We start from the raw sequence: 72,089 nt of genomic DNA on the forward strand, positions 1-72,089 counted from the left end.
AAGGTCTGAATCCCCCGTTTCTTCGTCACTCTCATCGGCAATCAATTTCCTTTTCCGATTTGACATACCGAAACCCCAAAAGAAAACCAAAACAAATCCAAGTATACGAATACAAAAAGGGGCAACACAAAACCCAATCAACAAAGAAGAAGTTAAAGGCTATACCTGGAATAGACTGGCACTGATAATGTCGCTGCGATGGAGGAAAAACCCCACAAACAGAAGTCTCAGACGCGGAAAGTATGAACAAAGTTCGTAGGAGTTGTCTCACAACAGAGAAGCGAAGAGAACAAAACGACGATGATTTAAGTCTAGGGATTTGAAACGAAAAGGGAAATGAAAGCATTTAAGTGATAGGGATGTCAGCTCACTCACCGAATTTCGAGGACAGATAGCCCGTCGTTTCAAATTTCAAATACGAAGAGTCTGGAGATGCCACGTCATTAACCGTTACAAGAGGCCAGGCTAGATGCAAGCCTAGATATGCAATGGACATGATTATCTAGGCCCATGCCCAGGTCGGATTCTCCCCAGAAGAAAAAAATGGTACCTCAGGTCTGTCCCGGTAAACAGAAGACCAGATGAGAAGCCCCCGGGTTGGCAAGAGTTGACTATCAGTTTTTATTCTTAACTCATTTCACTCGCAAGACCAGAAACTGGGGGACTGGTGTTACGTAAATAAAAGCACCAGGTCGGCCATGCTACTATTTCCACCCCGACATGGATCACTTCAGCTGAATGGTACGAGCAGAACACGGGGACAAGATGAACCGACCAGAGGCGAATATACCAACCAGAGGTATATACCGAGCCGATACCCGTCCCCCAAAAAAGCGGGAACACGATCCCACAAAATCGCGATAGTTACGCTTTTCCCAGAACCATTGCGGGAGATGCGAGATCCCACGTTTGCCCATAATGTAGCAGTTAGAGTCCCATGAGGGGCTGCCACCACCCGAAAAAGGTGGGATGCAGGGCAAACGGGAACGTGGGGACAGCGGCTATAAAAGAAGAAGAAATCGATGAAGAATGGGAGAGAAAAATTGAGAGAGGGAAAACGCTGCCAAAGTGCAATCAGGCCTTTTTCTTAAAAAACTTCGAATAGATTAGAAACGATTCTTGAATCCAAATTGCATTGTTTTCCCGTAAACACCTTGTGCTAACTTGGGCATCGGAGGGCTTACGCCGGCAAAACCACCGGCGTCTTTGATCCGTTTTTTGTGAACGCAGGTCTAGTAGGAGAAAGGAGGGCGATTCCAACCCCAGTGATTCGAGCAACAGTTGATAACACAAACATTGGTGAAAGAATCTGGTCGGTCAAAAGACGAGCAGATTTAAGCATCAACAATTACTTTTATGGATTGAGTAACTTGTTGAGAGGTGTGCTTATATTTGGAGTTACAAATTTATTACTTTTGCTAGTTGAATAAGAGAAGGACAAACTTATATTATCTTTTGAACTTGTAATTAGGGAGTTTTGTTATATTTATGTCTTTGGAGAAAATATTTAGTATTAGACTTATGAATTTGTGGATTTGATTAATAAAAATTGAGGTATTTTAAGTTGAGTTTTCTTATGTAAGGATTACAATTAATCAGTAACCTCCTTTACCACGTGCTTTGCGAATGTTAGATTTGGATCGTTGCATATTAGGTTGAGGTGATTAAATTTTAACTCGACTCAGCCTACCTATATATTTGGGGGAAAAAAAACTCATGAAACCTGCAAGTATGTGTATTTTGTTAGACTATTGCTGATTGTGTTTGTAAGTTAATACCTTGATTTATGGATCATGTTAATATGGTTTTAGATGTGAGAATAAGTTAATAAATTAATTGTTGAGTAATGCTTGAGACAAATTATTATTTTTTCAATAAATTGAAATGTAATAAAGTATGAAACTCAGTGTAATAAAAGTAACCATATACCCATGTGATACTTGCCAAACTCACACATAATAAACGTTCAATTAAGTCGAAATATCTCCGCATACAGCAAGTGTTAAGCCATGGGATCCAAACCAATGGTTATTTTTACGGTTATAATTAAAAACATGAAATGGGTAAAGAAATAGTAACATCTTAGCAATTAGAAAATGTTTGCAGCTGCGCAAAATAATTTGTACAGAAAATTTGTATATATTTAACAATACTCTTGTTCCAAATTTTGTGAATCAAAATGACTTATGTTGTGAAGTAACATAAAGAAGATTGTTACCTAATTAGTCTTTTGTATTTTATTATAATTTATCTTATTTTAGTAAATTTATCCAAGTCGTAGTTGTAATTCTAATTTATTTAAGATTTTAAATCATTTATCTTATTTAGGATTTTATGTATAATTATAAACTTATTATTTATAGCTATTATGTTATCTTTTAAACCTTTTATTAATAATATTTTAAATTATTTTAAGTACAACTGATTAAATTAACACTAGTTAGTTTCTTTGGATTGGATTGACTTAACTATTCATCAAATCCGAAATTCCTCGACTCGGCTTCTACTCGTCCCCACAACAAATCAATAAGACAATGCCGCTTGACAATAGTATTTGTCATTACATGTCAACGTTGCTTATTAAATAATTGTTCTCGCCATTATTAGGCGATGAGCAATGCTTTATTATTAGCCTCTAATTTTTTTATTAATATCTAGACCTGTTATGATTCTACCACATATACAATAAGCCAATGTTATTTTGAATCCGACGATATAAAGTGATTCAACATTCCTTTTTTCGAGAATATCACACAAATGATGAGAGGGTTTGATCATCATGTGATAATGCATATAATGCTCATAGTGGGATGCTACAGAATTTAGATCTTTTTTTCGTACGCCATCTAAGATTTAGAATATAGTCTTTATATGAAAACTACTTTAGTATGTAACTAACATTTATTTAAAATTATTACACAAAATGATAAGATGTGTGTGCAAATCATCATGTGATTAATTAATATCATATTCTACTGAGATGTCATTATATTTTCCAGCTAAGCTTTTGAATACTTTTTGGAAGCATCTAAGATTTGGATTACATATATAACGTTCTTGGTATGTTGACAACCCAAGTGTCCAAATTACGTTGTTGTTGGGGCACAACCTTCTCAAGTCACGTGTCCTTCTCTCTTTGTCTCTTATCATATTTTATTTTGTTTTATTTATTGTTTGGTTTAGCTAGTAGGTAGTCGGTATTATATATTATATTTTTTAGGGGAGTAATTTCATACATTTTTTTTCTCAAAATTATATTATAATCTATTGATATTGACCGTAAAAAATCAATTGAAACATCTTAAATCAGATTTAATTCTAAATGTATAGGAAAAATTTGACATCTATAATTTAAATAAGAAGATTCGAACTCTTTATCTTAAAAAATAAAGTGAAAAGATACCCACTCACTTTGCGGAACAATTGATCGATATGGTGCATAAAAAATGATAATTTCACTTTTAATATCTCAGAATAACTTAAATCTGCTTCTAAATACGTAGCAACTCTTGTCTGAAAAATGAAGTGAAGAGGCAACCATTGCTATGCTATCAAATATGAAAACATTGTTAACTTCATCTTTTATGTGTGAACTGAAACAGACTGTCTGAGCGGAAAATGTCAAAATCTATGGCGTGATTCATAATGGTCCCATCCCGGCCCAGCAAGTAATTGATTGATTTTGGGTTCATTACGAATTTTCCGTAAACATTTAAATTGAAATGATATCTTTGGACCACATAATATTCCTCTTCATCAACAATCCAAGTATTTTAAGGGGTATTGATGAAACCGAAGAGTAATTTTTTAATAAGTTATTATTTATTTTATTAAATTTAAAGAATAAATAAAAAATAAAAAATACTTTAATACACTGTATTTTATTTTATAATATATTTAAAGTTTTTATTTTTTTTTTTAATTTTATAAAGTAAGAAATCTTTTACTAGATAGTAACTCTTGAAACCAAAATGATTGTGTGTAACCTTTAAACATAAAACTTTATTAAAATAGGGGTTGTGTAAATTGGCTTTGTCAGTATGACAAGGAGAATCGAAGTGGGCGCGTGCATGGCTCACATTTTAGGCAAGAAAATCCTATCAGCCAATTGTATACCAACACAAATATATAAACAATTAATTTATTTTAAATTTAAAAAAAAACTGACAATAGCCTTAGAAATAATGTATGACAATTAAATTCTTTAGAATGAGCTGAGTCAGCACATCATAACATGATTCCAACAGTATTAAATTTGACTTTAATGAATTTCAGTGGTAGGTGGCAGTGGATACTCAGCATTTTAATTTCTTAAAAATAATTAAATTCATTCATTTAATAACAAGATGATGATGATGATGATGATGATTTTGGGATGCGGATATTGGTACAATAGCGAATCTGCATGAAATCCGCATGTGAGAAGCTCTTTTGGCTGTGTATGTGTGTACATACAATTTCAAACATGATTATGTACTAACTTTTATTGAATACAGTACAATACAATGTACATGACTAATAATGTAAACATGTTTGAGATCCATAAAATAAAGACAGAAAAATACAAATGAGTAGACGATCGATGTACTGCATGTTTGGTATAGCTTATTTAACAACCAAATGTACTTATTTAATTTGATAAGCTCATTTAAAATATTTTAATGTTGATTGGTTGTATATTGAATAGGGCTTTTTGAGGATTAAATGAACCATCTTGCTCTACTAATAAAAGTTTAAATTTTAGGCTTTGAATAGATGTTCTAAAACCTTTTTAAAGAATTAAATCTCTGAAATGCACTTTATTTCACAATTATATTTCATTCTTTTCATGACATAACTTAAAAAAATTATCTATTCAGTGTTATGAAATTATTATAATTTATTTAGATGTTTATCAAAGCAACTTTGGATCTCCCTACTAAACAATTCTTCAACTCATCTAACTCCCATTATCTCATAAGAACTTATGACTAATGATATATCTATTTACTAATCATTTATTTTATTTGCATGGTTATGCGACTATAAGAAGAGAGCTCATTTCCTTATTTGTAATATACTGGACAATGAATAAAAGTGAACCCTAAACTATTGTTGAGAATGAATAAAAGTGAACCCTAAACTATTGTTATGTCTCTTATTTTGTGCTTTCTATTTCTCTTTCTATATATATATATATGTTTCAAATTGATAACTAATTTTACACATATCAGCAAGAGTCTCTAATCAGAAGAGATTGTATGGTAAATCTCTTTTTGATCCTTTTGTAGGGTAAATTTATACAAAAGTATGAGATTGTTTCTTAATATATTTGACAAACCTAGACATTGTCTAATCATATATGCTTATGCCATCTTGATGTTCTAGCATAATGAATTTATATATTTAATTTATTCATCGTATTTATATTTATACGCCATTGAATGTTAATGTTATTTTATTATAATTGATATTCTGAAAAAGTTATGTTGATTTTTAATTTTCAATATTGAATTTCACCTTAAAATGTGAATAAAAATTTTTGGAAGTTTGAAGATTTAAAATACATTGTAAAATAAAATCAAACATCTTTGAAGGATAACAAATACTTAGAAGTTTCCTTCACAATATGTCCCTGAAGGACTCTATAAAAAGTTAGAGTTTATTTGTATGTCGTCGACGAAAATTTAGAATCTTACAAGGATTAAAGAATCGTTAAAATATTCTTTCATATATCTCTAAAGAATTACGCAAAAAATTATATAATTATTTACGGTGTCCTTGTGGAACTATAGAAAAGATTATGAATTTTCTTCACATAATCTCCTTGACGGAGAAAATTTTGAATTTTTTTCTTTGAAATAATTTGGAGGAAAAATATGATAATCAAAATTTTTTGAGTATATATGGTAATTAAAAATAGTTCTTTTTTAGATTGAATGGTTTCTTGATTTTGTTGGCTTGTTGCTTTAGTTTAAACTTTTAGTGTCATATTTTTCATGCTTAATCTATCTTAGATAATTCTTTACGGTGTCCTTTTAATTGATCTTATGTTTTTATTGATGAATTCTTGATAAATAATTTTTGTGATTATCTTGAATTACCAAAGTCTAAATGATATTCACATGTTTGAGATGGTGAATACTAAAATATTTTTATTGGGAAAAGAAATCAATCCCTAAGAATTGCACATGATTATGATTTTCTTTTATGCTGGCCTCACTGAAGGAACTAAAAGTTAATATATGCCTGACAACTATAATTTAAAAATTTAAAAAGAGTCTCTTATCTGAAATTATGTGCGTAAAGAAAGGGGAAAAATATTAGAGGACACATGATTTTATTGCACAACTAAAATATGTACTTGCAGTAGCAAATCAAGGGTGCCAATATAAATTTATGTGTTTTCTTTTATTTAAGATAATATGAATGTTTGTTTAATTTGTTTAAAAAGAAAATCATGACTAATTCAATTCATTGTTTTTCTTGTGCGAATAGTAATGGATGTAACTATTATCAAATAATTTTTTAAATTATAATGGTTATAGGTCTTATTATCTGGGATAAGAAATTAACATATAAATATTATACCACAAAAAATGGAATGAAACTGAATTGATGATAGACAAGACATGCAAATCCAAAATCTTCACATAATTAGCTTAGTAACTTTGCTATATATACAAGCTGAATGTATGAATTTCCAATTTTCGTGAAAATGATTCTACAATTAGTGGAAGCAAAATGATCCATATTTTATGGATAATATAAATGGTATGAATCACCTTTATCCCATTTTGATATTTATATAAGCTAATTTATTTAAAGTTGAAGTTCAAAAGAATGTTTAACAATGCATCGTATATATTACTAGGTAAATTTATTGATATGTGAAAATGAGAAAATCACAAATATGATTGGGGGTTGATATATTTGATATACTTGAAGGATAAGATGATGATACAAATAAATATATGAACCTTGTGATATATCAATTGGTGCAAATAATTTAGTTCTTAGGAAGATGATGTGAAAATAATGTACAATGATTTGGTGCTCCTAAAGAGACAATGCTCGTAATTACAACAAACATATTTGATCTATACAAATTATTGATTATATATAACCTTCGAAGAGAGCAAATGTACCAACAAGCAAATGAATCTTAAGTACCCTTGAATAGAAGATAAAGAGATTCAAATTTTCTTATAAACAACATGCGTGCAAATTAATAAAGACAAATCTTTAGCCATTGTAAAGGCATATATATAGATTTGAAAGCTCCCATTGGGCAAATATATTGAAAAAATGAAAATATTTGATTAACAATATGTTGGTACTTTGTGCAAGAGAACAATTGAAACTGACATAAGATTATTGTCAATAAAAAATTAGTTGCTATGATAAAATTTTCAAGATCCTAAACCACAAAATGTGAAGATCATCAAATTATATGACTGGCCAAAATGACAATATTTTGACTTGTATTCCATACTCTAGAATGTAAAATTAATTCACTTTTGACCAATAGTCCTTATGTTTGAAGTCATAAAATTTATTAACAAAATGTGAACTAGAATAATAGTATGTCATAATTAAAGTAGAAGAATCTATGTACTTATTTTTTAAGGATAAAATGCTTGAAAAAGTTCATAAAGTACTAAATTGAAAAGCTTGCACCTTATATTCATGATAAAGTAATAATCATGCTTTTGTATATTATAGCAATCTAGAGTTATGAAGCATAACGACTTAGCCAAAAACTTACAATAAACAAAATATGTATGTCATTATCTAATTTGCATATGATTTTGACTAAAATGATTGAATTATTTACCATCTCAACAATTAAATTGAGATAAGATGATTTGATTCTTAAGATTATTTTTGAGAAGTGATCAATTACTATTTAAGGAAGAATTTCAAGATATCAAAATTCTCGAATGAGATTTTTTTTTATTAATCTAGGGATTAAATACTTGCATGACATATAAAAAAAAATCTTGAAGTATTTTCATATTAGACATTTGATATGTACTATATTGTAAAGCATGTTATGCCAAATTACATATATGAATACTTGGAATTGCTCTGTGAATTAAAGATACGAAAAATAATAGGAAACATAAAGCTTATAAATTTTTTTATGAATACAATCTTCAAACGGATGGTGTTGATTGTACATATTGTTTCACCAAAATATTATTAGCTGCAACAATATATAATTGATCATACAAAGCACACATGTAATTTTGAGGGGGATCGTATTTATGAAGGGGAGTTATTGATATGAAGGACTACATGCATTGTACTCTTTTTATTTTACTAGGTTTTTGTCTAATCGAACTTTCCTAATAAAGTTTTAACGAGACCGTTTATACTTACTTAAAATACAAATGAATAGTGTACTTTTTTCTTTTTCATTCACTAGTCTTTTTCTTATAGGGTTTACTAGCAAAGGTTTTAATCAAACATATTCTTTATCGGATGGACATTCAAGGGGGATTGTTATGAAAAAATTATAATTTATGTGGATGTTCATCAAAGCAACCTAATATCTCCGCACCAAATGATTCTTCATCTTATATAATTCCCACTATCTCATAAGGATTTATAAGTAATGATATATCCAGTTACTAATTATTTATTTTACTCATATGATTATATGGCTATAAACAGAGGGCTCATCTTCTTATTTGTAATATACCTAAGAATGAATCGAAGTGAGCTCTAGACCTTTGTTGTGTCTTTTATTTGCTCTCTCTGTCTCTTACTATATCATTACGTGTCAAATTGATAAATAATTTAAAATTAAGATAATTTTATAATTTTTAAATAAAAACTCTTAATGACAACCAAATAGCTAAAATACTTTTAGTAAAAATTCTATTAATAAAATCTCAATTTACATAAACTTTATTTGAAAAACTATACCAAACAGAGTACCCTTTATTTTAGTTATTTAATTTAAAACCGTGCCCTTGTCTTTCTAATCTTCTCTAAAGATGGCAAAATTTCTAGTCCAGCGTGGTTCGGATTTTCTTTGAGCCACACCAAAAGTCTGAATTTTACGTTTTGCATTTTTTTGAAATTCCTTTTATTATGTTTTACAAATTTATAGCTTATAAAATTTAATTTTTTGTTAGATTAGGCTTTAAAAGTTGGGATTAAATGATTTAAAACATTAAATACATGTAATGAGTGGGTTAAATATTAGTCAAAAATTGTATTTTAATTAAAATAATACATATTTTTTAAAATTTTTAAATACTTTCCAAGCTTTCAGGCTGGCCTTGGGTTTTTTAGGTAAAGCCCAAGCACGGTCCAAATACTTGAAAACATGCTCCACTCAGACCTTCACCTCGTCAAGTCCTAAAATTTGCTTACGTCGCTTATTATTATTGGGAACTGACATGACAAGTAATTTACTAAGTAGGCCATATAGGCTCCCTTTCTATGGTAATCTTATGGACTAAGCTATCTTGTTGGGCTCACTGTGTATTCAACGGCATTCTCAAAGTGGATGCAAGGACAAAATGAATCAAAACCTTAAGAAAATATAATAAATTAAAATTATATTTCAATTTATTATTATGCGGATTCAGATATTTAGAATATTCGCCCGCAATCCGTGTGGATATTATCCGCATCCAGATCCGCATATTTTTTTGTAAATCTACATGGGATGCCAAAAGTTTTATCTGGATCCTGATCTGAATTTTACCATCCCTAATTAAAAGTCACCTAAAATATATTTTGGAAATGATTGCCTTTTGACTTTATCATTAATTGTCTGTTTTCTTTATAAATTTAACTCAAATCCCTTTTTTTTTCATTAGACAACCTTTCGGATTGGCAATTTCTTATTTTATTAAATTATTGAGTAAATGAAAGATTCATTGTGTATTTAACTATATCGCATACTTGTCTCTTGGGCTTGTCTGTGTTGTTGTCAAAGTAATTTTCTGTGTCTAGCCATGCAATTTTGAATCCCGAAAAATGTGGAGATTAAAACTTGATTTGAACTTTACCCACACCTATATTTTTTTAAAAAAAAAAATGTATTACGTCACATACGGTCATATTTTCTTGTGATATATATTATTTTCAAGATAAAATAACCGTTTATTTATTTTATTTACTTAGCTTAGTGCCCAATTTCCAAAAGGTTACTTCATCCGAGAAAATGCTAGCAAGTCTTTAGGGTTTTGGTTTTACACATAAAATTAGCTGTCTTTTGCATAAAGTAATTAATGCTACTTTTCTTCTCAATACTTAACTTGAATTTTTCGTAGATTTGATGTAACTTGCAAATTTATTCGTCACAATGATTTTTTTTTTCATAATTTTGATTATTCACATGATAATGGGGTAGCGTTGGCAATGGGCATGTTCAAACAATTTCGCATCGTGTTGATATCATGTTATGATTTTATTTATCTGAATGAATACAATTTATTAGTTTATTGGGTTCAAAAAGCAAAATTAAATTCATTCGTTAATTTTATCGTGTTACAAAAACATGTCAACTTGAGTCGCTATTGTTATTATATAAAAATAGACTACAAAATTATTGTTATAATTTTAATTATTTAAATAAAATATTTTTTTTGAAGAGAAATTCATTAAACAGAAAAGCGATTACAAATGATTTAAAAGCCAGCGAGGTGGAACAACCCTCCACTCGCTAGGATCTGACTTCGAACCTCCCGCCTTAGCAATACTATGGGCAGCAGCATTCGCAGATCTACGGACAAATGAGAATTGCACTTCTCTCAAATTTTGGGCTAAAAAACGACACTCCTCTATGATGAGGCTGAAACCATTAGTATTAGAGTGGTTCTCAGATAAAGCCTTAAAAACTTGCAGACAATCCACCTCAATGATCACACGAGGAAGGTGCAGATTCTTCAACCAGCTGAGAGCCTCACGAACACCAAGAGCCTCTGCTTCTCTAGCCCCAAAATTACCCAGAAATCTGTCACGGCTAGCAGCAAAAAAAAAAAGCCCTCAGAATTTCGAACCACACAGCCATAACTGACCAAAGATTGAGAGTGAAACACAGCAGCATCCACATTGCACTTAGCTCAACCAACATGAGGCCTTTCCCAGCACACAGCCCCGTGCACCACATTGCTCGCATCTGCGTCAGTAAGCATGGCCTGTTTTCTCAACAATTGCCATTGGTATAACATGTGTCCAGCTAAATTGAGAATTTGGTGAACTCTCCCACATCTATTATTCCAGACTTTGTCATTGCGATGAGTCCAAAGCTTCCAACAAATCATGGCAGTAAGGTCACACTCCTCTTTATTGCACCGGGAAAAAATATGGCCAAGCCATTCTAGGAAAGAAGGGAGATGGCCTGTATAGCCAATAGGAGAGGCAATCCAGCAAGATTTTGCAAAGCCACAATCCACCAAGGTATGCAAAACAGATTCATTAGAGGCATTGCAAACAGAGCAGAGGGACGGCACTTGGACTTTGCGACTCTGAAGATTATCAGCTGTAGGCAGGACATTATTAGCAACACGCCACATCAAGTTTTTAACTTTGCCCGGCACATCTAGTCTCTATAAATGCCTCCACACACTTGAGGCATAGTTATTACCATCGTACATCATCAACTTATAACAACTACGAACGGAGAACTTACCACGAGGTTCAGCCAGCCAATGCCATAAATCAATGTCCCGGCGAGAGCTAAGGGGGATTTTCAGGATAAGGTCTCTATCCCTCGCATTGAAAGGATCAGTTACAGCATCATAATCCCACCGCCGCTGATCAGGAACCATCAAGTTGCAAACTGGCGCCATTTTGATCTCCTCATGCAGCTCCGTGGTTATATAACCACATTCAGCATCCGACAGCCAAGGATCACTCCCAATAAAGACCTGCTACCCGCTCCCAATCAGAAGTCTACTCCCTTTGATAACAATGTCTTTCGCAGCCATTATGAAGCGCCAAATAAAACTTGGATTAGACCCCAAACTTGCATCAAGAACCGAGGATCGCGGGAAGTAGCGAACCTTAAGGATCTTGGCAACAAAAGAGTTTGGGTGAGTCAATAAGTTTCACATTTGCTTTCCCAACATTGCTATATTGAAGAGGTGCAGCTGCTTGAAACCTATCCCTCCAAAGTCCTTCGGCTTACACAAACGCTCCCATTTCATCCAATTGATTCCACTACCACCACCATGGCGTTTACTTCCCCACCAAAACGAGTTTGTCATAATCTCCAACTCTTTACAGAGATCAAGAGGGATGAGATAGACGTTTATCGCATAATTAGGCATTGCTTGTGCCACCGTTTTCAGCAAGATTTCTTTGCCAGCTCTAGATAACATCTTCATGTTCTAGCCTGAAGTTTCTGCCAGACTTTATCTCGAATACTTTGAAACACGCTTTTTTCCTTCTTCCAATACAAGAAGGAAGGCCCAAATATGCCCCATGGTTCGACGTAACAAGAACTTCCAGCTCAGCACAAACCTGGCTTACAACACCATCAACCACGTTAGGGCTAAAAGAAATAGAAGATTTGTTGAAGTTAACACGCTGCCCTGAAGCACGCCCATAGGAGGCTAGGATGCTCTTTACTACAAGCGCTTCCTGGTGGTTTGCTCGAAAGAATAAGAAAGCGTCATCGGCAAAAAATAAATGGGACACCATTGGGGCACCCCTCGCTACCTTTACACCATGAATCAAACCAGCCTTCTCTTGCCTACGAATTAGAGAACTTAAGCCTTCAGCACATAAAATGAACAAATGAGGGGATAAGGGGTCACCTTGGTGTAGCCCTCTACTAGGAATAATCGGCCCCACCTCCTTTCCATTCCGAATCACATTGTACCAAACTGTAGAGACACAAAGCATAATCATATCCACCCATTTTTCCGCAAACCTCATTTTCAACATCACATCTTGGAGGAACTTCCATTCGATACGGTCATAAGCCTTAGACATGTCAATTTTAAGGGCCGCACTTCCATTCTTCCCTTGTCTCTTTCTCTTCAAAAATTGCATAACCTCGGCCGAGATAATGATATTATCTGTTATTGCTCTCCCCGGAATAAATGCACTTTGGGCATTAGAGATACCCGAGGGAAGAACTGACTTCATTCGATTTGCAAACATTTTAGAAATTATTTTGTATAGGACGTTGCAAAGCCCAATAGGCCTCATATCTGCTAGGGTCTCAGGCTGTTGATTTTTCGGAATCAAAACTATAGATGTATCATTTACTCCCACAGGAAAAGTACAGTTATTAATAAACTCCAAAGAAGCATGCACCACATCCTTACCTACAATATGCCAGAACTTCTGATAAAAGGCAGGATTCATACCGTCCGGCCCCGGGGATTTATCCGGGTGCATCTCAAAGAGGGCATCCTTGACTTCACTGGCCGAGAAAGGAGCTAACAGCATCGTATTTTGATCCTCTATAATACTTGACTCTATGCACGTTAGTACATCCTCACTGCTGCAACCTTCAGTCTTGTAGAGCAAATTAAAATAATCTGCAATCATCCCATCGATCTCTGTTGTGCAAATTTTAATGTACTCGCAAGCGCACGAATCTATTGTAGTATAGACTAATGGTGACGAGTGTCGATCCCACGAGGAGGTGGATTTTAATTATATATAGAATTAATTTTGTAAATGGGTAGTTGGATTTATGGTGGAAATGATTTGGAATATGCTAATAATTAAATTAAAATGGCGAGAATAAATTCTAAAATTGGAATTGCAATTGAGAGAATAAATTGAAGAGAAAATCTATTAAATTGACGTACTTGGGTATCTGGATCCGTATCAACATACATCATGGGCTAAATAATCCGTATTAATGCCAATTAAATCATGAGGGGGGAATCCACACCTCATGAACCACGCTCTAATCAATATGGTGCTAAGGGCTTTTCGTCGACAAATAATACGAATCTTGTCTAGTACCGCCTTGGTTACACCGGCCCTCTAGTACAAGGTTATTATTATTTGGCACGATAAGCCCTTAGCACCATATTGATTAGAGCGTGGTTCATGAGGTGTGGATTCCCCCCTCATGATTTAATTGGCATTAATACGGATTATTTAGCCCATGATGTATGTTGATACGGATCCAGATACCCAAGTACGTCAATTTAATAGATTTTCTCTTCAATTTATTCTCTCAATTGCAATTCCAATTTTAGAATTTATTCTCGCCATTTTAATTTAATTATTAGCATATTCCAAATCATTTCCACCATAAATCCAACTACCCATTTACAAAATTAATTCTATATATAATTAAAATCCACCTCCTCGTGGGATCGACACTCGTCACCATTAGTCTATACTACAATAGATTCGTGCGCTTGCGAGTACATTAAAATTTGCACAACAGGAACAAAACAAATAAAAATAGAGAAGAGGGAGAAATTACGATACTAACCTTATTGCGCTATTACAACCTTTCTATAAAAATACACAAAAATAAATACGTGAAAGAAATTAACTAAAAATTAAATTAATAAGATAAACAAAAAAAAATTACAAAGAAAAATAAATGGAAAATTAAATTACAGAATTTTAAAGAAGAGAAAAAGAAAAGAAATACTAACCTTTAAATGTAGATTCACTCTCTTTTTTTTTTCTTTTTTTTTTAATAATAAAAAAAATACAAGAAAACAAATAAAAGAAATTATTCACAAAAATTAATTCTATGAATTAAAATTACTTACCCCCCCGGCAACGGCGCCAAAAACTTGTTGTGCAAATTTTAATGTACTCGCAAGCGCACGAATCTATTGTAGTATAGACTAATGGTGACGAGTGTCGATCCCACGAGGAGGTGGATTTTAATTATATATAGAATTAATTTTGTAAATGGGTAGTTGGATTTATGGTGGAAATGATTTGGAATATGCTAATAATTAAATTAAAATGGCGAGAATAAATTCTAAAATTGGAATTGCAATTGAGAGAATAAATTGAAGAGAAAATCTATTAAATTGACGTACTTTGGTATCTGGATCCGTATCAACATACATCATGGGCTAAATAATCCGTATTAATGCCAATTAAATCATGAGGGGGGAATCCATACCTCATGAACCACGCTCTAATCAATATGGTGCTAAGGGCTTATCGTGCCAAATAATAATAACCTTGTACTAGAGGGCCGGTGTAACCAAGGCGGTACTAGACAAGATTAGTATTATTTGTCGACGAAAAGTCAAAACATCCACAAAAACTAGAGGGGAAGAGAAAATAAATTTACCAAATTAAGCCCATGACACATGTTGAGACTTCACCTTCAACCCAAGCTTGAAAGAAAATTAGCCACTCATAATTGAACTAGGGGCAAAATGGAAATTTATTAAAATACGAAGAAAATACAAGATGGAGAGGGAATTACAGAAAATGGATCCCAAAAATGGATTCAGAGCTATCAAATTAGGGGGGGAGACCCCCTTTTTATAGATACATGGAGTAAATCATGGCCATCGGATTAAAAACAGTTTGGACGCTCAGGATTGCGCCACGTCATCAGTCAACAGTCCACGGTTTGACCACGCGGATGAACAGTAACACGGTTTGACTTGGATGAACAGTAACGCGGTTTGACTCGGATGAACAGTAACGCGGTTTGGTTGAAAATAATCCTGTGTGATGCATGTACCGTACGCGAGATTTTTCATCCACTGATATGCTGCCACGTCACCATCAACAGTACATAAGAATTTTAGCCCAACAGGATCGTGACACCTCATCAGTCAATGCCACATCATCGGTCAATGCCACGTCATCGATCCGTCTATGTGAACAGTGTTGTGAACAGTAACGTAGTTAGTACCGTACACGTGAATAGTACTATACATATGAATAGTGCTATTTTTCCTTTTATGCTCCTCCTAAGGTTTTCGACTGTCCTGAGTTCAAAAGTGATGTCCGTTTTGCCGTCTGATTTCTCCTTTATTGTGAAATGACTATAATGCCCCTAAAATACATAAAATACTTAATTAAAATAAAACACATGTAATTAAATCACAAGAAGGTTAAATACATAAAAGTAAGGGTTGTTAGTAAGACTTGAAATGTAAAATGACGGTTTTCTCCTTTATAAATATGCATTTTCTAACACTCAACAATCTCATCCTAATTAAAGCTCCATTGCCCCTGATTGTTGCACAACCGATCAAGAAAGTTCTTCCGCTTCCTCGCTGAAGCTGTGGCATGAAAGAAACGTGAATTCATATCCCCCTCATTGAGCCAAAGAGATTTTGCTCTCTGCTTCCAAAAAACTTCATGGCTATGAAGGAGCGCGTTGTAATGATTTTTGGCCTCAGTAAACTCCTCCACCCCCACATGATCCCTCCTCCCTCGATACCTCGCCATGATACTCTTACAATCGGAGATACGCTTGCGGAAATCACGAGCCAGATGTCCACCCCACTGGATCAAATCAGCTCCACATTTCGAGATTTTCTGCTGAATTGAACAACCGGAAGAGGACCTCTAACTAATATTAATCACATCAGCGCAATCCCTTTCCCGAAGCCACAAGTTCTCAAACCGGAATCTACTATGCCGACTCGTATGGGCAATGGGGATAGGGTCCATAAAAATAAGCAAATGGTCGGAACAAGAAGCCTTCAAGCTCGTAACCTTAACCCGGGAAAAAAGATTAAGCCACTCAGCCGAAACAAAAACTCTATTAAGCCGTTCCTCCACTCAATCAGCAGTCCCTCAAAATCTCTCCCAAGTAAAAGGGTAACCATCCATTCCAACATCAATCAGGCCACTATAAGAAATGGCACTCTTAAACCCCTGAAGCTTCCAGTTGGGATGATCAATTCTACCTTTCTTCTCGCTAGCTTCCAGCAAATCATTGAAGTCTCCAAGACAAACCCAAGGGGAAGAAGAGGAAGAAGAGAGCCACCGGGGCAAATCCCAAGACTGACGCCGACGACAAGATTCATGATAGCCATAGAACTCGGTCAACCTCCAATCCCCCAAGCCAGCAACCTCAACATGGACATCAATGAAGTTTCTAGCGTAGTTCAGCAAAGAAACTGTAGCACTCGAATGCCAAAAAAGAGCAAGCCCTCCACTACGGCCCACTCGGTCAACCACAAACTGACCATCAAAACCTAGATTCAACTTATTGCTTTCTAGTTTACTCTTACTACATAACGTCTCCATAAGAAAAATAATCGAAGGCTTTTTACACCTGGCCAGATCGAGTAGAACTTGAATTGTTCGTGGTTGGCCTAGTCCACGACAGTTCCAGCTTAGCACACTCATTGCTCTCGGTGGGCCCGGGTCACAGGTCCCACCGTTTGCCCATTTTTTGGATCCACCACTGCATCCATTTCCAGCTTAGAAGGCTCCTTTTCGTGACCCCCAATGCTCCGAGGCCCAACTTGAGATCTCCTTCGCTTTGAATCATTGACGATAATACCAGTCTCTTGATCCTCTTCAAATTCCTTACTCCCGCTCGAAACATTGATCGTGCCAAAAGCTGACTTCTCATTAATACGCAAATGGCCCATGTTTAACACCATACTACTACCTTCCATATCGGATCCCTCAAATCCCGCGCTGACATTTCTTTCCTTTTTTTTGGGCCCATGATCTCCGGGATTTAGACTAGTTATCGAATCAACCATCATTACACCAGTTGGAGCTATACTGTTTCCTTTTCCAAATTCAGCTTCTTCCGGCAAAGCCGATCTCAGCCACCTCTCGCCTGAGTTCATCGTGTTCTTCTTATTTGGCGCTTTCATCCAATGGCCATAAGCCTTAACAATTTCACCCGGTGGATAATCATATAGCTTCGGGCATTGTTTTTCTATGTGGCCGAGCAAACCACAAATGAAGCAGAATATATTCAACCTTTCATATTTGAAATCAATCCAAAACCACTCTCCACCTTTCTTCTTTGACTTCATTTTGCGCTTGAGAGGCTTTTGAACATCGATGGATACCCGAATGCACATATAAGTCCTCCAAACTCCCATGAAATTGTTCTCATCAGAGTCCAAAAATGTACCAACATAATTGCCAATGTGCTTCAAAACTTTCTAGGACATGAAACGTATAAGTAAGTTATAAATTTGTATCCAAAAAGATGTGAAGAACAGGGGAACAAGTTAAGGCTGTTCATTCTCCTCCAAACGTTTCACCAGCAAAATATGTTGGTCAAAGGTCCAAGGACCCGCTTCCAACACCCTTTTAACATCAATCTCATGAAAAATTTGAAATAAGAAAAGAGTTGGTGATACCTCCTTGATACAGACACCCTTGCCTGGCCGCCAAAGAGAGGCCATTGTGTTCTTCATTGCTTCAAAATTAATCACCTTGTCTGTGAGAAATCTGCCCACCAAGCAAAATCGATATTCGGTCTTGACGTTATTTCCTCCATCTATATCTTCTCCTTCTAGGATCAATCCCCTTCCTCCTCTTCGTCAATAGACATGCTAGCATATCCAGTACTGATGTCAACCTCTGGCTATCTCTCGCTGGTGGCCATCATAAAGTAGGAAAGCCGAAGACGGTTGCACTTAGTGAGAATAAACTTGCCCTAAAGACAAGACAAACTAGACTTGTCCCAGAGACAAGAAAATCTTGTGACAACTTTTAGAACTAGCAAAAGATGAATCGCATATTCTTACTTTTAACAATTATAAAATTGAATCTAAATTTCTTCTTTGTAATCTATTTTTTGAATCCAGCTCATTTGAACATGTATTATCCCTGTACTCTCAAAACGATGATGAAAACAAAGGCTCAAAAATGGTACCGAACAAGCCTTAAATATCACTATTTATTTAAATAAAATATTTAGATCTTAAAAAAGGGTAGGAAAGAAGACTCAAATTTTAATAGAAATACTTTAGGGATATAGAGAATAGAGTTTATAATTATATTATATTATACAATTAGCCAATATATTGGAAGCAAGGACTTAGTTTCGGTGGTAAGGCGTAGTCGTCCTATAGTTCAGGTGTTAGATTAAATTTTCAGTGGGTGTGTGAGTTAATAATTACCAAAGGATTTTTTTTATAATTAATTTTTAAAAAAATATTGACGTTGATTTTTGGTCAATTAAAAAATTAAATAAAGGGACGATATAAAAAGTAAAATATAGAAAATTTGTGTGGTTCAACATTTGGCCTACATTCATGAGAATAGAAAGAACAATTTTTACTATTCAATGAGAATTATAATAATTTTTTTTCCTAGTTATTTGCTTCTGTCCTATATGCGATAAGAGCTCTCTATTTACAATACAAATTTAGGTATCCTAAGTCATTAATATCTCTTTGTTTTAATCGACTTTTACCACTTAACTAGAACTTGATCCAAAGTCTATATTTATCTCCTTCTCAAATTGGGTTTTTGAAACTTTTGAATTTTTCTTTTAGGTTTAGTTAACGGGTCCTTGATTCTTTTTCTATAATCGCAATTACTTTGGGTTAATAACCTCATGCTTACATCATGCTCACATGTTTCTATCTCATGTATCTTCATGAGATCTTGCTTATGTCATGTTTCTTGCTTCCAACTCACGTGTCTTCGTGACATCTTACTTATGTCATGCTTTTTGCTCTCATATCTTCATGAAATCTTACTTATCATGCTTCTTGCTTTTATATCTTCATGACATCTTCCTTAAGTCATGCTCTTTCCTCTAGCTCACATATCTTCATGACATCATGCTTATGTCATACTTTTTGTTATTAAGAATGAGGTGATGAAGCCAAAGTAATTGTAGTTGTAAGGGAAGAATCCTAGGACCCGTTATCTAAATCCAAAAGAAAAATCCAAAAGTTTCGAAACCCAATTTGAGAAGGAGATAAATAGAGACTTTGGATCAAGTTCTAACTAAGTGGTAAAAGCCAATTAGAATAAGGAAATATCAATGACTTAGGATATCGAAAATTGTATTATAAATAGAGAGCTTTTAATGCATAGAGGACACAGACAAATAGCTAAGCTGAAAAAAAAAAAAAGACACCTTTGTTATAATTCTCATTGAGTAGTGAGGATTGCTCTTTTTATTCCCGTGGACATAGGACAAGTGCTGAATCACGTAAATTTTCTGTGTTTTACTTTTATATCGTCCCGTTTATTTAATTTTCTAGTTGACGAAGAATCGGCGTCAACAAAGTTAATTCTCTATTTTATTTCATGGTAATTATAGTTTAAAAACCACAACAAACAGAGCTTTGCTATAAATACAGTCAAATCTACAATGTTTTAATTTATAATAAAATATTCCGTTTCACCAATACTAATATTTAAAATGATATAATTAAAATATAGTTACACTTAGAAATTACTTGTATAAATTTGTACACACAAACTGAGATGCCATAATATATAAGTGGAACTATCAAATCTTTACTATATTCCGAGTCCACTGATTCCAAGGTTGAAGATAATGATGACAATGATGTAATAATGTTGCATTGATTTGTAGACTATGACTACGATATTTTATTTCAAAGATTTACCAAATGTCATAGTCTGTGCACCGTTAAATTGTTAAATTTTAGTAATTTTTATTCATTTTTAACCATTTAACAATGCCCAATTGGGCCCCAAACTTTGGTACCATGGTAAAATCCTCATGTTTTATAGCTCTAAGGCCCTTCCATCAATATATTTTTCCAAATTTTCGTTGTATTTAATACTGTTGGTCTTAAATTTTAAATGACATAAGAAATGTATAATATAATATGTGACACATAACAAAACTTAGTTGTCCTTTATCTTGTAACATATAATAGAATAATACATATAAGAAAGTAAAATTATCCTCTCCAAAATGTTTGGCATGAACTATGAATGGAGGAGATGCAATAGACATTGGTAGGAGAAAATGAGTGCACTTGCCCAAGTCATTGTCACATATACAAGCTTATCTTTTATGGCTTTTGCAATTTGTAAGGAGTTGAAAGTTAAAATATTGTGTAACGTGTTTCATTTTTATTTGATTTGATATTGAACATATAGTGAGGAGTAAAAGTAAAAAATAATGTGAAAGGAGAAAAGGTAGCCGTATTTAATGGGATTAGATTTCTTATCTAATCTTTTATGAGAGTAAGTATGTCAAAGTGTATTTTATAAGATCCTTTTTTTTTTTGAAGAAAAAGAATTAAATCTGACCTTGAAACGAAGCATTTAGCTACACCATAAAAGGGCTATTTAATCAGGTCATAAAAAAAGAAAAATTTAATTGTAGTTTTAATAGATAGGTAGTAACATGAAATATAATGAAAAGATACATTATGATCAAGACTTTTCTCAATCAGAAATGTTCTAGAGCACCCAATAATTTTTCTATGATCATATTGTAATGATAATATACTCATCGCAAGACATCTTTTAAGAATATTAAGTAAGTCCAATTCAAAATTGATTTTTAAATTTTATATGATTTTGTTTTGAGATGGTATCATACTTGTATTGAGTTTTTTCTAGATATCTTAAGGGTGTATAATCAAGACACACGCGCGCGCGCGCGTATATTATCATTCTCATGTGTGGATACTTAATGTGGACACACTCTTAAACAGTACAATTTAAGAGGGTTAATTTAAAAACACATCCACATGAAAAAAATAAAAAAAATAAAAACGCCCAAATTAAGGTGAGACTATATATATATATATTGATCTTGGTTGTTTAGTTGATACTGTTGATTAGTAGAGGAGTCACATAAAAACAAGCGACGACAGTTGACCCTGCTTATATTAAAATTTTCAGAAAATCTTTTCTAAATTACAATTAAAAACTGTATTTACCTCCTATAAAATTTGTAATTTTTTCCCGCTGGTTTTGAATAATTAAAAAAAAAAAAAGGAAAAAAAAGAGAAAAAAAATTAGGTTTATAAGTTTTATTAACATGGAAGACCTTCCTTCTAATATTTCGCTTAGAAATCCTGTTACGGGATATCAATACAAATTCTCTAGCGTGCCTTCCTCGAAGGACTGAATTCATATCAGCGATCACAGTCTTGGCTTCTAACATACCTTGTTCATATTTTCCTGTTGTGATTCTCATTAAACTTAAAATACTTCATATTGTGCTGAAGTGTGTGCGGTTTTGCTCACCATCCTTTGAAGATTGTAGATATCCTCTTGTGCTGCTTGTCCTCAAATTAGTTGCTGTGATAGGTTTGTAGGATCAGATGAGCAGCTACCGGTTATTGACTTCACTCCTATAGATTTTGCGAGAAGCGAAATAGCGAATGGGGTAAGGACTAAGGCGGACAACTTGGCTGAGAATCCTTCTTCCTGGGTGACATGATGACTCCGAGGATGTGCAACACAATAGAGTAGGGGAATAACAAAAGGCAGTAAATATTGATTCGATGAAAGCAGAAGATGGATTACTAAAACAGTGCAAAACATGGCTAGTACATCTAAAAGTTGAAGCATAATTCATACCTAAATTTGAAAATGTGATATATATATAATCATCTCATCACAGCAGAAGCAATGAAAAGCATTGCCACCCAAGCCATATTCTAAAAATTGTCGTGGCTTTAAATATGCAACTCATGGTCGTGGTTCATAAGCTAAAGCTACACTTGAAACCAATAAAAATAGGGTTCCTAGGCAACAAAGATGTGCACCTCAAAGGGCTAACATGACATAAATTACGTTCAACATTCTCCTCAAACCATATTCTCTACATTGTGTTATAGATGTGCCTGGCATTTCGGGATCATCTATCATAATTTTATTCAATTTCCTCAGTGGGGCATAACATTCTAAAACACCAAAAACATGCGGATCAAAAACTGTTTCTATCGATCGGCCAACCACCCTGAATAAGGTCAAAGGACTTTTATCCGATGTAAAGTACATTGACCAATGACCATTGTTTCCTTCTGTTTCAAGGATTGCATTTACAAATCCCACTAATAACAAATTATGAGAAGTGATAATTCAGCAAGGAAAATATGGCACCCAAAAAGAAATCTCTAACAAAAAATAATGTATCGGGTATATGGAGTAGCTTATTTCTTCACAACTTGGGGAAAAAAAGATTCTTCAGGTCACTCCATTTCCAAAAAAGAAGTAGAAACCTAGACCATCTGATCAAGCAATTATTTCTGATTTCCAGAAGGGAAGCTAGTTGACGACATCAAGGACCAGCTTGCGGGACTTAAGAACTGACCACCTCAGGCGCCGGTAGTAACCAGCTTGAAGTAAAGCCAATGACAGTACGAATATCCATTTAAAACCCATCTGCAATAAAGGCACATAAAGTTAGAAATAAGCCCCGCATTCAATGTCATTCAATGTACACTATCTGATGATATCATAATATAAAAGCAAACATACCAGCTTCCTCTCTTCCATTTCCGGTTCTGCAGCCCACGATAAAAATGTCACAACATCTTTTCCCATCTGCACCAAGACCATAAAACAAAACTGAGTTTTGCACCAGGAAAACATCTATACCATAAGCTTATGAATATGAGCCTCTTCTTATCTTGGGCCATTATTTATTAGAATAAAAACCAACCTGAGCTTCTGTTGCAGGGGTACCATCTTCATACTCTAAAGCACCATCAATAAGCATTTTAGGCATAGCAATTGCTCCGCCAGGAAAGTAAGGATTATAGTGCAATCCCTCTCTGATCTAAAGTAGCAATTGAGATTAGATACGTGGTCAGGAAGCGAAACAACGATCAGCTTTTTTTTTTTTTTTTTGGTTATGTTAACAAAAGAATCAAATTACTACTACTGCCAACTACACAGAAAACTAGTCACCATAAAACATTAAATGAAATCAGATATCGTCTTGTTTACCAGTAACGCAACTATACTCCGATGTGAAATATGCAGTATCAAACAAGATACAGTTTGTAACTCTTAAAACACTTGGGTATTACAGTGATGGATCAGTGATCTGGAAAACATCAGCTAGACAAGATGAACAGGCCAGCTTCCCCACTAGATCTCATAGGTATATCAGAAGCGGCGACACAATTTAACAAACACCAAAATCTGATGGATAAGTGATCTGGAAAACATCAGCTAGACAAGATGAACAGGCCAGCTTCCCCACTAAATCTCATAGGGATATCAGAAGCGGCGACACAATTTAACAAACACCAAAATCAAGAGCAACTACATGTTCATTCCAGTATCAAAACTTTTTTTTTGCTGGACTCTCCTCCCCTACTTCCGAAAACGTGTATACATATGATAACAAATGAGAATTGCTACAAAAGCATAAAATTAGTATTGCACAAACAGAAAAATATGGAAACTGTGTTGAAAGGTTGGAGCAGAAATTACCGAAACACCAGCAGGAGGATCACGATAACCAGTTAGAAGAGCAAACACATAATTCTGACCATCATGACGAGCCTGAAAGCACAAAAGTTTAGACCTTCACAGAGTAGGAAATTACAGCTTTGAAGTTCAAAAAACATATGTATCAGAAGAAAGTTCTTACTTTGGTAATAAGACTTAAATCTGGAGGATATGCCCCTCCATTAGCAAACCTTGCTGCCTGTTCATTGGAATATGGCTGAGGAAAACGATCGCTGAGTTTACCTGGACGGGTGAACATCTCACCCTCATCGTTAGGTCCATCAACGACCTCAATCTCAGCAGCCATTGCCTTTGTCTCCTCTTCAGTATATGCGACACCCACCAAATCACGGTATGATATTAGTGACATAGAATGGCAGGATGCACAGACTTGCTGGTAGACCTGGTGACCACGGCGAATCCTGAACATTCAAAACCAACCTCACACATCTAAGAGTAACATACCATAAATTTTGAATATTGTTAGAAAATATGCAACACAATCATATTACAATTTCCCACATTTAAGATTACACATGTTTATCAAATGAGTTAAATTGTAAGCTTTATACAAACTATAACAACCGAGAAATAGAACATACGAGGCATGGTCGTAAGAACTGAGAATGCCTTTGTGAGGCCAAGGATAACTGGGACATGCCAACCCATGTTCAGCTTCATCAGCAGAAGCTATTGTTGCGAAACTTAAAAACCCTGAAACACCGGCTCCAAGGAGCGCAAATGCCCTTAGGGACTTCATACCAACAGATCCAGCATCTTCATGAATTTTCTTTGACGTAAAAAAGGATAACACTGGTAAGCCCTGCATGATCACATACTTAAACTATTAGGTCTTTTACTTCATAGCATAGTACTGCAGAGATACAACCCAATGCAATGCCACATTTCCCAGTTTATAACCAAAAGGCAGGATTTGGAAGTTGCAAACAGTCTGAAACATTTAGCATTATGTCATCCATTTTTTACATTCGGCGGACGCACACACAACATAGAAACAGTAAATAAAACCAGTACGTGAGCAAAGATCAAATAGATTAGAACAAAGAAAACTCGTTAAGACACAGAAGTGACTGCATCAGCATATACAACTCACAAATGAACTCAAATAGACTTGATACTTCAAAAACTCCAAATTAACAAACACAGGAGGCCGCCATGTGTAGCAGCATGAGGGAAAAGATTCTTACAGTGGACTGAGACTGAAGTCTCTTTCTCAGGAGCTGGTGGATAACTCCTCCTCCAACCATTTCAGCTAATATCTCTATCAATTAGTTCACTGAAACAATAAATTACACACACATTCTAACTACCGTCAATTACAGAACCAAAAAATAAAAAAAGAATATGAGGCTAGAAATTGCACAACCATTTAAGTAAAATGGGCAAAAACCCCAAACAAAATCAGAAAATTCCACAAAAACGGCAAGTTCATTATTTATCATAAGATTTATCCTATCAATCAGGCATCGGCTCGTTGATTATGTAATCATCTTTAGTTAGAAATTTTATACAAGCATTTTTCAAACCTTAAATTACAGACACAATCACAGGTGCTTCCAGTAAGAATTCCGAGATAAAAAAAACCCTAGATCGGGAAAAAGATACGGAGAAAGAGAAAATGAAAACGAGAAGAGAACTCACGAGATGATGAGATGAGCAAAGCTGCTCGACCGGAGAGCCTGTGGTCAACGATGAGGGCGCACTGGCAGAGATCTGTCCAACAAAGAAGTAGCGGCAACAAAAAAACTAAAATGAGAGAAGAAATAACGAGTGAATTATTCCTAGCTGGCTGCTTCAACTGCGACCACGCGCCCCCTTTCCATCAGATCTTTTCATCATTGTTCACCTTTTGGGCCTCTTTTGCCTTCCTCTCAGGCCCAATAATTATAATTATTTATGGGCTTAGGTTTAGGTTACCAATTGAAGCCCGGTATTCAGATCTGGTACCCTATGAATCCGCTTCCAATGATCCGTGATAATACTTTAAATAAATTACGCTTTAAGATTAATTTTATTCATTATTTTATATAAGCTCCTATTATTTGATTTCTCAAATTGTTGTTCAATGTATTAGAGGCGGCATTTTTTTTTTGTATTCATGTCTTATCTTAGTTTGAAGTTTAAGTTTGTCGACCCAATACAACCTGCTAATTAATCATTTCAATATTCTTAAACACTACCCTATTTATTTATTATTATTTTAAATTTCTGTCAATTCCGAAAATGCAAAATTTTTTAGTTTGTTACGCAAAATAATTGAGAATGAGAAGCATGAATGCTCTTCACTCGCACAATAAAGAGTCTTGCATTCACTAAGTAAATATCAAGATTGTTGGGATATTTTAAAGTAAGATTTATTAGATATTTTTAAAGATTTTTACAATTTTGGTTTTGTGAACGCAATTGCTAATTCTCCATTCATATGTCTTATTCCAAAAAAGAATGAGTTTTTGAGGTTGAGTGAGTTCAGACCTATTAGTTCGGTGACTAATCTTTATAAGATTGTTGCTAAAGTGCTTTCTTTAAGGTTCATGGAGGTGTTGAGGGAGATTGCTTCTACTGCTCAGGGTGCTTTTGCAAGAGATAGATAGATTCTGGATGCTATCTTAATTGCCAATAAAACTATGGAGGAGTATAGAAAATCTAGAAAATCTGGTCTCGTTAACAAAATTGATTTTTAGAAAGCCTACGACCGCATAGCTTAGGATGGGGTTTTTAATTAAATATACCATAAAAGGAGGGCATTTATATAGATATATTCCGTACTTTATAATTATGTAGATATGTCATTTTATGTGGTGGATTGACTAAAATATCTTTAAAAGAAAAACATAAAATATACACAAAAATCACGTCAAGTTCGCTCTTTTACTTACACCATTTCACTCACATTAGTTCACTTCTCACATCATTTCACTCCACACTCTCAAAATCACTCATGAACAGCTAATATGTATTTTCATAATTGATACTGATGGGTTTCGGCTTGTTAAATTATAATTTTATTTCTCCTTAACTGTTTTTGTGTGCTAATGGTATTTATACTTAATTAAAAAGTTAATATATTGTAAGGAGTTTAATGTAGATAAAAGATTAGAGTAATGATACAGCCACAAACTCTTGTACAAACTTATTTTGTACAAACTGACGTGGCATTAATTCATTGGTTGAATGAAAATATAAATTAATAAAAACAAATCATGTGGGCCAAGTGATATTTAATTCAACCAATCTTATCACGCCACATCAATTTGTACAAAATAAGTTTGTACAAGAGTTTGTGGCTGTATCATTACTCAAAAGATTATAGAGAATCAAATAGTATTACTTATGGAGATAAAATAGGAGGAAAGAGAAGAAAAAGCAATTAATAATATACTGTCGGGTCCATTAATTTTTTGTTTTGTTATTCATAAAAAATATATCAACATCTAATTTGATCCATTGATTTAATTATTGTTAAAAAGTTAAGATTTTGTGCAGATTCTTAAGAAAAAAGAGGAGCTCTCGATCCTATTGCAGCATATCATTTTGTAGCATCACATGGGATGGGCTTCATATTCAAACCCATCTGCACAATAAATCAAAATCCATCTAACGTAACAACTAACACAGCTCTGCACAGTGCACACCTGTGTTCTTCTCTGTAACCATTTGGCATTAATTGGCAGTTTATCATTTAGGCCATGTTATAAGCCTCAAAGATCTTTTATTTTTACGTACTTTAAATTTTAGTACAAATATTCACCTTCTTTTTCTTCATTTTATCCAACAGTATAGCTTGTAGTAGTACGTTGTTAAATTGGTAATGTTAAATGTTATTCTTTTTACAAAACTAATTTTTTCATATATATATATATATAATGTTAGGGTTTGCTCACTGAAAATTAGGTTTCTATGTCTAAATATTTTAGAGTTTTTTTTTTTTGAGATTTAAAATTTAAAATTAAGAAAAGATAATTAAAAATTTGTATATCAATTTAAGCCAAATAAATAAATTAGAACAATTGCCCAATTTTTTAGCTATAGCCTCAAGAATCAAAATTTTCTTCTCTTTCCTATTATGTCCTCCACCCAGTCAGGTCCTAAAATTTCCGCACGTGGCTTATTATTATTGACACCTGAACATGAGGTAGACTATACGGGCTTTCTTTCAATAGTAATCTTATGGATTGGGCTATCTTACTGGGCTTACTGGGTGTTTCAACAGCATGCTCAAAGTGGATACAAGCACAAAAATGAATCAGAAAAGTGAGAAAATAAAATGATGTATTCCAAAGGAAAAGGTTAGGTTATAATAAGATGGGCACTATAATGTTAGGAAACGAGCTATCTAAAAGCATCATCGAAGGAAAAATTTATTGCCACAAGTAGCACGAATTAAGTTACACGAATCAACCAATCATGGTACCAAACATCATATCGGTTATGCCTTTTTCAAATTACTATAATTGGAGATTCGTATAAAATTTTTGATAAATTAGAGATAATTGAGTTACAAGCCCTTACATAAATTAATGCAAGATGATTAAATTGATTGGACCAATACCTTTCGGCAAGTATGATTTGTTTTTATTATTTTATATTTTTATCCAACCAATAAATTTATATTACATTAGTTTACATAAAATTTATTTGTATCTCTATCATCACTCTAAATTAAGAGTTGTATTTGTGATATAAAAATCACATGCTTAAAATAATCCTTCAACTTGGTAGCTCTATCATATGTGGCAATATTTCAGAGCTTTATTATGGAAGCCTAATCCTAAAATTCGCTAAACATATATATTGGAAAATGTTATATTTTGAATTTATTATTAATTGTCTGTTTTCTTTCTAAATTGAACAAATCTCTCAATTTTTTATTGGACAAACGTTCGAATTGGTAATTTCTTATTTTATTAAATTAATTGGGTACATGATAGATCCATTACATACTTAAATATATTGCATGTTGTTATAAACACAAATTGTCTGCAAGAAGAAATCAAAGAAAATAAAAAGAACAAGTGATAAATAAGTTAATTTAAGATAACTCAAAATCTTCATAAACATGTTTTCAATATTTTGAGGGATTAAATACCTTCTAATACAACTATTAAGTCGCCAAATAAAATATTTCAGTCGATAGTTATTGACATTGATGCTAGTTTAAGTACTAGCTTGCAGATAAAACTTGAAACTAAAGAATAGGAGTAACAATCCTAAACCAATGTAAATAATTAACTAATTAACTACTAATTTGCTAAGCCCAAGTAGATGTTAACCACATCCAACAGGATAAATATAATTTAAAATAAATCAAAACTAAACATATCTCAAAACTTGAAGATCATACCACATACTTGTCCCCTCGGTTTGACCATATGGTTGTCAAACAAATTTCTATGTTTAGCTATCCAAGCTTGAATCTCTAAGAATGTAGAGAAAAAAACCTTGATTTGCACTTTACCCACGGCTGTGTCTTCTTAATAATAATAATAATAATAATAATAAAAAGATTGCACTGCATGCTTGTTAAAATTGAAAGAATTTATCTTGTACCAAGTATGATGAATATTTGTGTTAATTCTCTTTTATAATGCTTGAGCCACATACGGTCGTATTTTCTTGTAATGTATATTATTTTTGACAATGTTTCTTTTTCCTGTCTAACAACCTTATATTGATTCTATTTAGAGTTGTCTTTGCCCGAAAGGCTAACGTTAATTAGCACGAATAAGGCATGGCATGCAATCAAATGTCGTCTAATTACTTAGATTAGAGTCCAACTTCCAAAAGCTTACTTTATCTAATAAAATGCTAGCAAATCTATAGAGCTTTGGTTTTATACATATAATAATCTGTCTTTTGTATAAGCTAGTTAATGCTAATTTTCCTGTCAATATTTATCTTGAATTTTTCATACATTTGATGTAACTTGCAAATTTATTTTATGCGCCACAGTGAATTTTGTTATGCGACACTTGAATTTTACAAGTAGCCAATTTATTGTCTTTTTCTTCTTCTTCTTCTTTTTTTTTTTAAGATTAAGTTATTAAAAATATATTTATATTAATGGCTTAAATGGGCTATCAAACCCAAAATACAAGGAGAATATGACAATGTGAACCTTCTTCTTAGACCAAACCAAAATCATAAATTGACCCACCAGCCGATATGTAGGTGCCGGGTTTACGGTTCAGCCAGCAGCCACCCATTAACTAATTAATTAACAGCTAGAAAATTAATTCAAGTCTATTAGATTCAACTTAAAAAGCTAAACATATATTTTTTTTTCCCTTTTGGGTTTAGATTCGGAGGTAAAAAGCGGTCCTCTTATAGCTCATGTTTTTTTTTTTTTGGAATTTAAGTTCAGCAGATGCATAAGTTAATAGTTGAAAAATTAATTTTTTAATTAATTTTTTTGAAAAATATTTTTTGAAATCAGTTTTCTATTTTATTTTAATGTTAGAACTTCTATTTCATGATAAGTGTAGCTTAAAAGCCACAACATTACACTAGCAAATGTAGTCTTACTGTAATCACAATCAAATCTACCATATTTTAATTTATGACAAAATATTCCGTTCCACCAACGCTAGCCTTTAAAATGATACAAAATATAATTTACACTTATAAACTTTTTTGTATAAATTTTTACATACAAACTAAGATAGCCATAATATATAAGTGGAACTATCAAATTTTTATCATATTCGGAATTCGATGTTTTCAGGAATGAAAATAATTGACGACAATGATGTAATAATGTTAAATTAATTTGCAAAATGTGATTAAGGTATTTAAAAGTTTTACAATATTTCCGATTGTACACTATTAAATAATCAGATTTTATTGATTTTTATTAATTCTTAACCATGTAACAATATCCAATTGAGCCCCTAACTGTGGGTATCATATTATAATCCTCATTTGTATAGCTGTAAGGCGTATCATTATATATATATTTTTTTCCAAATTTTTCATTATGTCTAATATTATTTGTCTTAACTTTTAAGTGACATAAAAAAACTGAGTAAAAGTTCATTTAGTCCCTGATTTTTTAGAATAATAAAAAAAATTGTGATTTGGATAGGTAATAACAGGAAAGATATATAATGAAAAGATACATCGTTATCAAGACTTTTCTCAATGATTAATGCTCTTGAACATCCAAGACTTTTTTTATGATCATATTATCATGATAATGTACTTTCTTGAGACATCTTTTAAGCATATTAAGTAAGTTCCTATTCAAAGTTGATTTTAAATTTATATGATTTTGTTTTGGTATGATATCATACTTGTGTTAAGCTTTTCTAGATTGTTTCAGTTGGCTTAAAACTTTCAGAAAATCTTTTCTAAATTACAACTAAAAATCATATTTTCTCCCAATAAAGTATGTGATTTATTCCCACCAGCTTTGAATAATTTACAAAAAAAGGTAGATTCAAAATTATATTTTCATCTCCAAAATCATTTAAAAGTGTATGTTAAATCTAAAATTATTTGAAAATACTTGAGAAAAGTCAAATTCTTTTAAGTTGTTGCCCATTAGAGGTATACAAGTTATTTTACTTGATTCATATCTCTACTACAATTAAGATTTACAGCCACTAAAGATAAACAAAATAATAAATAAAATTGATAATTAGCTAATGTCAGATGGATTTAGATGAATTTTAAGGGATTCTAATTTCTCAAAAGAATGGGAGAGTTTGCCTCATTTTCCAAATCTTTAAAGGCGAATTTGAACTAATGAAGCAAATGATCCTGAATGGTAGAATTGTTTGTATTTATTTATTATTATATATAAAAGTTATCAACGATCCGAAAAAATATATCTGAAATTTTGTGGCAATATGTTTATGCTCAAGCGTTGTAGACATTGTTTGTAGAGCTGGGCTGTTTGTGTCGGTTTGGGCCTAAACAGACATTGAACTGGCTCAATAGGGCTAGAGCTCCACTGAGTCGAATTAATTTTTTTCCCTCAGTTCAAATTCTTTAACTCATTCACGGCTATATAATTTGTTTTTGTTTTTGTTTTCCAAAATAAACCATTACTTCAGTTGATTTGCACACACTTATAATTATCTCAATACATGAAGGCTATTAAACTAGAATACATTTTGCAATAATTTAAAGTAGGACTTAAAATATGTTTAATTTAACTTAATTACTGGCATTCAAAACCTTGTGACATAGAGGGTTGGGAATCAATACAGCAAACGAAAATTAAGAATACATGGATTTATGGCGTTGAGCATTTAGAAAATTAAAGCAAAAGCAAAGGAAAAAAAATGACAATTTAAAAAGGTGTTTTACATCACACCATTTATACCGGGCACTTTGTTTCGATGAAAGGACGTGAGCGACTTAGGCATGAAAAACCCCCAGTCAATTCAACCTTTTAAAGTACCAGTATTGCCCGAGAAAGAAACAGATGTAGACTAATATGAATTTCATCAGCAGGAGTATTTCAATCTTTTTGGGTGCGGTTCCTCTTCTTCATTAGAGTTGAACTTTTGCTGGGATCTTAGGTTGATTCCCACAAAATCATCACCAGCGGTCAATAAACGAATCCCACATGTTTCAATGGGTGCGGTTCCTCTTCTTCATTAGAGTAGAAATTTTGCTGGGATCTTAGGTTGATTCCCAAAAAATCATCACCAGCGGTCAATAAACGAATCCCACATTTTTTTACCCCGCAACACCTCATGGCTCTACCAGTATGATTATAAAAGTAAATCTTGAAAAGGGCCTTCTCAAAATCTTGACGACTGTCCCCCTTATCTCCATGGAAGAAGTAGTACCCCATGAACAAGTGATCCGACTCGACATAATCAATTGTCCTAACATACCAATCATGACTGGGGATTTTGAATCGGATTCTGCAGCGCAACTGAAAACCCACGTCCTCATCATGATGGTCTTGAAATGCAACAACAGCACAAAAGGCAATGGCCAAGTATTCATTATTGATCCAATCTGACTGCGGGAACTCTATAGAAGATCCCATACTTGAAAATCTAAACCACTTTGGAATTTCACTTCCGGGAAAATAAATACTACCGCAAGATGGTTTATACTTATAATCTGTCTGTATCATGCAAATAAGAGTTTTTGACGTTATTATTTGAAAGTGTAATGCTGAACATCTCAGCATTATTATTCCAAGTTGAGTCCTAGTTGATGCGGCAGCACCAAATCAAATTAATTTTTAATGTTTAACAGGATATGACTATTGCAGATAAGCGCTATCAGATCAATTGTGACTTAAATGTTGATATCAATAATGATATTGTAACTGAAATTATGTAAAAAGAGACGCACCTCTTCTTTTAATTTCATCCACCATGAAGTAGCCTTCTGCTGAATTTTCTGTAGAGCATCTTCTGCAATTCCTTTGAGCTCATTCTGATCCAATTTTAAGCAATCACTCAAATTGAAATACTGATCATTGTGCGGCGACATAGCTGAGAATAAAAATGAAAAACTTGACAATGCTTCTAGTGATGTGCAACGACGTACTCCCACGGAAAGCAGATTGCATGGAAGCTCTGGTAAGGATAGAAGTTTTGAACAATTCTTTAAATGCAGCAGTTCCAACTTTGAAAGATTTATGATGCTTTCTGGTATTCTCCGAAGATTTGAGCAACCCGATAGATAGAGTCTTTGTAGAGAAATCAACTCACATAGGCTGCTTGGGAGACTATTCAGGTTTTTGCATAACCTCATATCAAGGGTAACAAGTTTACTCAAATATTGAATAGATGAGTGAGTCTCAACCAAACTTGAGCAGGCTTTTAAAAGCAGATTCTCGAGATTTCGGGCTTGCGAGAGATCTGGGAGTTTCTTTAGCTGCCTGGAGTAACTGAGGTCTATCTCCTTTAAGTTAACAAGATTCTGCCAGATAAAAAAATAATAAAATACAGAGGAAGACACCAACACACATCAATAGCATGTGTGAAATTTTAAAATTATATATTGCTATTAATAGACATACCGGGACACCATCCCAAAGTTGTTCAACCTTGCTCTCACGCAATTGAAGTGAAATAAGAGTATCTAGACGAATAACTGGAGGCAATGATTTTGATGGATATCCATCCCAATAAAGATACCTTAGCTCGGTGAAAGCCTCACCTTCAAAATGAGAAATCTTAAATTTGTTCTCTCCATGAAATTTTAAAAATCTCAGTCTAGGCATCTTTTTGAAAGTACTGGAGTTTAAGTGTATTTCATTGACTTTAGACATATCCAGCAAGATACCCTCGATTGCTTCAGTTCCCTAACAATCAATGAGCGACTATAAGTTTAGCATCAGATTTATATAATTCAAACCACAGTAGCTGTTACACAGTCATAATTAACGCACATCAAGACATAAAAATTGCAGGCAGAGCATGTTACATTGAACAATTTGGAGAAAAATTATTTACAAATAACAATTATTCTAAAGAAAATGATAAATATTTAGACTATATTTTGAATTTTGAATTTTTAAATTTTATTTTTAAAAAATTCACAAATGTGGTAGTATGACATGATGTATGAACTTGAATTATGATTATAGATGTATAAAAAGTATTGCACATCTATGGCCATAGTTCAAGTCCAACATTTTCTTCATTATGGACGTCCACAACAGAGGCTTAACTACACTTATGTCATTGAAATATAGTTCTTTCGGACAAAGTACCAATCTGAATCCCACAAAAATGAAAATAGAAATAATTCCTCACCAAATTTTTTGACAAAACCTCATTAACATCCTTGTGATGCCACAATCGACGACATTTTCCAGGATTGTTGATGGCTGCTTCCCGATCAATTTTTCTGCCCATATCTTGTAGCAAATCATGCATTCTTATCTTATTGCACGATATAGTTATCAGAGACTTGTCAACAAGTCTCCCTAACCCTATTTCAGGGAAGAAGTCACTGGCATCAAAATAATTTATTACAAAATCTTTATTGGCTCCTACAAAGTAACATGCAATATCTAAAAACATAGCTTGCTCTACATAATCCAATCCATCATAACTTATCTTTAAAACATCTTGAATTTCCATGTGAGGAACTGTCTCTAGTTTGGTTATTGCACTTTCCCATTCCTCTTTTCGCCTTGCAGATAGAAACAAACCCAAAACTTTAAGAGCCAGTGGAACTCCCTGAGCATATTTTATTATTTTGTATGTTAACTCCATATAACATGCAACAGGATGGTCTTGTCTGAAGGCACATCGACTAAAAAGCTTAAGAGCATCAGCATCTGCTAATTCTTTCACCTCGTAAATTTTATCAGCCCAACAGTTTATAAGTACTTGTTTGTCTCTTGTTGTTATTATTATTAGACTCCCTGAGGCAAACGAATCTAGTTCGCCAATTAGAAATTCTATTTGTTTTCGATCCGTAACATCATCAAAAACAATTAGAACTTTCTTGCGAGTAAGCCTTTTACTTTCAAAGTTGAGGCCGATATTTGGGATGATCTTTACATTTCCATCATCATTCAACAATGTAGACAGAAGTTCCTGTCGCAAGTGAGCTGACATGCCAGTTTTTTCAGCTTCTCTAACGTTTTAAGCAAAGTAAGCACCTTCAAAATGTCGAGAGTACTTTTTAAAAAGAGCTCCAGGGATTGTTGTCTTGCCTATACCACCAATGCCCCAAATTCCTAACTTGCAAGTAACCACGAACCTGGTACCCAATAATGATTCAATTTCTTTAATGCACGATTCTACTCCAACCAGGCTTTTGTTTTCACTTTGAAATGTATCATCTAGACACCTCAAAACTTCATTGGAAATCTCCTCTACGAGTTTAGATTCAGGCCTGTCAAATAGGAAAAATAGCAATAATTAAGTTCAAATGGATCAAAAAGGGGCAATATGTTTTTTTTTTAAATTCCAGTATCTAAATTAATGTAGGCAACGTACAGAACTTGATAAAATCGAACCAGATAATTACATATAATTAAATTGTGGACTAGCAATCTTTTCGCATGTGAAAATCAAGTCAATGACTAATTGTTACCCGATGACATTAGAATCAAAGCCAGATAAATTTGCTGCTTCCGTTAAGGCAGTCCTCCACCTCTGAAACTTCTCCTAATAGTTCTTTTCCAGCTTCAAAAATTCAGTTCCGAAAGTGCCTTTCTGATGTCTCACGTTTGATGGATCAACCTGATAGAATACTGGGATCACAATCTGACCGTACTTTTTCTTGCAATCGAGGATCTTTACAAGTTCATCGAGACACCATCTGGAAGATGCGTAACGCTCCGAAAAAATAATAATTGAAATCTTTGATCCTTCAATTGCATCCAAAAGAGATGTTGAAATTTCACCTCCTCTCTTAAGTTGGTAATCAACGAACGTTTCGATTTTTTTCCTGCACAAATCTGCATGAAGATGGCTGGTAAAGTTGTCGCGGGTGTCCTCGCCTCTGAAACTAACAAAAACATCATGTTTTACTTGAGGATTAATATTAGCTGAAGAGGAGGAACAAGAAGCAGAGGAGGAAGCCATCATGTCTGTGTGAGAGAGCAAGACTTGGTAAATTCTGGGTGTTGATAAATAAAGTCATCCCCTATATTACGTTAAACGTAACATACACCCACTCACAGCAATAATACCATTAGCAATAAAGTCAAGATCTCTTTCTATTTGTTTTAAAGTAGCAATAAAACAATACCAAAAAAAAATTAATATGAAGTATGTTGACCCATATTAGTAACTCATATAATGTTATTGTTATACAAGATTAAATATGAGTACTCTATATAATTATAGCATCTTATAAATATCTAATGCTGTAAATAGTTGTGAATTGTCATCTTCATATCATCGGTCAACTCAGTCAAGAACGAATGAGATTTTGGAGGCATTTTGTAGCATCACATAGGACGCGCTTCATATTCAAACCCAATCTGCACAATAAATCAAAATCCATCTAACGTAACAACTAATTATTTGTGGTTGGGAAACAAGGGCAGCTTTGCACACCTTTGGTCTTCTCCGTAACTACTTGGCATTAATCGGCAGTTTATCATTTAGCCCATGTTATAAGTCTTAAAAGATCTTTTATTTAACTTAATATTTTTACGTACTTTAAATTTTAGTACAAATATTCACCTTTTTTTTCTTCATTTAATCCAACAATATAGTCAGTCGTAGTACGGTGTTAAATTGGTAATGTTAAATGTTATTCTTTTTACAAAACTAATTTTTTTCATATATACATATATAGGTTCCGGCTGTGGTGCCCTGTGACACCATACCCCCAACTTTTGTCTTTTGTGGGATGATTATTGGTAAATTGTAGTTACCACCTATGTCTCTCTTTCATTTGTATTTTTACTTCGATAAAATGAAAAGTTGCAGTTAGCTCCTTACTCTAACCCAAAAATTACACTTCAAAGTTTAAATGCATTTTCATCTAAAATTTTATATTTCTAAACTTTCCTAATATAACAAATATTTTTATGGATTGAAATAATCTTATCCTTTAATTTTTAGTTTTTCACACCCTAAAGTTATTTCATCATGTACAAAATATAATTCTTAAAATAAAAAATATCTATTTTATAATGGATGTTTGGGAGGCGATAAAGGAAAGTGGGGGGAAATGAGAGAGAAGAGAGACGAAATGAGAGAAAAGAAAAGAGTAACGATAAAAAATTAAAATAATATTAGTGGGTAGTCTCATTGGATATGCAAATGCAATTGCACCTAGAAACTTTGGCTTTAAATTCTTCATGCCTAGAAGCAGCTAAAATGTTCGATGGTTGAAGTAGAAAATTTGAGCAATTTATTTTTAATCATGACAATAAAACTAGTGGTGATTGTAGGCATTTTTTTTTTATTTCTTATAATGATTAGAACCAAAAGGAGAAATACATTTTGGGGACTGATTGTGATGGTAATTAATTTTTTCCTACCTTAATTTGAATAAGGATATAATTAAATTTTACATGATCAAAGTGGTTAATGGTTAAATAAATTAAAAACCTAACAGATGAGGATGGACTAACCAGTTTTCAAAATATTGAGAGCAGAGTAACACATGTCAATTTATTTAGTGTGCAGTCAAATTTATCCTACGTTAAATAGTGATTATTAATAATAAATAGATCTACTATATGTTAAATTATTAAAAAGTCAAATTAAGTAATGGACTTAAGTATAAAAATTTAAAACAATCTGGAGTCATGTGTCAAAATGTTGAAACTTTGTCATTTTTTAATGTGCAAGCAAATAATAGGGATTGTAGAGTTAATAGCCTATTAAGTCCATCTATGCCATTAAACTATTTTATGTTAAATCTAATGGTTCATAATAGTTGATAAGAAAAGGATAAAAATTGGGAATATAGTGTCATGGTGGCACCAATATATATATATATATATATATATATATATATATTGAAAATTAGGTTTCTATGTTTACATATTTTAGATTTTTTTTGGAGATTTAAATTTAAAATTTAAAATTAAGAAAAGATAATTAAAAAGGAAAAATGTGCATATAATTTTAAGTCAAATAAATAAATTAGAACAATTGGCCAATTTTTTAGCAGTAGCCCCAAGAATCAATGTTTTTTTCTCCTTCCTGCTCTGTCCTCCACCCGGTCAAGTCACAAAAATTTCCACACGTGGCTGATTATTATTGACACCTGAACATGACTTAGACTTTATAGGCTTTCTTTCAATAGAAATCTTTTGGATTGGGCTATCCTACTGGGCTTACTTGTTTCAACAGCATGCCCAAGTGGATGCAAGTACAAAAATGAATCAGAAAATTAAGAAAAAATGATGCTATTCCAAGGGAAAAAGGTTAGGCTATAATAAGATGGGCGCTATAATGTTAGGAAACTAGCTCTCTAAAAGGATCATCAAAGAGGAAAAATCACATGCTTAAATTCGGTTAGTGTCCGTAGTATCAAGGGTATTTTTGGCATGATCAGATTCTTTTTAAATTTTTATCATATGTACGGAATATTTTCCTATCATTATCATGGTAACATAACCCCAAAAGTCACTTAACATAACATATATATTGGAAAGGGTTATCTTTTCAATTTATCATTAAGTGTCTGTTTTATTTCTAAATTTAAGTTAGATCTCTCAAATTTTTTATTGGACAACCTTCGAATTGGCAATTTCTTATTTTATTAAATTAATTGAGTACATGATAGATTCTTTACATATTTAACTATATTATATATTGTTACAGACACAAATTGTCTGTTGCGAGAAATAAAATAAAATAAAAAGAACAAGTGATAAATAGGTTAATTTGAGAAAGCTCAAACCTCCTTAAACATATTTTCGGTATTTTGAATGATCGGATACTTTTCAAAATAATAATTCAGTTGCCAAATAAAATATCCCAACCGATCATTATTGACATTGACGCTAGTTTAAATATTACCTTACATATAAAATTTGAAAATATTACCTTACATAGAAGCCACAATCCTAAACCAATGCAAATAATCCGCTACTTAACTAACTACTAATTTGCTGAGTCCAAGTACATGTTAACCACAACCAACAAGATAAATATAATTTAAAATAAATCAAAAATATAAATATCTCAAGACTTAAAGATCATATCACATGTCCCATGGGCTTGACCGTGTAGTTTTCAAACAATTTCCTACCTTGATTTGAACTTTATCCGCACTTGTACCTTCTTAAACCCAAAAAAAAAAAAAAATCATTACATGCTTGTTACAATTCAAAGAATTTAACTTGTACCGAATATGATTAAATATTTGTGTTGATTCTCTTTTATAATGTTTGAGTGCTGTATGATCGTACTTTTTTGTACAATAATATTAGGGACTTTAATATTTGAATCCCACCTTAATTCTCAATGTTATATGTTATTATTCTATTGAATGATATATTTTTTAACTAGTAAAATCATTAGACCACCATCCAATAGATGAATAACACATTAATTGAGATTCAAATTAAAACTTAAATATCGGGATACCTAGCATTGCTCCTTTTTGCAATATATATTATTTTTAACATAAAAATCAACCAGCCGAGATGAAAAAAATAAATATTTCTGTTTCCTATATAACAGCCTCATATTGATTTTACTTAGATTGCCTTTGCCCGAAAGGCTAACGTTAATTAACATAAATAAGGCATGGCATGCAATTGAATGTCGTGTAATTACTTTAATCAGAGTCCAATTTCCAAAAGCTTACTTTTATCGAATAAAATGCTAGCAAATCTATAGAGTTTTGATTCTTCTGAATATTTGTCTTGAATTTTTCATACGTTTGATGTAACTTGCAAATTTTTGGCGACACAAGTAGCCAATTTATTGTCTTCTTCTTCTTCTTCTTTTTTTTTCTTCAAGATTAAGTTATTAAAAATATATTTATATTAATGGCTTAAATGGGCTATCAAACCCAAAATATGACGATGTGAACCTTCTTCTTTGACCAAACCAAAATGATAATTTGACCCACCTGCCGGTATGTAGGTGCGAGGTTTACAGTTCAGCCAGCAGCCACCCATTAACTGATTAATTAACAGCTGGAAAATTAATTAAAGTCTATTGTATTCAACTTAAAAAGTTAAACATTTTTTTCTTTTTCTTGTTCTCTTTTGGGAAGCCAGGGTTTAGTTTTCGCCTTTTCGGAGGTAAAAAGCAGTCATCCTATGGCGTGAGTTAATAATTGAAAAAAAATAATTTTTTAATTAATTTTGTTTTGAAATGTTAGAACTTATATTTTCTTTATTTTTTTTTTTTTTTGGTAATGTTAGAACTTCTATTTCATGATAAGTTTAGCTTAAAAGCCACAACATTACACTATAGTAAATATAGTCTTACTGTAATTACAATCAAGTCTGCCGTATTTTAATTTATGACAAAATATTCCGTTTCACCAATGCTAACCTTAAAAATGATATAAAATATAATTTACACTTATAAATTTTTTGCATAATCTTGCACATACAAAATAAGATAGCCATAATATACAAGTGGAGCAATCAAATTTTTATGATATACCGAATTCGATGATTCCAAGATTGAAAATAATTGACGACAATGATGTAATCATGTTGAAATTGATTTGTAGAATGTGACTACGGTATTTAAAAGTTTTACTGTATTTCCTGTTGTATAATGTTAGAAAATCAGATTTTATTGATTTTCAGTAATTTTTAACCATTTAACAATATCCAATTGAGCCCCAGACTATGGGTACCATATCATAAGTCATAACCCTTATTTGTATAGCTGTGAGGCGTATCATTATATTTTTTTTCCCCAAATTTTTCATTATGTCTAATATTATTTGCCTTAACTTTTAAGCGACATGAAAAAAAATGTACCACATAATAAACACATAACAAGAATTAGTTATCCTTTATCTTGTGACATATAATAGAATAATACATATAACTAAGTAAAATTATCCTATTCAAAATGTTTGGCATGAAGGAAGGAGTTGCATTATTAGTGGCTGACCATTTTAGGAGAAAATGAGTGCCCATGCCCAAGTCGTTGTCACATATATAAGCTTATCTCTTATGGCATCTGCAAATTTTTAATGAAAGTTAATATATTGTTTACACGTGTTTCACTTTTTTTTTTTTATATGATCTTGCACTTAGCGAGAGGAAAAAAAATATATTAACGTGAAAGTGATAAAAGTGGTCGTATTTACTAAGATTAAATTTTTTATGTGGTCTTTCATGTGTATAAGTACATCAAAAGTACATCTCATAAGGATTTTTATTTTTATTTTAAAGTAAATCCGATCTTCAACCCAAGTATTTAGCTACACTATAAAAGAGCTATTTAGGCAAGGTCATAAAAAAAATTAATTGTAATTTTAACAGATCAAAATATTACATATTTTCAAAAAATGTGATTTTGATAGGTAATAATAGGAAATATATATAATGAAAAGATACATCATTATCAAGGCTTTTCTCAATAATTAATGCTCTTGAGCACCCAAGATTTTTTCTATGATCATATTGTCATGATAATATACTCCTCTTAAGACATCTTTTAAGCATATTAAGTTTCTATTCAAAGTTGATTTTAAATTTTATATGATTTTATTTTGGTATAGTGTCATACTTGTATTGAGCTTTTCTAAATTGTTTCAGATATGCAAGACTTGCTTATATCTAGACATAATTTTCTAATATATATATATATATATATAAACTGATTTCATCTTGGCTGTTTGGTTGATTAGTGGAGAGCTTGTCTTAAAACTTTCAAAATTTTTTTTTCTAAAGTATAACTAAAATTCATATTTACTTCCAATAAAGTATGTGATTTATTTCTGCCAGCTTTGAATAATTTACAAAAAAATGTAGATTCAAAATTATATTTTCATCTCCAAAATCACTTTAAAGTGTATGTTAAATCTAAAATTATTTGAAAATACTTGGGAAAAGTAAAATTCTTTATGTAAATTACATTTATCCCAGCTGATTTTGAAAGCTGCCTATGCCCCTTACAGTTGATTAGTTTAGGTGGCAGATATGTTTTCTAGCCTTTTTCTAGCATGTTACCTTTGAAATCTTCCTCTAAAATAAAAAATCTCGTTTTCGATAAAAATAATTTTAATTCATTTTGATTAATTTTTCACTTTTTGTTTAATTTTGATTTGGTTTTATTATTTCCAATGCTGAATTCCCATATTTGTTTTCCTTAACTACACATCAACTAATGTGTGAAAATTTTATGGGTATGAACATGCATTTCGTACCTAAACTCGGAAAATTGCCATCCTATATAGTAGGACTTCAGCTCAAAAGTTTCCTTCAATTTAGGCATCTTTTGTTATATTTTCTTTTCAATTCAAAATTTCTCTTGGATAAATATTTTTGAGTGAGGCTTTAATATCAAAGTTTGGCAATATGAAAAGAAAGTAAGTACATTTTTGAGTGAGGCTTTCACATGTTGTCGGCCGAAATTAATTCCTAAAATCCATCAATTATACACGATGCATATGCATGCATATCATTTTGTAGCATCACATGGGATGGGCTCCATATTCAAACCCTTGCATCTGCACAAAACATCACATCAAAATCCATCCAACCTAACAACTAATTATTTGTGGTCGAGGGACAAGGGCGGCTTTGTAGTTTGTACATCCTTTGTTCTCTACCACTACTTCACAATAACTAGCAGTTCACCATTTCGGCCATGTTAAAAGTTTATAAGTTAATCAAAACTCCTAAAGATCTTTAATTTAACTTAATATTTTTACTTTCAATTTTAGTACAAATGTTCATCTTTATGGACAGTAGTATACGTTGTTAAATTGGTAATGTTAAATGTTTTTCTTTTTACTTAAATCTTAACCTTATGTTACAAAACTCATTTTTTCATATATATTATGTTAGGGTTTGCTTGTTGAAAATTCGATTTGTGAGTTGACATATAGAGAGTCTATTATAAAACCATGAATTACTTCTAAAAACTTTTAAATTCTTAAAATTTTAAATTAAGAAAGAATAATTAAATAAATTAGAACAATTTACCAGTTTTTTTCTTATCTATAGTCTATAAGAATCAATTTCTTTAACTATCTTGTATCACGAAGGTGATTATAAAAATTTCAAGATCTGTTTGTTCTTTTTTTTTTTTTTTTTGGCTAACTGCTAATTACATCACTAAACATTTTACTAAGATAAAGGTTTAGATGATAAGAGAAATTTAATCCAAAGTTTGCACCTTTATATCTAAAATACAATAGTAAAAAAGTAAATATAGGCAACAAAGAAAAATAAAACTGTACAAGTGTGAATAATTTGATCAATTTTCTTTCGGCCACGCATATGAACACTAGAAGCTAACAGTTAAGAATATTTGTTGTCAAAAACTCATTGGGAGCGAAAAATAGAGATTAATGTGGGTCGGTTTTCATAATAAATGCCTCTGCCAGCACCCAACGGTATCCATTTATTAGTTAATTAAAGGGGGGCCAAACACCCTGCTCCATGCATATTCATCATTTTCAATCTTTAGTACTGACTTGAAACAATGCACTTCCCTAACTAAATCACTTAAACCATTTTATATGTTCAACAAATAAGAAGCACTTTTCAAGATAAGCAACTTGTGTTGTTCTACTTTGGATTTTGCTTTTGTCACACCAAAAAACTGAAGCTACCTAGCTATAGCCGTTTCATTTCATTTCTCATGCATGACAATCTCTTAACCTAATCATATGTTCGTTCCAGTCAAAGCTCATACAACTCTCATTTGATCGTCACATCTTTTACATTTTTATTTTTTATTTTTTTGGTAAGTGTGGCCCTTTGATCTAGCTCCATTTTGTGTTTACTATTATAAGGCTGCCGCTGCCCTTCTGAGAGTTTGAGATGAGGGACTCTGCAGCAAGTAATGTGATAATGGAGATAGAGGCAAGTAAGCCAGCAGGAAATAGTATAGTGGCGGGTGGATTGAGTCCTTTGAGTGAAACAATATGGAAGGAGAAGATAAACACCGAGTTCTCTGGAGATGTGTCAGCAAGATTGACATGGAAGGATCTGACAGTCATGGTTACTCTTAGCAATGGTGAAACTCATAACGTTTTAGAAGGGCTCACTGGTTATGCTGAGCCTGGTACCCTCACAGCTCTTATGGGTCCTTCTGGTTCTGGCAAATCAACTCTCCTTGATGCTCTTTCTAGCAGGCTTGCTTCTAATGCTTTTCTTTCCGGTTCCATTCTGCTTAATGGCCACAAAACCAAGCTCTCTTTCGGCACCGCTGTGAGTATATTTATATTTATATATATCTCCATTTTAAATTTTTTCATGTACTTTGTTAGTTGCTATACTAGTTGATTCATCTGATAAGATCTCTTTATAGTAGACGCTCACGTCAAGACTTACAAGGAGTTTCTTTGATTTCTTTTGCTTTATATGCTTGTTTCATTTTGTTGGAGATTTAGAATTTGAGGCCTCATTTTCAGTCATAACCTTTTACGAGTTTGGATTGTTTTTCTAGTTAAATTACTATATGTTTATATTTTGGTTTGGTTTCTTTGATTTCTTTTACTATGTTTGCTAGCTCACAGTGGGTATTGCTAATATTTTAAGGGCGGTATAAGAGAGGTTTTGAGATTCGAATTCTGAAAAAGTTAGGGTCTGTGAGTCTTAATTTTAGTCATAATCGTTCATGACTGCATGGTATTATTTTTTGTTTAATTTCTTAATTTCTTCTATAAGTTTGTTTGATTGTTTGACATGATTTACCAAAAATTTTCAGGCCTATGTGACACAAGATGATAACTTGATTGGTACTCTAACAGTGAGGGAAACAATTTCATACTCGGCTAGATTGAGGCTCCCAGACAAGATGCCATGGTCAGAGAAACGAACTTTGGTTGAGAGGACAATCATTGAAATGGGATTACAAGATTGCGCAGATACAGTGATTGGAAATTGGCATTTGAGAGGAATCAGCGGAGGTGAGAGGAGAAGAGTCAGCATTGCCCTTGAAATTTTGATGAGGCCTAGATTGCTCTTCCTTGATGAACCCACCAGTGGCCTTGACAGGTTCTGCTCTAATTATAATCTCTATTTTTAATTGCATCACGGTTCTGTTTCCGAACTTTAGTTTATGCATTGAGTGGTAAAGTTTCTGCTTTTTGCACTTCCAATTTCTGTTATTGGATTCTTAGACCTCAGTGCTTGGTTTATATGCTGTTTGTAAAAATGGTTTACGGAAAAATGAATCTTGCCATTTCGGAGAAAAAAAGGACAAAAAAGAAAAGTGAAAACAAGTCCTCTCTTCGAATAGTTTATTTTATCAAATGTATTTTCTCTCTTTTCATTTTTGAATTACTATGTAAATAACATGCTACTGAACTCTCTTTATTACCCGTATTGCGTGGCAGTGCTGCTGCATTTTTTGTGACTCAGACACTTCGTTGCTTATCAAGAGATGGGAGGACTGTCATAGCTTCAATCCACCAGCCTAGCAGTGAAGTTTTTGAGCTGTTTGATCGATTGTACTTACTTTCAGGGGGGAAAACCGTGTATTTTGGCGAGACTTCAGCAGCATTTGAGGCAAGAACCTTCAATCTTCATTTGATTGAATGCATATTGTTTCATATAATAATGGAGTTTTGATATTGTTTTGGGTGAATGCAGTTCTTTGCACAAGCTGGATTCCCCTGCCCTGCTTTGAGGAATCCTTCAGATCATTTTCTTCGATGTATCAACTCAGACTTTGACAAAGTGAAGGCTACTCTCAAGGGTTCCATGAAACTTAGGGTATTGTAATTTTCTTCTGTCAATTCTTGCTTGAGATTTAGTTGTTATTGTTCTTATGTATATTGTAAACTTTGTTTCCGCTCAGTTTGAGACATCTGATGATCCGCTTGAGAAGATCACAACGGCAGAAGCTATAAAAAATCTGATAGATTTCTACCAAACTTCTCAGCACTCGTATGCAGCCAAAGAAAAAGTTGAAGGGATATCCAAAGTTGTAAGTATTTTACTACCATGCCATCTGTTCATTCATCTTGTTTCTTGTTCAAAAGTTGTTACAATTTCATTGAAAATTTTCTCAATCAATTGCAGAAAGGAACTGTGCTGGATGCAGGGGGCAGTCAAGCTAGTTTCTTGATGCAAGCCTTTACTTTAACCAAGCGTTCATTCGTCAACATGTCAAGGGACTTCGGATATTACTGGCTGAGGCTTGTAATTTATGTCGTTGTCACAATCTGCATCGGAACCATCTATCTGAACGTGGGAACTGGTTACAATTCAATCCTGGTATTGCCATTCTCTGCACGCATAATTGAGAGAGTTCAAATTCTATTTATCTGTGGAGAAACTTTTGAGCAATTTCATTGAACTACTTTGATTTTTTATGCGACAGGCAAGAGGATCATGTGCATCTTTTGTGTTTGGCTTTGTGACATTCATGTCAATTGGTGGATTTCCTTCCTTTGTAGAAGATATGAAGGTGAGTCTTTTAATATTTTATCCAACTGCGGTCGCGAAATTTATCAAAAGGGGAGTAATCAACATTAGTTCTGTAATATTTTTCAGGTTTTTCAAAGAGAAAGGCTGAATGGACATTATGGTGTCACTGCATTTGTCATTGGCAACACTCTCTCAGCAATGCCATTCCTGATTATGATCACTTTCATATCTGGAACAGTTTGCTACTTCATGGTCAGGCTTCATCCTGGTTTCATACATTATCTCTTCTTTGTTCTGTGCCTCTATGCCAGTGTCGCCGTTGTTGAGAGCTTGATGATGGCCATAGCTAGCATTGTCCCCAACTTTCTGATGGGTATCATCACAGGAGCTGGAATTCAGGTTTCCGTCCTCTAATCTATTTTTCTGATGATCACTCTCATTTTCATAAGCTAACTACGAACTTTCTTCTGATTTCAGGGAATATTTATGCTTGTTTCTGGCTACTTTAGACTCCCAAATGACATCCCAAAGCCAGTCTGGCGCTATCCGATGTCATATCTCAGCTTCCATTTTTGGGCTCTGCAGGTAAATTTCAGTCGAATGATCAATAACTCTTAACAAAACTACACCCATTGTTTCAGTTTCATTAATGACAAAACTTTTACCCATATATTGCCAGGGACAATACCAAAATGATCTGAAAGGCTTGTGGTTTGACAACCAATCGCCGGATCTTCCCAAGATACCAGGTGAATACGTCCTGGAAAATGTTTTCCAGATTGATGTGCGTCGATCAAAATGGATCGATCTCAGTGTCATCTTCAGCATGATTATCGCCTACCGGATCATCTTCTTTGTAATGATCAAGATCAGTGAAGACGTGACTCCTTGGATCAGAGGTTGCTTAGCAAGAAGAAGAATGCAACAGAAAAATGGAACTCAAAATACAACAGTTGCTCCAGATCGTCTAACTCAATCCCCTTCTTTGAGGAATTATGTTGCTAATCACGCAGCCAGAGCTGGTAAAAGGTAGATAGATGAATGATATGCAAGAATGATTTCACAGATTCAATAATGATTTCACAGATTCAATAGTTTGTAATTTGAAATTTCAATGTCACAAGTGATAGTAGCTAAAAATTGAACGATCTTTTGAAAGGTATTTCTACTTCACACTCTGAATGCTAGCTGTGCTTTCAGCTTATAGAGATGACTGGTATTAGAAGAGATGAAATGTTGAATTGCAACCCCACTTACTTATACTTTATAATCTAAATATTCTGTGGCTGGTGAACAGAATTTGAATTTGAAAACTTTTATGTCTTCCTGAAAGATATTCCGAGTTGAATGAATTTGAAAATGGCACTCACAAAACATATCACCCTTTGATGTTATTGCTCTATTCAAGAGTTGGAGAAGGTAAGTTTACAAATATACCACTTCCAATTGGAACATAAATTCTTCCACTGGATTAAGACTACATGTTCTTTCTTTTACTGTTTCTCTGTGCTCAGCGAAGGAACTGCCTAAGCATACTTTTTCAACTCCCTCCAGAATCACTGTGTTCTAAACATGCTCCAGCTTTGTCCATCGGTAATGGAGATCACATTTGTAGGAGTTACCCGATCCAAGCATAAGGAAGGGCTCATTCGTGAACCTCCTGAAAATTGCCCTAGGTTAGCATGCACCCGCTTTCTGGAAACACGAACCAGAGAAGAAAGCCGCTTCTCAACAGAAACAGGACTGGGTGGCAGCATGTACACTGGCATGATAGCCATCAAAATGAAAATTAGAATTGAGGATGCAAGCAGACATTCTTCCTTTTGATCGTGGAAACGTAAAGCAGTAAGAAAACAAAGATCAACTTTAGGAAGCATGACTAAAGAGGGTGAAAGCCAAATCCCAGGAAGATATATAAAAGAGTTGCAAGACATAATCCATAAGATGAAGTCATGAAAAAATGAAGACATAACAACATACTATCAAATTATAGCCTAACAATCACATGGTTCACATCTCTTACAAAAAGAAATCCTTTAAGCCACAAAGAACAATGGTGGCTAAAGATTAAAGCCTTGATAAATAAAAAGTTTCCTTTTCCACTATTCTACAACCTCAATAAATAGCAAAAGAGTGAACAACAGATTAAGGTCCTGTTTAGTATTGAGGTGCTGTACCTTTTAAGCTACAGCTGTTGTGGAAAAAAAACTTTAACTATGAAATAAAAATTAATAATATGTAGTAAATATAAATTTTAAATAATAATTTTGATAAAATTATTAAAGATATAATAGATTTTTTATTATATAAGTGCAAAATCATATTAATATAGTTTCTAAACTACAGCATCTAGTGTTTACCAAACACTTTAGTGCTGTAACTTAAAAGCTATAGCTGCCCAACCTCAATCCCAAACGCACCCTAAATTTTTAATAAAAAAAAGTTCCAAAAAAGGGTGAAGTATAATTTATAGCCCTTTCAGCTGAGCCATACCAATGGCATATAGGAGCAGAACACATGAGGTTCATGACAGATGGAGAAAACGAAAAGAAAAAGACGGAGAAAAGAAACGAAAAAGAGTAAAAGGGGGAATATAAACACACAAAGTTAATATTCATATCAAAAGGAAACCATCAAGATGCATTCACCATCAGGAAGAGGAACAAAAAAAAAGGATTGTCAGGTTTTAATAAAGTTTGTATTCCCCTTTTTCGCATTTAGTGTAGAAGAAAAATTGGAGCAATGGTGATTGAGATAACTAAAAAACAAACTGATGTCATGAGAAAACTCCAAATGTACAAAATACAAAACGAAGGTTACCACAACTAGATTACATATATACTGGGATATCACAAAACATGACCATAGCTCTGAGCCAAATGGAAAAACCACACTCTATAAGAAAAGAGTACAAGGTGATACTTACAACTGGAAAAACTCCAATGCGTTCTGCTGTAATCATTCAGTATGACAAAACAACATGAATAAGCGAAGACAAAAATCTGGCCCCAAACTATTTTCTGTCATCCTGCGCTCCAAAAAACAATTCCAACTTTTGCATATTGAGGTGATAACTAAATATCATCTCGGGAATCCCAAGAAAAATAATGTTAGAAGTTGGATGAATAGCATAGGGCTTCAACATGTTAGAGTCACGTTGAACAAACAGATTTTGCCCAGCTGGATGCTTGGCCGCCAAGTCGTGTATCGAGATGTAATGCTTCAAAATCCAGAAACAATCAGTTTTGCAAAGAAAGTCAAATTGCCAAATCATCAATTTGATGCCATTGTGATTCGCATAATGCAAAACACCTTTCAATTCTCCAATGAATCCATATTCATCAATTTCATCAGTGCATGGGAGTTCAATAGCATCAGCTCTCATGGCTTCTATGTCCAAGTGAAGGAGGTGCTTTGACTTCATTAACTTGTACAATATTCCATCCAAGTAAACGCTGCACTTCAGCCAGGTAACCCCATACGCAACTGGAGGTTCAACAGACAAACTACACCTATTCCACGTTGTAGTTTCAGATGAATATAAGCCCAACAGTGGGGGGGGGGGGGGGGCAGAATTAGTTACATGTATATTTAAAGCAGATGACTTTAAAATGTGTGGATTCCTGGGGATCAAATGCAAGTGAAGAATGACACACTCTCTTACGTGCTTTGTTTTGTGGAATCCCAATATACTGTTTGGTCGCTGGGTTGCACACATAATAGCACGGAACAATTTGGCTGGCAAGTAGAATCAACCCATTGCAGTAGTCGAGCACATCATATGGAGCGTTTTCGGATGGCGGCAGTCTAGAATATGACTCAACAAACCCATCGCCAGCAATGTAATTACTGTCACCATCAGAATACGAGACAAAGTCCATAAAGTATTCATTTCTATTAGAAGGGTTTCCAGTACGGAACAAAAGGCCAGATAGCTGGGAGGATGCCCTCGAAATTCTGGGAATGCAAACATCGGAAATAATAGTGTGTTCCATAATTTGCATACACATTTGAATCCAACCAGAGCCTTTATGGGCGGTCGACAAAGAATTTCAGTTATGCAGTCTTCTGATAAGTACTCTGTCATATGTTTTGTTTCCATTTTCTAAGCTAATCTAATTCAAACCAAATGAAATTCCATAAATAAGCAACACATCTGACATATATATACATATATATAGAAACTGAGCAACAGAAGCTAACCTGCTAAATAGACGAAAAAACCCAAATGCAAACCAGGTTATGATTAGGTGAGCAGCTATATTTCATTTCCACAAATGCATCAGGGGAATTCTAACGATTGGGTGGGTTTTAAGAGAATTATAAAGATTGGGTGGGTTTTAAAAGTTGAAGTTGTTTAATGGGTTCTGTTTCTGGAAGAGAAATGGTTCAAGTTGGTCAGTGGGTTTTGTGTAGGAAATCAATATCATTATCACCCACCAACAACAGATTCCACCGCCCTACCTGGGAATTCCTTGAAACACTTCAAGCTGGTAAATTCCCACGCGTGATTGGGCCTGAATTTGGACCTCCCACAAAAGGGTAGGTTTGAGATATTCTTTGTTTGAATGGGGAAGGAGTAATTTCGGTGGATTCTTAAATAATTACTTATTTGAAAAGTCAGTGAAGAACTGAAGATTGTATTGATTGTGATCAGGTGAATGCCAGCTTTGGGCCCTTTGCCGCACCATTTTTCTTTCTAAACTCTTAATAGATTATAGATTGAATCCGAAAAATTTGGATTCAGATAAGATGCGAATGAATTTCCCAACTTGATCGGGTAGAAATTTGTCCAACACGAACGGATTCGAATTATTTTTTTTCCAAAATGCTATTTTTCAAAGGATTCTTCGTTCATATTGGGGGTTGAAAAATAGAAATAATAAAAATAATAATGAAATTTTCTTTTCTTTTTTTTCGCAAGTAATGAAACTTGTTTTAAACAAGAGGAGAGAGCCAGAAGAATAAAAACATAAGAAAAGAGAGAAGAAAAATAAAAATTTTGCGAGCAAAGTGAATGAAAACCACGTTGATTGGGGATTTGATGAGGAAACTTGTAAGACTTAGGGTAAGAGGTTTCAATGTTTAGTGAAGAATAATATTTTAAATTAAGGTAGGGATGACAATGGATTGGATATGATCTAAGATCCACGTTATTTAAATTTAATTGGAACAGATTTGGGTAAGTTTAGAATGAATTTGGATCGAGTTTGAATATTGATGTGCAGATCAAAGATGGATCTAGAGTAGGTCTGAATCTATCTTAATATTTAAATTCATATCTACATCTACCAATCTTTTAATTTTATTTTATTTTAAAAGTTTCTTAACAATTTAAAACTTAAATGTTAATTTTGTAAATTTAAAGGTCAGTCAGCCTCAAAGTATGTACATGCAATATTCAAATTGCAGGCCAAATAATACAACCTGATAATTTATTTTACTATATTGGCCAAATAATTTTTAAGGAATATAATTATTCATATATTTAGTCAAATATGGTCATAATAAAAATAATAAAGCATTGAATATAAAATAATATTTAATTTATATGTCATTATCTAATATTGTAGGAATGAGGGTGGGTGTGTCGTAGATATTATAATGATGAATGAGACAATAAAATATTAGATTGTTCTTACTCCTGCAATTACTTTTGAAGGATATTTTATTATCTTTCTTATTTGTTGTTTTAGTATAAAAGTATAACCTACAATATTTATTATATTTTTGAGAAAAATTATATAATTTATTTGTTATCAATATATTTTGGCCTTCAATTTTCATTCTAAAAAATAATTTAATTTTTTATTGCTGAGTTTTAGAATTCATGACGGATCTAGAGCAGATTTAAATTTTAATTTTTTTTTTCAGATTTGGAGCAGATATAGATATTTATTTATTTTTGGATCTGGATATGGAGCGAAAAATATGGATTCATGAAGGATCTGGAGCAGATATGGATCTTGATTTTTATTATGGATCTGGATCTGGAGCAGAGTAGATCCAACACATATTTACCCCATTGTCATTCCTAAATTAAGGTTACTGTTGTTATTGATGGTGGTGAATTATAAGAAATTCATATTATTTTTAAATATTAGAACCAGAAGGAGATAGGATCGAAGGATGGATGTGCTTTCGTTAGATCTCAATATTAAAAACTTTAGATAAACCAATTAATGGATCGGCTTTTCCAAATTTTATAAAATAATAAATTACCAGCTTTGATTATGGAGTTCTTTGGATCATACAATGTTCAAACAAATTTGGACGCGGTTAGTCAATTTTAATAACTAATTGATACGTGGCGTTGTTAAACCAGATCGATGCTACACAGAGTGAAGCCTTTGGACCCAGATCTGACTTAGAACAGATCAATAGCCCGCACGTTCGGGTTTCCAGCCGATATACCAAATCAGTTTCGTTTTACCAAATAAAGTTAAGTCACTTTGAACGTGGTTGATTCTTGGGCTATTATCAGATTTAGATTAGGTTCTTTTAAAGGTTTGGGTACATACACAGTACCAGATCCGGATCCCGGAAATGGTGCTCTGAAGGAATGGAGGGAGAAGAGAAGATTTACAACTGAGGATCGAGATCCGGTCTCTTTGCCTCAGAGGAATGTAGAATTTATATGGCAGACCTGATACAGATCAGTCTGCAAGCATGCTTTGAAAAGAAAAGTGCTTTGAAAATAAATTGCTGGAATTTAAATGTGCATAAAATTAAATTGCAGAAAAGTAAATGCTTTAAAGTAAATTGCGAAAATTTAAATTACATTAAACTTTAAAAATTTAAAGAACTGAATTTAAACATACATCTTTGCTTTCTGGCTTTACAAATTTTCAAATCTTTCCAGAAGGGAAGATTGAAAGACGGGAAGATTGAAGGTAAAGAACTAGTCTGATCACCCAAAGCTCTTGTGATAGAACTATTGTGTAAGCAGAAAACTTCTTTGGAACCCTTCGGAGAGAGAGAGAGAGAGGTTTTAGAGAGAAGGAAAAGAAGAAGAGAGAGAAGCTTTGAAGAGAGAAATGAAAAAACCTGAGGAGTCTAAGTCTTCCTCTTGGTTTATATACAAAATCTTTAAACTGTTCACTGTAGCGGGATATTAAGTGCACAGTAAACTCTGGAAAGTTGCACTGTTCACTGTAGCGGGATTTTAAGTGCACAGTAACAAATGGATCGTAGCTTTGAATAGTAGACTCTTTGTAGAAATACAATACGGGTGAAGAGACATGTGCGCTCTCACTTGTGTCCAGGGGACCACCCGAAGATAATAAATTTTCTCTTTTTTTTTTTTTTTTAAGTAAATAATCAAATAATTATTTACAATGCTTTATTGGAGAGAAAATGCCAAAACAGTCATCTTCATTATCGTCTCCGAGAGAAATAAAGGGCTCTTCGTCCTCATCTTCGTCTTCATCTTCGTCTTCAGAGGTGTCAGCCACTGATGACTTTGATCGTGAGGCGAGGAGTTGTTCCATAGCTTTGAAGTACTCATCTTCAGTTTTGGCACCTGCCAAAAGAGACTGGGCTTTGGATTTTTGGGTTAAGAATGTTTGTTGGGCTTTAGAGGTGGTTAAGGATGGTTGGAGGAGGTTTTTGGAGGAAAGCCAATCTTTGATCATGTTAACAGTCAGTTTGGACTGTTCATCAAATTTTGACCACCATTTGACTTTAAAGGTTCTTTGGAGGATGACTTGGGAATCCTGGGTATGGAAACGAAGGTTCCATGAACAGACCCAAGGTAAGAAGAAATTTGCACAAAAGTTTAGAAAGGGGGGAAATCTTTTCTCTGAGTCAGAGGGTAAATAATGGGCTTTGAAGAGGTTTAGACAATTTGTGGCATTTGGTGTTAGGATTTGTGGAGTTGGGCCAAAAAGATTCCACCAATGATGAAACCAATTTGGGAGGCTTTGAACGGTTATTTTCGTGTTGAAGAAGAATAACCATGAATGAGATTTTTTAGGGTTTTGGATAAAAAAGGTGTTATACCATGCTTGTTGGTAATCCCAATAGGAAAAAGTCCGACAATGTGGTAAACGGGTCTCAAAATTTAAAGGGAAGGTTTTAAAATTGTGGAGTAGGTCACCCCACTGATTTGGGCTCAATACTTTTAGGATTGTGGCCGTGGAATAGGCCGGTTCTGGATGGGCTTTGTCAAGGAAAAAGTGTTTAAATTTAACTGATTCAGTTATCTCTAAAATGCTTTGATAATAAGACTGGGGTTTTGTTAAATCCCATGGTTTGAAAAACCAGCCTTTGGGAAAAAAACTTTGAAATGCTTTGAAAAGGATCAGTATGGTAAAATCCATCTTCCATTGAAAGGATATTTTGAAAATGGGTTTTATCAAACCAATCGGAAGTTTTCTTTGAAGGTGTTGGCTGAGAAAGCACAATTTGGGAGGATGAGCTTTCAGCAGAGACAACAACATTTTGGGAAGAGGGTTTTGTAATTTCAATTTCTTTTTGGGGAGAAATTTGGCTTTGAGAAAGGTTTTGGAGGGCGAGCATGAGCTCAGGTGATTTTGTAATGGAACTCATCCATTGCTTTACTTGGTCATCAGAAGAAATAGATTTGTATTGGACTCCATGTTCTTCAACCATTTCAATCCAAGATTTAATGGGCATGGCAGAAGAAAGTAATTTTTCTTTAGAAGGGGTTGACTGGGGTTCTTTGGAAGGTTCTTGGGAACTAGTGTCTTTGAGAACTGCTTTACCTTTATTCTTCTTTGGCGGCATTATCTGTTTTGAAGAAATTCCCGAGTTAGAAAATCAGGAACAGAATTTTTGTCACCTTTAATAAATTCAATATCAAAATCAAAAATACTTAAAATAGCTTGCCAACGTGCAAAAATTTGTTTTGATGCAATGTTTTGAACATCTTTTTCTAAAACATGTTTTGCAGCTTTGCAGTCAATTCTAAGTAAAAATTTTTGATTTAATAAATCACTTTGAAATTTTGTAATGCATAAAACAATGGAAAGGATTTCTTTTTTGATAGTAGAATAGTTTTTCTGGCAGTCATTCCAATGAGCAGAAACATATTGAACTATCTGTTCTTTATCATTATCCTTTTGTTTCAATATTCCTCCATAACCTATGTCAGATGCATCAGTTTCAACAATTTTAGGTAATGCAGGATTTGCAAGAAATAAACAAGGAATATTTTTTACAGATTGCTTTATTAATCTAACCACTTTGGTATGTTCTTCTGTCCATGCAACAGGATTCTTTTTTAACCTATCATGCAAAGGTTTAGACATCCTATTGATATTAGGGCAGAAATCAAGAACATAATTTAAACTACCAAGGAATCTTTGTAATTGGGTTTTGTCCAAAATCTTGTCCGGGAATTTATCCGCAAACAAAAGTGACCTTTCTATAGGAGTGATGGTTCCTTTAGAAATATGATGTCCTAAAAATCGGACTTTTGTTTGGAATAAAGAAATCTTTGAACTAGAAAGGGCTAACCCAGCTTTTTTAGTAACAAGATGAAAAGTCTTTAAATGTTTGAAATGTTGATCAATACTTTGAGAAAAAATCAACACATCATCTATGTAAACAATGCAAAACTCAGAATAGGGATTATAAATGTCATTCATGATTCTTTGGAATTCCGAGGGTGCATTTTTCAAACCAAAGGGCATTACTGTCCATTCATATTGTCCAAAAGGAACAGTAAAAGCAGTTTTATAACGGTCTTTTGGATGAATTTGAATTTGCCAAAAACCAGACTTCATGTCAAATTTTGAAAAAATAAGAGCAGAACACAATTTTTGGAGCAAATCCTTTTTATTAGGTATGGGGTACCTAATCCATTTTAAGGCTTTATTTAAGGGCTTATAATTTATCACAAGTCTAGGTACACCTCTTTCAATTTCGGAATTTTTATTTACATAAAAAGCGGCGCAAGACCATGGGGACCTTGACTTGACAATGAGTCCCTTTGACTCCAAATCATTGATTTCTTTTTTGCAATGTTGCTCCAATTCCATGTTCATTTGGATTGGACGTGCTCTGGTGGGTATTTGTTTTTCATCAAAAGAACTTTCATAAGACAAATCTACTAAATGCTGTTTTCGATTCCAAAAAGCAGAAGGTAAATCGGCACATATTTCTTTTTCAATAAGGCTTTTAAAATCGGAAATTTTTCTTTGAATAAAATTATTTTGTAATTGACTCTCAATTCTTTGGAAGTTTAAATCCCTTTTTAAACAAAACAAATCATCTTGTTTGGATTTAAGAATGGCATTGATTTTGTGCTGATAAACAGAACAAGCTTTAACAATGTTTAGATTCCTAGTTTTTGGTTTTTCAATAAATGGGAAAACCAGTTCTTTAGATTTTGCTTTGAAATATATACCATCATAGTTGACAGCATAAGGAGTTATGAGATTTATAAAAGGAGTGCCTAAAATGATAGCATGATGAATATCATTTGTAAGGACAAAAGAAGTTTTAAATTCAATTTGATTATTATAAATCGAGGCTTCAACTTTTGAGCTAACATTCAATTTCGAATTATTAGCGGCAGAAAGTTTTTCTTTTGTTTTTTCATGAAATCTTTTGGGGACAATATCTTCTCTAATGCAATTTAAATCGGCGCCAGTATCAAAAAGGGCAATGGCGTCCATAGCAAAATCATCAGAAAAGATGAGAGTGACTTTAATCAAATACTTTCTTGTGGTGATTTGTTTTAAAACAAACAAAAAATCATTGGGTACAGACTCAATATTTTCTACTTTAATATCATCACCATCATCATCAGGATTAGATTCATTGTCTGAATGATCCTGTAATTGTTTTTGTAAAAGGAGTTGTATAGTATCAGAATCACTTTTTTGTTTTTCTTTTAAATCCTTGATTTCAAGCTTAATCTGCTTGATTTCGTTTTGAAGATCTTGAATAGTGGGTGTTGACTTTTTTGTTTTCTTTTTGTCCAAAATCTGAGTAAGATCATAAGAATTCTTTTTAACAATTGGGACTTTAGAAGTCTCGGCTTTGTTAAAATCCAAAGTTTTCAAAAGTTTATCAAGATATTCTTTTTGAAGATTTGGATCAGAAATATGCTTTACAAGTTCAAGAAAAGTTTCTTGGTCTTTGGTCAAAACATTGATTTTCTTTAAAAATGAATCGGATTCAGATTCACTACTGCTAGATGCAGAGTCATCTGAGTCAAAAAGCTCATCAACTTGGTAAGGATCATTATCTCCCGACATGGAAGATTCAGAATCAGAAAATTCAACAAGGAGGGGAGCTAATTTGGAAAGAATGTCTTCATCGAGGTCAAGCTCATGAAGTCTTTTGTTCATTCTGCAAAATTTTGCAGTATGACCTTTCATGCCACATTTGAAACATGTAGCATCTTTGAAATTGAATGGGGTTATAGGTTTGGCTTTAAGTTCTTTCTTTTTAGAGAAACTTTGTCTCTTATAAGGCCTCGAAGGTTTCTTATAAGGAAGTTTCCTAAAATCACGAAAAGGTTTTCTAAAATGTTTAGATTTGTAATGTTTCCTACGAGGTTTAGAAGAACACTCACCATTACAATCTTTGGAAATAGAAGTTTTAAAGGGGTCATAATTGAATTGTTTACAGAAACCGCCTAATTCTTGTTTAGACTTCTTAAGCTCCCACTTAAGTCGTTTCTGTAATTTCAAATCTTGACAAATCTTTAAACCTTCTTTGTTGACAAAACTGACAAGTTCACCATAGGTGAGCTCATCATATGGAATACGGTTGTCATAAAGGGCTTTGATAGAATTTCTTACCTTTTCACCCAAAATGGTAGGTAATCCAGCAAGAAATTTTTCTTTCCAAGTAGTATGATTTGCATCATCTCTTAGAAATAATCTGGTGAAAAAGGAGGTTTTGTAGCTTTGGAATTCACTAAGTTTCCTACATCTCAAGTTATGTAGTAGCTCAGCGTTTTTATCACGGAGGTGAGAAGGGTCACCAATGAAATGGAGGGAAATGGTCAAAATGAGAGTTGCAACAGCATCCTGGATTGGATTGTTGAACTCATCAAGAATAGGAGCTCCATTCTCATCGGTTTGGATAGAATTTAGGATGTCTAGTTGTTGCCGATTAGTGAGAAGATGATCCCACCAACCTTTCAATTGACCAGTAAAACCGGCAATGAGGATTTCCGATATGGCACGATCAGAAGTTCCTGCTTGGGTTTTATAGGCATTGGCTGCCATTGTCATTTGTTGCAACAATCCTAGGATATTATACTCAGACATGCCATCGATATTCCACTCATAGACTGAAGATGCATTATATCGGGATTGATTTAATGCACTTGGCCTATTATCTATTGCTAGATCAGGTGGAGTCTTGACAGTGGGAATGGCTAATTCCCAATGGATTTTGTTTGCTTTAGGAGTGGATTCCTCTTGGAAGGCTTCAACATCCGAAGAGGCTATAGAAGTTTGGTCATCTTTTTCTAATACTCCAATTTTGCTAGATTGAGGAGTATCAGGAGCTATCTGGGCTTTGCTAGATGAGGAAGAAGCAGCTTCTATCCTATCTAGTTGTTCTCTAATGGCTTTAGCAAAATCTGATTTTGATTCTTGAACAAGCTTTTGGCTAGTTTTCGAAACCTGAAAAGGTTTGAAAATAGGTTCCTTAAGCTTTTTATCAGAATCTGGTTTTGAAGGAATGGGCTTTTGACTAGGAGAAACAGATATGGTTGACTGTTGGAATTGGTTTTCTATTCTAGTCAACTGTTTTCCTATAGTATTTAAGTTAGTATTACAGAAATTATTCTGTTGGATAATACTGCTTAAATTACTATCAGTATCATTGGGTTTAGGGATTTTATAAGGTGAAGCTCTAATGTCAATGGGAGGTTCACCGTGGTCAATGGTTATACTCCGGAGAGGTGGATGCTCGGAATCGACTGTTCTATTACTTTCGGAGAGTTTCCACTCAGTGGTCTTTTTCCTAATAGTAATAGGATTTGACTCTTTGAAGGGGTAAGAGATGTTGTTATTAGAGGAATATATCTCGAACCAATCAAAAAATAATATATGAACTTTATGAAGATTCACAAATTCATAATAAGATTGTTGGATTTCTTTTCTTTGGTTTAAAAAGTGTTTGAAAAACCAAAGTCTTTTTTCTTTGTTTAAATCAGAATAAAAATCATTATGCAGAAGAGTTTTATCTAATTCAAATTCTTTTTCAATGACACTAATGACATTTTCTGTAACAGCAGAAAACGTAGGAGATGTTGGAGGAGAAGGTTCCTTCTCTTCCTGACTTTGAATATGTTGATTACTAGTGTAGATCGGATGAGGAACACTAGTGGTATAATCAACTGATCGGATGGAGGTACTAGGAATATCTGAAGTAGAAAACCTAGGTTGACTTTGAAAAGGAAGATTTATAACAGAAGGGACTTTTGTGAAATTCCTTTCTAATGAAGGAATACTTGAGCATGATGCTTTATCAGAAAATCTGGATGAGGTGGATCTTCTGAACGATAGTTTGACTCTACCATCTGAATACTGAGTTACGTTTTGTAACTCTGTATTTGGCTCAAGTTGTTTTGGAATCGCTGGTGGAGTGGCTCCTTCAAGAATCCATTCTTCTGGAAGATGGACATCTTTCCATTGAATAGGTTTTGGAATAACTGTGTTGGCTCTAGACAAATCAGTCTGTAAGAGAAGAGTCTCATCTCTTTTTGACTGGAATTTATGTTGCGTACTAAATGCAGTGATCATTGCCTTATATGAGATTTTAAAAATTAAGGCAACTGGGATAGATCCCTCAATCATATTATAATTATGAGTTTTGATTTGTAAAATCATGCTTTTCAAAATATTTTTGTCTTTAAGGGAAATTGTTATATTTGGATAACAATCAAAAGATATGGGACCTTTACAAAGACTAGATTCGATGCTGCTTAGCAAAGAATCATCAAAAGAGATGAATCGCCCATCTCTTAGGATAGCAAGGATAGAAGTATCCAAGCCTTCTTTGGTTAAGGGTTTTATTCCTACTTGAATAAGGCCGATGTGAATATAATTAAAATTCTTTTCTTTTAATTTCTTTAAAGAATGCTCAGAAAACAAGTGAATTGTTTCAAAAGGTTTTGAAAGAGTTATGTCACGTTCTTCAGTCTTTATGATATAATCATTCTTTAAAAAATCAAGCTTTTTTGTTTTGTAAATCTTTTCTTTAGAAATTTTTGGAAGTTCCCAACAATCAATTGCTTTATCAAAGTTCTCAATAAAGAATTCCCCTTGGCTCTGATACCAGAAGGAGGAAAGTGTTTTATCGTTTAACGTTTCCTTGTTTTAAAGCCTTGTGTTTAATTTTGAAGTTTTGTTTTGTGGTGAATATTTACTGGTAGTAAGTCCCGTTATAGGATAAGTTTTCCGCTGAGGGCTGTAAACCCATACCTGTAGCCATTTTGACCAAACCAAAGATTAACCATACGGTTTTAACCATGGATCCTATACACTGTAGAACATCATCCTTTTCTAGCTCTTCTTCCGGGAAGACTAGTGATTCAAAGCATGTTGTGAGTTCAGAGGAATTCTTTATTGAGAACTTTGATAAAGCAATTGATTGTTGGGAACTTCCAAAAATTTCTAAAGAAAAGATTTACAAAACAAAAAAGCTTGATTTTTTAAAGAATGATTATATCATAAAGACTGAAGAACGTGACATAACTCTTTCAAAACCTTTTGAAACAATTCACTTGTTTTCTGAGCATTCTTTAAAGAAATTAAAAGAAAAGAATTTTAATTATATTCACATCGGCCTTATTCAAGTAGGAATAAAACCCTTAACCAAAGAAGGCTTGGATACTTCTATCCTTGCTATCCTAAGAGATGGGCGATTCATCTCTTTTGATGATTCTTTGCTAAGCAGCATCGAATCTAGTCTTTGTAAAGGTCCCATATCTTTTGATTGTTATCCAAATATAACAATTTCCCTTAAAGACAAAAATATTTTGAAAAGCATGATTTTACAAATCAAAACTCATAATTATAATATGATTGAGGGATCTATCCCAGTTGCCTTAATTTTTAAAATCTCATATAAGGCAATGATCACTGCATTTAGTACGCAACATAAATTCCAGTCAAAAAGAGATGAGACTCTTCTCTTACAGACTGATTTGTCTAGAGCCAACACAGTTATTCCAAAACCTATTCAATGGAAAGATGTCCATCTTCCAGAAGAATGGATTCTTGAAGGAGCCACTCCACCAGCGATTCCAAAACAACTTGAGCCAAATACAGAGTTACAAAACGTAACTCAGTATTCAGATGGTAGAGTCAAACTATCGTTCAGAAGATCCACCTCATCCAGATTTTCTGATAAAGCATCATGCTCAAGTATTCCTTCATTAGAAAGGAATTTCACAAAAGTCCCTTCTGTTATAAATCTTCCTTTTCAAAGTCAACCTAGGTTTTCTACTTCAGATATTCCTAGTACCTCCATCCGATCAGTTGATTATACCACTAGTGTTCCTCATCCGATCTACACTAGTAATCAACATATTCAAAGTCAGGAAGAGAAGGAACCTTCTCCTCCAACATCTCCTACGTTTTCTGCTGTTACAGAAAATGTCATTAGTGTCATTGAAAAAGAATTTGAATTAGATAAAACTCTTCTGCATAATGATTTTTATTCTGATTTAAACAAAGAAAAAAGACTTTGGTTTTTCAAACACTTTTTAAACCAAAGAAAAGAAATCCAACAATCTTATTATGAATTTGTGAATCTTCATAAAGTTCATATATTATTTTTTGATTGGTTCGAGATATATTCCTCTAATAACAACATCTCTTACCCCTTCAAAGAGTCAAATCCTATTACTATTAGGAAAAAGACCACTGAGTGGAAACTCTCCGAAAGTAATAGAACAGTCGATTCCGAGCATCCACCTCTCCGGAGTATAACCATTGACCACGGTGAACCTCCCATTGACATTAGAGCTTCACCTTATAAAATCCCTAAACCCAATGATACTGATAGTAATTTAAGCAGTATTATCCAACAGAATAATTTCTGTAATACTAACTTAAATACTATAGGAAAACAGTTGACTAGAATAGAAAACCAATTCCAACAGTCAACCATATCTGTTTCTCCTAGTCAAAAGCCCATTCCTTCAAAACCAGATTCTGATAAAAAGCTTAAGGAACCTATTTTCAAACCTTTTCAGGTTTCGAAAACTAGCCAAAAGCTTGTTCAAGAATCAAAATCAGATTTTGCTAAAGCCATTAGAGAACAACTAGATAGGATAGAAGCTGCTTCTTCCTCATCTAGCAAAGCCCAGATAGCTCCTGATACTCCTCAATCTAGCAAAATTGGAGTATTAGAAAAAGATGACCAAACTTCTATAGCCTCTTCGGATGTTGAAGCCTTCCAAGAGGAATCCACTCCTAAAGCAAACAAAATCCATTGGGAATTAGCCATTCCCACTGTCAAGACTCCACCTGATCTAGCAATAGATAATAGGCCAAGTGCATTAAATCAATCCCGATATAATGCATCTTCAGTCTATGAGTGGAATATCGATGGCATGTCTGAGTATAATATCCTAGGATTGTTGCAACAAATGACAATGGCAGCCAATGCCTATAAAACCCAAGCAGGAACTTCTGATCGTGCCATATCGGAAATCCTCATTGCCGGTTTTACTGGTCAATTGAAAGGTTGGTGGGATCATCTTCTCACTAATCGGCAACAACTAGACATCCTAAATTCTATCCAAACCGATGAGAATGGAGCTCCTATTCTTGATGAGTTCAACAATCCAATCCAGGATGCTGTTGCAACTCTCATTTTGACCATTTCCCTCCATTTCATTGGTGACCCTTCTCACCTCCGTGATAAAAACGCTGAGCTACTACATAACTTGAGATGTAGGAAACTTAGTGAATTCCAAAGCTACAAAACCTCCTTTTTCACCAGATTATTTCTAAGAGATGATGCAAATCATACTACTTGGAAAGAAAAATTTCTTGCTGGATTACCTACCATTTTGGGTGAAAAGGTAAGAAATTCTATCAAAGCCCTTTATGACAACCGTATTCCATATGATGAGCTCACCTATGGTGAACTTGTCAGTTTTGTCAACAAAGAAGGTTTAAAGATTTGTCAAGATTTGAAATTACAGAAACGACTTAAGTGGGAGCTTAAGAAGTCTAAACAAGAATTAGGCGGTTTCTGTAAACAATTCAATTATGACCCCTTTAAAACTTCTATTTCCAAAGATTGTAATGGTGAGTGTTCTTCTAAACCTCGCAGGAAACATTACAAATCTAAACATTTTAGAAAACCTTTTCGTGATTTTAGGAAACTTCCTTATAAGAAACCTTCGAGGCCTTATAAGAGACAAAGTTTCTCTAAAAAGAAAGAACTTAAAGCCAAACCTATAATCCCATTCAATTTCAAAGATGCTACATGTTTCAAATGTGGCATGAAAGGTCATACTGCAAAATTTTGCAGAATGAACAAAAGACTTCATGAGCTTGACCTCGATGAAGACATTCTTTCCAAATTAGCTCCCCTCCTTGTTGAATTTTCTGATTCTGAATCTTCCATGTCGGGAGATAATGATCCTTACCAAGTTGATGAGCTTTTTGACTCAGATGACTCTGCATCTAGCAGTAGTGAATCTGAATCCGATTCATTTTTAAAGAAAATCAATGTTTTGACCAAAGACCAAGAAACTTTTCTTGAACTTGTAAAGCATATTTCTGATCCAAATCTTCAAAAAGAATATCTTGATAAACTTTTGAAAACTTTGGATTTTAACAAAGCCGAGACTTCTAAAGTCCCAATTGTTAAAAAGAATTCTTATGATCTTACTCAGATTTTGGACAAAAAGAAAACAAAAAAGTCAACACCCACTATCCAAGATCTTCAAAACGAAATCAAGCAGATTAAGCTTGAAATCAAGGATTTAAAAGAAAAACAAAAAAGTGATTCTGATACTATACAACTCCTTTTACAAAAACAATTACAGGATCATTCAGACAATGAATCTAATCCTGATGATGATGGTGATGATATTAAAGTAGAAAATATTGAGTCTGTACCCAATGATTTTTTGTTTGTTTTAAAACAAATCACCACAAGAAAGTATTTGATTAAAGTCACTCTCATCTTTTCTGATGATTTTGCTATGGACGCCATTGCCCTTTTTGATACTGGCGCCGATTTAAATTGCATTAGAGAAGATATTGTCCCCAAAAGATTTCATGAAAAAACAAAAGAAAAACTTTCTGCCGCTAATAATTCGAAATTGAATGTTAGCTCAAAAGTTGAAGCCTCGATTTATAATAATCAAATTGAATTTAAAACTTCTTTTGTCCTTACAAATGATATTCATCATGCTATCATTTTAGGCACTCCTTTTATAAATCTCATAACTCCTTATGCTGTCAACTATGATGGTATATATTTCAAAGCAAAATCTAAAGAACTGGTTTTCCCATTTATTGAAAAACCAAAAACTAGGAATCTAAACATTGTTAAAGCTTGTTCTGTTTATCAGCACAAAATCAATGCCATTCTTAAATCCAAACAAGATGATTTGTTTTGTTTAAAAAGGGATTTAAACTTCCAAAGAATTGAGAGTCAATTACAAAATAATTTTATTCAAAGAAAAATTTCCGATTTTAAAAGCCTTATTGAAAAAGAAATATGTGCCGATTTACCTTCTGCTTTTTGGAATCGAAAACAGCATTTAGTAGATTTGTCTTATGAAAGTTCTTTTGATGAAAAACAAATACCCACCAGAGCACGTCCAATCCAAATGAACATGGAATTGGAGCAACATTGCAAAAAAGAAATCAATGATTTGGAGTCAAAGGGACTCATTGTCAAGTCAAGGTCCCCATGGTCTTGCGCCGCTTTTTATGTAAATAAAAATTCCGAAATTGAAAGAGGTGTACCTAGACTTGTGATAAATTATAAGCCCTTAAATAAAGCCTTAAAATGGATTAGGTACCCCATACCTAATAAAAAGGATTTGCTCCAAAAATTGTGTTCTGCTCTTATTTTTTCAAAATTTGACATGAAGTCTGGTTTTTGGCAAATTCAAATTCATCCAAAAGACCGTTATAAAACTGCTTTTACTGTTCCTTTTGGACAATATGAATGGACAGTAATGCCCTTTGGTTTGAAAAATGCACCCTCGGAATTCCAAAGAATCATGAATGACATTTATAATCCCTATTCTGAGTTTTGCATTGTTTACATAGATGATGTGTTGATTTTTTCTCAAAGTATTGATCAACATTTCAAACATTTAAAGACTTTTCATCTTGTTACTAAAAAAGCTGGGTTAGCCCTTTCTAGTTCAAAGATTTCTTTATTCCAAACAAAAGTCCGATTTTTAGGACATCATATTTCTAAAGGAACCATCACTCCTATAGAAAGGTCACTTTTGTTTGCGGATAAATTCCCGGACAAGATTTTGGACAAAACCCAATTACAAAGATTCCTTGGTAGTTTAAATTATGTTCTTGATTTCTGCCCTAATATCAATAGGATGTCTAAACCTTTGCATGATAGGTTAAAAAAGAATCCTGTTGCATGGACAGAAGAACATACCAAAGTGGTTAGATTAATAAAGCAATCTGTAAAAAATATTCCTTGTTTATTTCTTGCAAATCCTGCATTACCTAAAATTGTTGAAACTGATGCATCTGACATAGGTTATGGAGGAATATTGAAACAAAAGGATAATGATAAAGAACAGATAGTTCAATATGTTTCTGCTCATTGGAATGACTGCCAGAAAAACTATTCTACTATCAAAAAAGAAATCCTTTCCATTGTTTTATGCATTACAAAATTTCAAAGTGATTTATTAAATCAAAAATTTTTACTTAGAATTGACTGCAAAGCTGCAAAACATGTTTTAGAAAAAGATGTTCAAAACATTGCATCAAAACAAATTTTTGCACGTTGGCAAGCTATTTTAAGTATTTTTTATTTTGATATTGAATTTATTAAAGGTGACAAAAATTCTGTTCCTGATTTTCTAACTCGGGAATTTCTTCAAAACAGATAATGCCGCCAAAGAAGAATAAAGGTAAAGCAGTTCTCAAAGACACTAGTTCCCAAGAACCTTCCAAAGAACCCCAGTCAACCCCTTCTAAAGAAAAATTACTTTCTTCTGCCATGCCCATTAAATCTTGGATTGAAATGGTTGAAGAACATGGAGTCCAATACAAATCTATTTCTTCTGATGACCAAGTAAAGCAATGGATGAGTTCCATTACAAAATCACCTGAGCTCATGCTCGCCCTCCAAAACCTTTCTCAAAGCCAAATTTCTCCCCAAAAAGAAATTGAAATTACAAAACCCTCTTCCCAAAATGTTGTTGTCTCTGCTGAAAGCTCATCCTCCCAAATTGTGCTTTCTCAGCCAACACCTTCAAAGAAAACTTCCGATTGGTTTGATAAAACCCATTTTCAAAATATCCTTTCAATGGAAGATGGATTTTACCATACTGATCCTTTTCAAAGCATTTCAAAGTTTTTTTCCTAAAGGCTGGTTTTTCAAACCATGGGATTTAACAAAACCCCAGTCTTATTATCAAAGCATTTTAGAGATAACTGAATCAGTTAAATTTAAACACTTTTTCCTTGACAAAGCCCATCCAGAACCGGCCTATTCCACGGCCACAATCCTAAAAGTATTGAGCCCAAATCAGTGGGGTGACCTACTCCACAATTTTAAAACCTTCCCTTTAAATTTTGAGACCCGTTTACCACATTGTCGGACTTTTTCCTATTGGGATTACCAACAAGCATGGTATAACACCTTTTTTATCCAAAACCCTAAAAAATCTCATTCATGGTTATTCTTCTTCAACACGAAAATAACCGTTCAAAGCCTCCCAAATTGGTTTCATCATTGGTGGAATCTTTTTGGCCCAACTCCACAAATCCTAACACCAAATGCCACAAATTGTCTAAACCTCTTCAAAGCCCATTATTTACCCTCTGACTCAGAGAAAAGATTTCCCCCCTTTCTAAACTTTTGTGCAAATTTCTTCTTACCTTGGGTCTGTTCATGGAACCTTCGTTTCCATACCCAGGATTCCCAAGTCATCCTCCAAAGAACCTTTAAAGTCAAATGGTGGTCAAAATTTGATGAACAGTCCAAACTGACTGTTAACATGATCAAAGATTGGCTTTCCTCCAAAAACCTCCTCCAACCATCCTTAACCACCTCTAAAGCCCAACAAACATTCTTAACCCAAAAATCCAAAGCCCAGTCTCTTTTGGCAGGTGCCAAAACTGAAGATGAGTACTTCAAAGCTATGAAACAACTCCTCGCCTCACGATCAAAGTCATCAGTGGCTGACACCTCTGAAGACGAAGATGAAGACGAAGATGAGGACGAAGAGCCCTTTATTTCTCTCGGAGACGATAATGAAGATGACTGTTTTGGCATTTTCTCTCCAATAAAGCATTGTAAATAATTATTTGATTATTTACTTAAAAAAAAAAAAAAAAAGAGAAAATTTATTATCTTCGGGTGGTCCCCTGGACACAAGTGAGAGCGCACATGTCTCTTCACCCGTATTGTATTTCTACAAAGAGTCTACTATTCAAAGCTACGATCCATTTGTTACTGTGCACTTAAAATCCCGCTACAGTGAACAGTGCAACTTTCCAGAGTTTACTGTGCACTTAATATCCCGCTACAGTGAACAGTTTAAAGATTTTGTATATAAACCAAGAGGAAGACTTAGACTCCTCAGGTTTTTTCATTTCTCTCTTAAAAGCTTCTCTCTCTTCTTCTTTTCCTTCTCTCTAAAACCTCTCTCTCTCTCTCTCCGAAGGGTTCCAAAGAAGTTTTCTGCTTACACAATAGTTCTATCACAAGAGCTTTGGGTGATCAGACTAGTTCTTTACCTTCAATCTTCCCGTCTTTCAATCTTCCCTTCTGGAAAGATTTGAAAATTTGTAAAGCCAGAAAGCAAAGATGTATGTTTAAATTCAGTTCTTTAAATTTTTAAAGTTTAATGTAATTTAAATTTTCGCAATTTACTTTAAAGCATTTACTTTTCTGCAATTTAATTTTATGCACATTTAAATTCCAGCAATTTATTTTCAAAGCACTTTTCTTTTCAAAGCATGCTTGCAGACTGATCTGTATCAGGTCTGCTATATAAATTCTACATTCCTCTGAGGCAAAGAGACTGGATCTCGATCCTCAGTTGTAAATCTTCTCTTCTCCCTCCATTCCTTCAGAGCACCATTTCCGGGATCCGGATCTGGTACTGTGTATGTACCCAAACCTTTAAAAGAACCTAATCTAAATCTGATAATAGCCCAATAAAAAGAATCAACCACGTTCAAAGTGACTTAACTTTATTTGGTAAAACGAAACTGATTTGGTATATCGGCTGGAAACCCGAATGTGCGGGCTATTGATCTGTTCTAAGTCAGATCTGGGTCCAAAGGCTTCACTCTGTGTAGCGTCGATCTGGTTTAACAACGCCACGTATCAATTAGTTATTAAAATTGACTAACCGCGTCCAAATTTGTTTGAACATTGTATGATCCAAAGAACTCCATAATCAAAGCTGGTAATTTATTATTTTATAAAATTTGGAAAAGCCGATCCATTAATTGGTTTATCTAAAGTTTTTAATATTGAGATCTAACGAAAGCACATCCATCCTTCGATCCTATCTCCTTCTGAATATATATATATATATATATATATATATATATATATATATATATATATATAAAGCTGGGACTACAAGAGGTGATGTGACATCATCATTTCTCATCTTTGTATATTTTTTATTATCTAATAAATAGATAAATTTTCTTTCAAATTTGGCTTTTCATCTTCTCATAATTAATTTGATTGTTATTACACAATAACAATTATGTAAATGTTTTAATGATGCATATTCTTTGTAATGAACATCTAAGGGAAAATGTTATAAATTTATTAAAATAAATGTGGATGTTCATAACATATATCTCTTAGTCTCTCCACTATCTTCCATTAACAACCATTAGCTTCCCTATAACTCCAACGATCTCACAAGGAATTATGATCCATAATTTTTCATTAATTTCATGGAGTGATTATGTAACTATAAAATTAGAGTTCATCTTTTTGTTTTGTACACACACAATCTTTTTGTTTTGTACACACACAATTGGAATGAATAAAATCACTCTATAATATATTCTCTCATTTTATTCTTTATCTTGCGTTGCTTCTTTATTTGTGTTGCTGGGTAATAGCTTTTTTTTTTTTGTTTAAGCCACCCAGTTTCCGACGATCGCATTGGATACTTCTACTGCATTCAACATTTCTCACTTTTATTCGTTGATATACATGTGAATGATAACACAATCATCTGAGGTATTTTTTTAATTATTAATGTTTGTTAATCTTTAAGTGTATATTAGAAATTATTGATCCCTATGTTTTAACATGTTTATGTTATTTTTTCATAATATTACAGATATTGTCAGAAGTTTATGTGGTGTGGGTGATATTGAGATTGTTGGAGCTGGTTGGAAAAAAAAAAGATATAAAAGTTCTAAAAGATTAGCATGTTGAATATAATTTGGAACTTATCAACAACTACAAAAGGTATAAAGTTTCTACACTTAACTATACACTTTAATATATATATTTAAAGTTAACAAACAAATAATTAACTTTCATAAATAACATTAATTTTATAAGGCTGCCTCATCTTAAAAAAAATCAATTCATATTTTTTATCAGTTTTATCAAGTGCAAAGTAAGAAAAAAAGATAATACTAAATTATTTTTTCAAAGCCGTGTGAAGCGCGGTTCTATTTCCTAGTCTATATATAAAGTTGTGACTAAAAGAACTGATGTGACATCACTATTTCTCATTTTTTATATTTTTTATTATCTAATATATTCAACAATATGTAACCATCAAAATAAATAATTATAAGCCTTTAAAACATTTATTTCTTTTATTATGCTAGTAATTAAACCTCCGTGGCTTAAAATACATTAATCAACTAATTAATATAGGAATGAAGGCTCATTCATCTTCCCTCAATAATATTATATATAAAGCTGGGAATAAAAGAACTGATGTGACATTACTATTCCTTATTTTTTTATATTCTCTATTATCTAATATATTTAATAATATGTAACCATTAAAATAATTAATTATAAGCCTTAGAAACATTCATTTATTTTATTATGCCAGCAATTAAACCTCTGTGGCTTAAAATACATCAATCAACTAATTAATATAGGAAGAAAGACTCATTCATCTTCTCTTAACAATGCCACTACCAGAGCCTAATTAATATAGGAAGGAAAGCTCTTTCATCTTCCCTTAAAAATGCCACTATCAAGGCCTAATTTTAATGTCATAATCTCATATTTAATTATGCAACCTTTTGTTTAGCGTCTTTTGGCTTCTTCAGACTCTCTAAACACTGAGTATTTAAGATTTGTCGTGTTTGGATTTTTTTTTATTTAACCGACATCTTTTTTAAAAAGATTCTTATGTTTTTATTGTTTGACTTATTTGAATTTTTAGTATTTTGTGCTTCATGAAGTGCTCTTTTTTTCATGAGTTGAATAATGATGGAGATGGTTGGATGATAAGAATTAGGTTTTGTAGGATGTGAGGGTCTATTAATACAAAAAAAAATAATGAAGAATTGATTAGTGTGAACATGACTTTTATTGATGAAAATATTGTATAAAAAATTCATTCTTCTATTTTTTTCTAATTATTGTTTTTTTTTCAATTGTTTTGCACTTAATGTAGAATTTTTTTTAATAGAAAAATCTAATGCAT

General features: G+C 33.3%; 4 protein-coding genes and 1 long non-coding RNA gene across 7 annotated transcripts in view; 1 reads left to right on the plus strand and 4 right to left on the minus strand.

Moving 5' to 3' along the window:
* Positions 1-66, minus strand: part of LOC107174891 (uncharacterized) — a 1,337-nt gene extending 1,271 nt beyond the window's left edge. Inside the window, exon 1 of the mRNA XM_052435863.1 lies at positions 1-66. This exon is cut by the window's left edge and continues 811 nt beyond it. Within this exon, the coding sequence (XP_052291823.1) occupies positions 1-66 (66 nt within the window).
* A 22,628-nt stretch (positions 67-22,694) lies between these two features.
* LOC102631247 (cytochrome c1-2, heme protein, mitochondrial) lies at positions 22,695-26,135 on the minus strand. Of its 2 annotated transcripts, XM_006478103.4 has the most exons (8): positions 25,969-26,135; positions 25,515-25,603; positions 24,909-25,129; positions 24,449-24,728; positions 24,289-24,360; positions 23,510-23,626; positions 23,326-23,391; positions 22,695-23,229 (listed from the first exon to the last, which is right to left on the minus strand). In XM_006478103.4, exons 2-8 carry the CDS (start codon positions 25,572-25,574, stop codon positions 23,113-23,115), a joined length of 933 nt encoding a protein of 310 aa, XP_006478166.2. In that variant the 5' UTR covers positions 25,575-25,603; positions 25,969-26,135; the 3' UTR covers positions 22,695-23,112. The 2 variants fall into 2 exon arrangements, with proteins under 2 accessions (XP_006478166.2, XP_024954679.2); XM_025098911.2 differs by lacking the exon at positions 25,515-25,603 and having other exon boundaries at positions 25,969-26,124.
* Positions 26,136-32,469: 6,334 nt separating this feature from the next.
* On the minus strand, positions 32,470-36,922 carry LOC102606870 (disease resistance protein RPV1-like). Of its 2 annotated transcripts, XM_052438764.1 has the most exons (6): positions 36,352-36,922; positions 35,058-36,150; positions 34,319-34,603; positions 33,646-34,218; positions 32,960-33,412; positions 32,470-32,852 (listed from the first exon to the last, which is right to left on the minus strand). In XM_052438764.1, the coding sequence occupies exons 2-6, from the start codon at positions 35,868-35,870 to the stop codon at positions 32,778-32,780; spliced, it is 2,199 nt and encodes a 732-aa protein (XP_052294724.1). In that variant the 5' UTR covers positions 35,871-36,150; positions 36,352-36,922; the 3' UTR covers positions 32,470-32,777. The 2 variants fall into 2 exon arrangements, with proteins under 2 accessions (XP_052294724.1, XP_006478167.2); XM_006478104.4 differs by having other exon boundaries at positions 32,470-33,412.
* Positions 36,923-44,326: 7,404 nt separating this feature from the next.
* On the plus strand, positions 44,327-48,519 carry LOC102607152 (ABC transporter G family member 11). The gene is made up of 10 exons (XM_006478105.4): positions 44,327-45,091; positions 45,591-45,880; positions 46,222-46,393; positions 46,478-46,600; positions 46,686-46,814; positions 46,910-47,104; positions 47,211-47,297; positions 47,384-47,656; positions 47,735-47,842; positions 47,937-48,519. Exons 1-10 carry the CDS (start codon positions 44,702-44,704, stop codon positions 48,288-48,290), a joined length of 2,121 nt encoding a protein of 706 aa, XP_006478168.2. The 5' UTR covers positions 44,327-44,701; the 3' UTR covers positions 48,291-48,519.
* Positions 48,520-48,617: 98 nt separating this feature from the next.
* LOC127901116 (uncharacterized) lies at positions 48,618-52,379 on the minus strand. The gene is made up of 3 exons (XR_008053209.1): positions 51,461-52,379; positions 50,184-51,372; positions 48,618-49,019 (listed from the first exon to the last, which is right to left on the minus strand). It is a non-coding gene; the product is annotated as an uncharacterized LOC127901116 (long non-coding RNA).
* Between the last annotated feature and the right edge of the window lie 19,710 nt (positions 52,380-72,089).

Source organism: Citrus sinensis, chromosome 3, assembly GCF_022201045.2.
Source record: "Citrus sinensis cultivar Valencia sweet orange chromosome 3, DVS_A1.0, whole genome shotgun sequence".
Lineage (NCBI taxonomy): Eukaryota > Viridiplantae > Streptophyta > Magnoliopsida > Sapindales > Rutaceae > Citrus > Citrus sinensis.

What these genes read in the sequence shown, in the direction of transcription:
- LOC102631247 (XM_006478103.4), bottom strand. Translation starts at nt 25,574, where the DNA reads ATGGTTGGAGGAGGAGTTATCCACCAGCTCCTGAGAAAGAGACTTCAG. An exon ending in AGTTCTTACGACCATGCCTC is followed by an intron (nt 24,729 to 24,908) that starts GTATGTTCTATT and finishes TTGAATGTTCAG; the next exon opens with GATTCGCCGTGGTCACCAGG. An exon ending in ATCCTCCTGCTGGTGTTTCG is followed by an intron (nt 23,627 to 24,288) that starts GTAATTTCTGCT and finishes TTGCTACTTTAG; the next exon opens with ATCAGAGAGGGATTGCACTA.
- LOC102606870 (XM_006478104.4), bottom strand. Translation starts at nt 35,870, where the DNA reads ATGTCAGCTCACTTGCGACAGGAACTTCTGTCTACATTGTTGAATGAT. An exon ending in AACTTTGGGATGGTGTCCCG is followed by an intron (nt 34,219 to 34,318) that starts GTATGTCTATTA and finishes TTTATCTGGCAG; the next exon opens with AATCTTGTTAACTTAAAGGA. An exon ending in GGATGAAATTAAAAGAAGAG is followed by an intron (nt 33,413 to 33,645) that starts GTGCGTCTCTTT and finishes TGCATGATACAG; the next exon opens with ACAGATTATAAGTATAAACC.
- LOC102607152 (XM_006478105.4), top strand. Translation starts at nt 44,702, where the DNA reads ATGAGGGACTCTGCAGCAAGTAATGTGATAATGGAGATAGAGGCAAGT. An exon ending in AGCTCTCTTTCGGCACCGCT is followed by an intron (nt 45,092 to 45,590) that starts GTGAGTATATTT and finishes AAAAATTTTCAG; the next exon opens with GCCTATGTGACACAAGATGA. An exon ending in CCCACCAGTGGCCTTGACAG is followed by an intron (nt 45,881 to 46,221) that starts GTTCTGCTCTAA and finishes ATTGCGTGGCAG; the next exon opens with TGCTGCTGCATTTTTTGTGA.